This window comes from Cetorhinus maximus, chromosome 8 (genome assembly GCF_964194155.1).
Source record: "Cetorhinus maximus chromosome 8, sCetMax3.hap1.1, whole genome shotgun sequence".
Lineage (NCBI taxonomy): Eukaryota > Metazoa > Chordata > Chondrichthyes > Lamniformes > Cetorhinidae > Cetorhinus > Cetorhinus maximus.
In genome coordinates, this window is record NC_135886.1 from 10,301,294 (window position 1) to 10,373,382 (window position 72,089).

Genomic DNA, 72,089 nt, shown 5'->3' on the forward strand with positions numbered 1-72,089 from the left:
ATATAAGACAAGTTTTTTTTATTCATTCACGGAATGTGGGCTTTGCTGGCTAGGCCAGCATTTTAGGCCATCCCTAATTGCCCTTGAGAAGCTGGTGGTGAGCTGCCTTCTTGAACAACTGCAGTCCATGTGGTGTAGGTACACCCACAGTGCTGTTAGGGAGGGAATTCCAGGATTTTGACCCAGCGACAGTGAAGGAACGGCGATATATTTCCAAGTCAGCACTTGTCCTTCTAGATGGTAGCGGTTGTGGGTTTGGAAGGTGCTGTCCAAGGAGACTTGGTGAGTTCTTGCAGTGCATCTTGTAGATGGTACACACTGCTGCCTCTGTGTGTCTGTGGTGGAGGGAGTGAATGTTTGTGGATGGGGTGCTAATCAAGCGGGCTGGTTTGTCCTGGATGGTGTCAAGCTTCTTGTGTGTTGGAGCTGCACTCATCTGGACAAGTGGAGAGCATTCAATCACATTCCTGACTTATGCCTTGTAGATGGTGAACAGGCTTTGGGGAGGCAGGAGGTGAGTTACTCTTCGCAGGATTCCCAGCCTCTGATCTGCTCTTGTAGCCACAGTATTTATTTGGCTGGTCTAATTCAGTTTCTGATCAATGGTAACCCCCCAGGATATTGATCGTGGGGGATTCAGTGATGCTAATGGCACTGAATGTCAAGGAACGATGTTTAGATTCTCTCTTGTTGGAGATGGTCATTGCCTGGCACTTGTGTGGCATGAATGTTACTTGCCACTTGTCAGCCCAAGCCTGGATATTGTCCAGGTCTTGCTGCATTTGGACATGGACTGCTTCATGAAACCAGTCCTCATAACTTCACCCTCTAAGCCACAATGTGGAAAATGGCCCAGATATGGCCTGTCCATAAAAAGTAGGACAAATCCAACCCATTTAACGGATGGTATCAGTTTGTCCTCCAATACCTAACATCCAATATGCCTGTGAGACAAGGACTACCCACTCCGGACATAGGAAGCAGTTGGGCAGATTCCACATGAGATGCACTGAGATCAACATGCTCAGATAGAGTGGACATGAACTGCGCATGGCTGACAATAAAATCGCCAAGACGGTCATGTATGCACAATTTAAACTTGGACACCACCTGCAGGGTGGGCTGAGATTAATGTTCAAGGACTCTTTGTAGGTGAACTTAAGGAAATGTGACTTGTCCACCAGGGTCTTGGAGAGAAAGACACACCAAAGAATTACCTGGGAGCAATCTCAAATAGTGTCAAGCTTCCTCCGAAAGGCAAAGAGTACAGGCAGCTAAGGACAAAAGGCAAGCTAGAAAGACTGGGCAGTCCCAACAGAATTAGACAATTCATCCTTGTCTGCACTGTGGAAAAACATGCAGCTCTGCAATCAGGCTCCACAACAGATCGCTCTAAACACACAAGAGGCGGCCATCGTCGATAATGAAGGGGAAACGATGACGGCACTCCCTGCCCTATCTTTCTTTCACAAACAAAAACAGAAAACTGTGGAAAAACTCAGCAGGTCTAATAGCATCTGTGGAGAGAAAAACAAAGTTAACGTTTCGAGTCTGTATGAGTCATAAGGACTCGAAACGTTAACACTGTTTTTCTCTCCACAGGTGCTGCTAGACCTGCTGAGTTTTTCCAGCATTTTCTGTTTTTGTTTCATATTTCCAACATCCGCAGCATTTTGCTTCTATCTTTTTTTGCATAGGCGAGGGTTACACTCCTGGCTACAGTTGAAATTTTAACCCAATGAGAAAATGTGTCAGGAAAAGAAAGCGAAAGATTGGGAAAGCCAAAGGAAAGTCATGTGAGCTGGGAGAGTGGACCAAAGATATAGTTGTCTTTCTGCTGTCAAGCAAGTGAACAGCGCTAAGAAATAAGAAATAAAGGCAGGAGGTGTGGCATTGTTTACCAGGAGTTGCTCCAGGAGCTATAACTACCTGAAAGTCACATCATCCTTGCACTCACTCCACAACTTTTCTTTGGCTGGAGTTATGTAATCCCGCAATTGGTACACACAAACTCATTTCTTCTACCACCCTTCAGCCCTGCAATTTCTTTCTCATCCATCTGTCACCACCCGTGGCCACATCTCTCAGAGCTAAGTGTCAAACAATCCTCCGCTAGGGCATCAGCAACGAAACTCTTAGCCATAACCTCTGTAATGTGTACAACAATGTGGGTAGAAATTCCCTCTTTGACCTTCTCCCTCCATGGAGAAGAGATGTTTGGACTTAATTTGGTATCTTCCACATGTTACACAGTTAAGGTGGGCAACTCAGCCAGTTCAGACATTCACCATACCTTTCATCATGCATTCCTTTCCTTAATGGCTAAGAAGGTAACTGCCCTGGCCTGGTCTGCTACTCAGTCATTCAGGGTAGGTTGGTGCCATTATCCATCGCTGATCAGTATCTATCAATTCTGTCCTGGCCGTCCTCCCATCTGTCGTATAAAGGGTTTACACATGGGATTTGCTAACGTATGACAAAAATGTTGATGTAACACTAACACTAGTCAGTCATGTGTTAGACTCTCTCTCTGGAGAGAGAGAGGTTGGAATTATGCCTAAGAGCTATGTGCCTACCCTGTAACCTGTTTAGAAGTAGTACTAATAAACAAGTGTTAAGCAGATACCAGAGTATGTCTACAGTCTGTCTAAGGACCAATCCCACACCTGGAGTCCAACACAGAAGGACCCAATCTCAGAACACCTTACATAAAATTGAGCTCATCTAATACTCAGCTGCCTGTATTCTGTCCCGCACTAACCATCCCTATGTCCACTGATCTGTATTGGTCCAGTAATGCCTTGATTTTAACATTTTTATACTTGTGTACAATCTTCTTGCCCCTCCCTAACTATGCAACTTCCTCTTGCCCTATAACATTTCATGTACTTTGTACTCTCTGGCGTCTTGCATATTCTCCATACTTATCATTCCACCAATGGCGGCTATGCCTTCAAGGATTCACGCCCTAAGCTCTGAAATTTCCTCCCTAAACTCCTCCACCTCTCCCTCTTTAAGACGCTCCTTAAAACCATTGCTTTGAACAAGCTTCTGCCCATCTGCTTTAATGCCTCCTCCATCAGCTTGGTCTCAGATTTTACTTGTTAACACTCCTTGGGATGATTTCCTACTTTAATGGCACGATATAATTCAAGTTGTTGTTGTTGATCTGGGCTGAGTTAACTGATCTCAGCTTGAGGGGTGGTAAATGCACTATAATAGAGAGGAAGAAATTTTGACAAAAGCTCCTGTCCTTTGCAGAAATAGCTCAAAGAGAAACCATGAGCATTTATGAATATTAGGTGAGGACAAAATTGGGCTTAGCTCCTGAGACCCTGATGGCTGAATTCTTTGTTGATACTCATTACCTAGGAGCAGATACTAAGTGAGCTTACTTTGGCTGTAAAGCACTTTGTGACATCCTGAGGGAATGGATACAGCTAAATAAGTGCATCTATTACTTACTTTGTTGATGGACCAAAACTGTACTCTACAATTCCAACAACAACTTGAATTTATATATTGCCTTTCCTATAGTAAAACATCCAAGGCACTTTGCAAATTAAAATTTGATGTTGAGTCATATAAGGACATATGAGAGCTGATGACCAAATAGGTAGGATTGGTCAAATAGGTAGTGTTCAGGAAGTGTCTTAAAAGAGGAGAGAGAGATAGAGAAAGATAGAGGCAAAAAGGTTTAGGGAGGGAAATCCATAACTTAAGCCCTTGGCAGCTGAAAGCACAGCTGCCAATGGCGGAGTGATAAAAATCGGGGATGCTCAAGGGCCAGAATTGGAAGAATGCAGAGATTGCTGAGGATTGTAGGGCTGGAGAAGGTTATGGAGATAGGGAGGGGTGAAGCCATGAAGGGATTGGAAAACAAGGATGAGAATTTTAAATTCCAGGTGTTGCTGGACTGGGAAACAATGGATGTCATTGAGCACAGGATGGGCAGCGTGGGAAGTGGGTAGGTGGTCTGGACTTTGTGTGTTCGGAGGCAAGCAGCAGAATTTTGGGTGAGCTGAAGTTTACAAGGGATGCAAGCTGTGGGGCCAACTAGGATAACATTGCAATAGTCACATCTAGAGTTATCAAAGGCATAGATAGGGCAGCATCTTCAAGAGATAAGAGACAGGAAGGTTAAAAGAAAACAACATGAAGCAGGTCTAGGGATGACACACTCTCTTTCACCTCTTAAGCAATGTTCATATACTGGCAGTGAGATTAGGAATCACATACTTAGCTTACTAAATTCTGTTTTCATCAAGCTATTTGAGGGATTGTGATTGGCAGGCATTCTATAGTGAAGCAAAAAAGCCAGAATTGGTTGACCTATTATAAGTATTGGCAAACTCTCAGCATTGGCTCTGCAAGGCAGTTTGCTGCTTCTTCACAATGATACAGGTGATCTATCACTCTTCACGGCTGCACTCTGAATTGTGACACAAATCACTTTTGCAATCCATTGAAAACAGAAACTAAAGAATTAGAAATTTTTAACCTTCAACCGTGCCTGAATGAGGTATGTTTGGATCTACAACGGATGTGTGATTCAGCCTGATGTCAGCTGATGTCAGGTTTATGGGACCTGATCCTGGTCTGGCTTCAATACAAATTAACAATTCTAAACTCGGAGTTGAAATAAAAACTTGGCTCAGTGCCAGCGTAAAGGTCTCCCTTGTTGTTGATGCCTAATTTTAATTCTGCAGCAACATGCATTTATATAGCTCCTTTAACAGAGTCAAAATACCCCAAGATATTTCACAGGAGCATAATCAGACAAAGACTGACATCGAACCACATAAGGATATGGTAGGGCAGGTGACCAAAAGCTTGATCAGGTGGGTAGGTTTCAACGAGCGTCTTAAAGGAGGAGAGGGAGATAGAGAAAAGTAAGGAAGTTTAGGGAGGGGATCCTAGAGCTTGGGGCATTGGCAGCTGACAGCAAGGCAACCAATGTTGGAGTGATTAAAATTGGGGATGTGCAATTGACCAGAATTGGAAGAGCGCAGAAATCTCAGAGGGGTGCAGGACCAGAGGAGATTGCAGAGACAAAGAGGGGGTGAGGACATGGAGGGATTTGAAACCAAGGAGGCACATTTTAAAATCAAGTTGCTGCTGCACCAAGCCAATGTAGGTCAGTGAGCACAGGAATCTTTTTAACTGTCTTCACAACACCATGAAATTAATAAAAGAACATATAGTAAACATATCATCTTTATTTTTATTCATTAATGGGAGGTGAGCTAGGCCAGCATTTATTGCCCATCTCTAATTGCCCTTGAGAAGCTGGTGATGAGCTGCCTTCTTGAGCCGCTGCAGTCCATATGGTGTAGGTACTCCCACAGTGCTGTTAGGGACAGAGTTCCAGGATTTTGACCCAGCAACAGTGAAGGAACAGTAATATATTTCCTAGTCAGGATGGTGAGTGATTTGGAGGGGAACTTCCAGGTGGTGGTGTTCCAATGTATCTGATGCCTTTGTCCTTGGTAGTGGTCATGGGTTTGGATGGTGCTGTCTTGGTGGGTTGCTGCAGTGTATCTTGTAGATGGTACACACTGCTGCCTCTGTGTATCAGTGGTGGAGGAAGTGATGTTTGTGGGTGGGGTGCCAATTAAACGGGCTGCTTTGTCGTGGATTGTGTCAAGCTTCTTGAGTGTTCGCGATGCACTCATCCAGGCAAGTGGGGAGTATTCCATCGCACTCCTGACTTGTGCCATGTAGATGATGGGACAGGCTTTGGGGAGTCAAGAGGTGAGTTACTCACTGCAGGATTCCTAGATTCTGACCTGCTCTTGTAGCCACTGTATTTATATGGCTAGTCAGTTTCTGGTCAATGGTAACTCCCAGGATGTTGATAGTGGGGGATTCAGCAATGGTAATGCCATTGAATGTCAAGGGGCAATGGTTAGATTCTGTCTTCTTGGAGCTGGTCATTGCCGGTCATTTGTGTGGTGCGAATGTTCCTTGCCGCTTGTCCGCCCAAGCCTGGATATTGTCCAGGTCTTGCTGCATTTGGACATGGGCTGCTTCAATACCTGAGGAGTCATGAATGGTGCTGAACATTGTGCAATCATTAGCAACATTCCCACTTCTGACCTTATGATGGAAGGAAGGTCATTGATGAAGCAGCTGAAGATGGTTGGGCCTAGGACACTACCCTGAGCAACTCCTGCAGCGATGTCCTGGAACTGAGATGATTGACCTCCAACAACCACAACCACCTTCCTTTGTGCTAGGTATGACCCAACCAACGGAGAGTTCCACCCCCCCACACTGCCCCCCGATTCCCATTGACTCCAGTTTGCTAGGGCTCCTTGATGATACACTCGGTCAAATACTGTTTTGATATCAAGGGCAGTCACTCTCACCTCACCTTGTATTGGGCCATTTAGGGAGGATCTTTTTTTTGGCATCAAACATTCTTGTATCAATTTTTTCTTCTTCCACTTTTTTGGCTCCTCCCTCTTGAAATCGTGGTTGAAAGGCAAGACAGCCTCAATAACAACAACCTGCATTTCTCTAGCACGTTTAATACAGCAAAACATCCCAAGGCACTTTGCAGGAGTGTTATCAGGCAAAATTTAACACTGAGTCACATAAGGAGGTATTAGTACTGGTGACCAAAAACCATGGTCAAAGAGGTAGGTTTTCCAGAGCTCATTAAAGGAGGAGAGAGGGATAGAGAGGTGGAGTGGTTTAGGGAGCGAATTCAAGAAGTTAGAGCCCAGGAAGCTAAAAGTACAGCTGCCAATGTTGGAGTGAAATCCAGAATTTGCAATGGGCCAGAATTGGAGGAGTACATAGTTCCTGAGGGTTGTCAGGCTGGATGAGTTTACATAGATGGGGAGGGGGGTGATACCTTGATAGAATTAGGTGAAGTAGGGCAGAAGGAGGCTCTTTAGGGCAGTATGACAAGTTTCTCTGCTGTTATTTCTGTATAATTCTTTACTACACTAACCGCATGTCTAGTCTCCAATTACTTATGTACTGTATCCCAAAACATGGTGACCAGGGGATATTTCCCCAGAATCTCCATCTCTTGAACTGAGTACTTGCCTAATATTTTGAATGTGAACTGTATTCGAGGAAGCTTTGTTTGTTTAGGCAAGTCAGGTGAAGGGAGTGTCCTGGAGCTGTAAAATGATCACCCCATCAAACAAATAGTGAACTGAGATAAGCAAACACATAGTGGCTGTGTTCCGGCTGATAATCAAGTGGAGGAAGAGAAAGGGTTGAGAATCCCTGAGACAAGCTTAAATCCAATCTTCCCACTGTAGACAGTAAAGACTCTGGTATTTAATATAGGTGCTCTGATTTTTGATATGCCTTGAACCAAAAATATATTTGTTAGTATAGTAGAACTCTTACATTTCAATATTCGATCCATTAAATCTTTCCATTATAAATTCCTGTGCCCACATTCACAATGGAAACTTGTCACATCATGAGACGGTCATACGGACTCGAAACGTTAACTGTGTTCCTCTCCGCAGATGCTGTCAGACCTGCTGAGTTTTTCCAGGTATTTTTGTTTTTGTTTCACATGATGATATAGTTGTACTGGAGGAGATTTACAAAGGTCCTACCGGAATGGGGGGATTTTAACTTTGGTTAAAAAAAAATAAACAGACTGGGGCTCACAAATACAACCTCGCAGGTTGGCGTGAAGGTTCAGCGAGGGCATATAAAATCCAGCAGGCAGGTGCCTGCTACCTACCAGCCTTCCCCTGCCCCCAAAGCAATTAAACAGAGGTGTCATCGGTGGTCTGCCCGTCCTTGGGCCTGTTGGGGTCTTTAAATGCACAATTAATGGCTACTTAAGCGCCTCTTGCTGCCACAGTGATTCTAATACTCACGCCGGGACGGTGGGGTAGGCTCACGTCAGCTGGGAAACCCAGTAGCTTGGACAAAGGGGTGGAGGACTTCCTCTGGATCCAATGGAGGTCATCACCCTCCAGCCCTCCCCCAATAGCTTCACGTATTCCACCCCCCCCACCCCCCAACCCCACCTCACCTCAACCCCATCATCGGGGCCTGCCAGGGTACCCCCAGTGAGACGCCGAACGTATCTGTCAGTCCCGGCTCCTCAGAATGCTGGACTGCCTGTAGTCCCAGCAGTGGCCAATGTTCCTGGTGGTGTAGCAGGGCCGACAGAGTTGCTGTGCATTTGATTGGTCTGCCACTCTCTAAGATGGGACTTCCTCACAAGAGAGGGGTAGAAGTCCCACCCCCAATGATATAATGCTGCTCCCATCAGATGCCAGGATCTGCAGGCTCCCCCTTGACTTTGTAGCTGGGTGAGCGGCAATTATGGTGCCTGGTTAAAATCCAGCCCATAATTACTAATAAATCCAACAGAGAAATAAGGAGAAACTTCTTTACATAGTGATTAGAATATGGAACTCTCTACCACAGCATGTGGTTGAGGCAACTATCTTAGATGCTTTCAAAAGGAAACTAGGTGAGTAAATGAGAGAAAGGGGAATAGAAAGATATGCTGAAAGACAGAGATGATGGAATTGGGGGGAAACTTGTGTGATGCATACAAACCAGAAAAGTTTAGTAGGGCTGAATGCCTGTATCTGTGCTGTATATTCTATGTAATTCTATATGAAAGGTAGATAATTGTGCCTATTGCTTAGTATATATAATACATGTCAGTGAATCAACTAGCACTCAAAGCCGGCTTCAAGTTAGGGTGTGTGAAATAAAGCTTGCTATTTTCACTCAAGCTTTATTGCCAAGTAACAGCAGGAAGAACTTAAGGAAAAAATGAATTTTTTTTTTAAACACTGAAAATACCATGTGGAGTTGCCATTTCAGAAAAGAAAATTATAAAACGATGACAGAAAAAAATCAGCCAAACATTCAGACATACAACAGTGGGGCTATTTAAAACTCATGGCACGAATGTGGAGCTTTCCACAAAATACATGGAGGTGTCTGTGAAAACTAATGCTACCAGGTGTAAGCATAGAATGATACCGGGGTTAAAAGGCTAAATTATGAGGGCAGGTTGCATAGACTAGGCTTGTATACTGTTAAGTGTAGCAGATTAAGGGTTGATCTAACTGAGGTATCTAAGATGACTAAAGGATTTGATAGGGTAGATAGAGAGAAGTGGTTCCCTTCGGTGGGAAGAGACCAGAATAAGGTGGAATAACCTAAAATTAGAGCTCGGCTGTTCAGGGGGCGATGTCAGGGAATACTTTGGGAATACACAAAGAGTAGTCTGGAAATCTGGAAATTCTCTTCCCCAAATAGCTGTCCAGGTTGGGGGACAATTGAAAATTTCAAAACTGAGATTAATAGATTTTTGTTAGACAAGATTACTAATGAGATATAGAACAAAGACGAGTAAATTATTAAGGTACTGTCACGACAGCAGACCATAGCCTGAATTACTCTTGGACATATTGAACTTGTTTTTAAAAAAAAAGACATTAAGCAAAAGTTGGCTGAGACTGTAAAGTATCCACTTGCTGGAAAATCCCTATGTGGATTACACTTGACCAAGTAATCCAGAGGACAGAATGTTGCACTGAAAAAGGTGTCAAGGCCTACTTCAAACAGAGACATTTCAAAGGAAAATATGCAATGCAAAAACTGAACAGTAATCTCCTGTGGTTGCTGAGATAATGAAAGTTGATTACCATCTCAGCAGAAGCCATACCTAGTGAGTTATATGCCAGACTGTGAACATGATGTGAGCTGAAAAGAAAGTTGATCTGGGTGAAAGACATTTTTGCTTTTTCCATTCCAGGAATACATAAGAAAATGGGTTAAAAGCCAATTGCAACCCTGGTCTCTTGTGTGCTAGGTTTTATGTTCCCGGCCTGGTGTGCGAGGGTGTGCTGTGAAGGTAGCAGCTGAAGAACATCAACTAGGCATCCCTGCATTTGCAGGTAAAACGTCCTCTTTCTCAGGTTGCTGGAAGCAAGTCACAAGTCAGCAAAGCTACAGTTGAAAAGGAAACAGGACAACTCCTTTCAGCTAACCTGCAGAACAAAGAATCTCCAAACCAACTGCCAAAGTCAGCCCTCTCCTCCATCCCCACCCCCTTTCCAATCCCCCCCCCATTTTTTTTCCAATAATTTATATAGATTTTTCTTTTCCCACCTATTTCCATTATTTTTAAATGTATTTCCATCCACTGTTTTATCTCTACCTTTTAGCCTTTTTCGATTCCTTCACCCCACCCCCACCCCCACTAGGGCTATCTGTACCTTGCTTGTCCTACTTTCTACCCTTAATTAGCACATTTCTTAGATAATATCATCACCTTCAACACCTCTTTGTCCTTTTGTCTATGACATCTTTTGGCTATCTCCACCTATCACTGGCCCTCTATCTAGCTCTACCCCAGCCCTCCTTAAACCAGCTTAAATTTCACCTCTTTTCTACTTTTACTTAGTTCTGTTGAAGAGTCATATGGACTCGAAACGTTAAGTATGTTCCTCTCCGCAGATGCTGCCAGACCTGCTGAGTTTTCCCAGGTATTTTTATTTTTGTTTTGGATTTCCAGCATCCACAGTTTTTTGCTTTTATCTTAGTAAACTCTCTTATTGACTCAGTAGGTAAATAGTATGGTAATTGGGTCACACAGACCAGGAACATTCTCTAATCCAGGAACACATTTGCCTATGTGGTGCCCAAACACAGGAAATGAGCTACAATACACATTACCTGCTTAAAAAGGAACATTCCTGTCAAATATTCTGCAGAAACGTCAATAGACGGAGAAAGGCCTTGCATTTACATACCATCGGTCTAGACTTTAGAACATCCCAAAGCCCTCCACAGCCAGTGAAGTATCTTTTGAGATGTTTAAGTACCTCAGAGTGTTTAACTGCCAGTGAAGTGCAATTGTTGTAGTAATGTGGGAAATGCAGTGTCAATTTGCGCAGAGCAAGGGCACCAGACACATGGGAACACCACCACCCGGAAGTTCCCCTCCAAGCCGCTCACCATCCTGACTTGGAAATATATCGCCGTTCCTTCACTGTCGCTGGGTCAAAATCCTGGAACTCCCTTCCTAACAGCACTGTGGGTGCACCTACACCACACCGACTTGAAAGTTTAAAAAGGTGGCTCACGCCCACCTTCTCAAGGGCAGTTAGGGATGGGCAATAAATGCTGGCTTTGCCAATGATGCCAATGTTTAATAAATGAGTGTAAAACTCGCAGAAACACCACTGTTGATACTGGCCAGATAACCTGTTTTAATTCTGTTGGTTGAGGGGGTATATGTTGACCGGGAATCCAGCTCTTCTTTGAATTACTGCCATGGGATCTTCTACATGTAACCGAGAGGACAGAGGGGGACTGGGTGTTTGGTCTTATCCAAAAGACAGCACTGGGACAGTGCAGCACTCCCTGAGCACTGCACTGGAAGCGTCAGCCCTGATTTAGTGTTCAAGCCACTGGAGTATGACTTGAGCCCACAACCTTGTAACTCAGAGTAACACCAACTGAGCCACCTTGAATGACTTCCCTCTTTACCTAGAACCCATTCACACTCTCCAGAAGGGGTAAAAACAGCATTAAGCTTGTAACTTGCTCTTTTACCACGTTTGATGAGCAACCTGAAGAAACATTAACTATTCCTACTGCGTTTAACCGAACTCGCTAACAGTCTAATAAAACTTTACGACGCAAACTTCGGAACATTGCCCAATACTTCACTGAGAAACCCGTTCACTCACTCCCTCCCCAAGCGGCCGCGTGAACCATTAATTTAACATTGTGCCCCCCACCCCAGGGGTTAGGGTGGGTGGGTGGGTGGGTTGGGTCAGATTATTCTGGGACGGTGCAAAGTCCTTACTGTAGGATGCACTGGGGTGTGTGAGCAAAGAGTTAATACCTGTTGAAGGGAGAGTATAAAAAGCAGAGGGCTGCTGTTTTCGGAATCTGCTTTTGTGTGAAGAGGTGGAGTCTGAATCTCTCAGCAGATCCTGTGCAGAACAGCCCAAGACAGCTGTACTTGCTCAGGACTCAGTGCCGGTCGGGGCATTTTGCAGTCTAGCTTTGTTGAGCTGACTCCAGTTGAGCTTTAGTCAAACATCAGTTGGGCTGAATTGCTGGTTTACCTGCCCTCTCCACTCCCTCTGCCTTGGGCTCCGAGATGTGGGATGACCGTCGCTGGGGGCTGTTCAAGCGCAACCTGCAGCCCACCCTGACCCTGTGGAGTGCTTTCTGCTCCTTCGGGCTCTGCATGGCTTTCCTGGGTCCCACATTGCTCGACCTCCGCTGCCAGACCCACTCCAGTCTGCAACAGATCACCTGGGTCTTCTTTGCACAGAACTTCTGCGTCCTTGTCGGAACCATCATTGGTGGGGTCTTCAAGAAAACGTGAGGCACTAACTGGTTTTGCATTAGCCCCTGATTTTAACGCACTTTCTCTCTCTCTCATGTGTTAATATGTTCCCACACTCGGCGGTTGTATTGTCCTTCTGAGTGTACAATTGGCTTTTTGCCAGTTTAAATGTATTAAGTTTACAAGCATCCGAACTGGATTACAAAGCCTACATAAATCAAGTTGACTTCTCTTTGCACGGGATTCCGACCTCTCTGGGGTTTACCTTGCTTTTGGGATTGTTGTTTCTGTTGAATTCTGTTCAATAATCCGGGTTTAGGGATTTATTACCGATTGAATAGGTCAAATGCCATTTATAGATTTATGAAAAAAAAAATTAATGCTTGTTTTCGGGGATCACATTATGCAATTTAATCTGTTACTCCCCAACCCCCACTTTAACCCAATGGTCCTCGGGACCTCCAGGGGAACATGATCAAGCAAAATTTGACACCAAGCTCCTCCACAAGGAGATATTAGGACAAGTGACCAAAAGCTTGATCAAAGAGGCAGGTCCCAAGGAGTGACTTCAAGTTGGAGAGGGAGGTAGAGATGGTGAGGGAGAGAATTGGAGTTTGGGATCTTTGCAGCTGAATGTGCAGCTCCCAATGGCGGAGCAATTAAAATCTGGAATGCTCAAGCGATTAGAGGGCAGATATCTCTGAAGATTGCAAGGCTGGAGGGGATTACGGAGATAGGGGAGGAGGGAGGCCATGGGAGGATTCGAAAACCAGGACGAGAATTTATAAATCCAGGTGTTGCTTAACCAGGAAGCAAACCAGTGACTGCAGGGTGCTGGGGAATTGGGCTTGGGTGCGACTGAGGACATGGGCAGCAGAGTTTAGCATAGCCTTAAGTTTACGGAGGGTGAGGGATGGGAAGGCTGGCTATACTCTGTTTAATCCCTATTGTCATTCCCCCTGTTGTGATATGGACTCATTTGAGTGGGCTACTATAGATAGAAGACTTTTCCTAAAACTCGGATACTGGAAAATAAACCCATTTAGTAATAGTGAGGGCACAAGTAAATGTAGGACTAAGAGTTTTGCCCCATTGCTCCACCATTGGTGGTTTGGGACCTAAACGCTGGGAGTCCCACTCTAAACCTCTCTGCCTCTCAGCCCCTTTCCCCTGACCTTTACGATGCTCCTTAAAATCGACTTCTTTGACCGCGCTTTTGCTCACAGGTCCCAATATCTCCTTATGTAGCTCAGTGTCAGATGTTAGTATGATAATACTCAGACAAAGCACTTTGGGATGGTTTACTGCAATAGAGGATCGATGTAAACCCAGGTTGTTGTTGACTTTTAGAAATTTGCCAATGAGTTTGGGTTTAAATGCTGTGTTTTATGGAATGGTGATTTGTCACATATATCTATCTGACTTCTGGTTACAACTGCAGTATTACAAAGGTTTGACTGATGCTAACAGGAACAAGACTGCACATCTATTTGGCGTGTAGAATGATGCTTTAAGAAGCTCTATTTTACAGGGGACGTATATTCGTCCTATAACTTTTGGGAGCATAAAGTGCTACTTTCAGAAATCCACTTGCAAATAAAAAATGATGTTTAGTCCACGTCCTCAGGTTAAGTTGACAATCAAACCTGTTTTGCTTAAATCAAAAGAGACACCTCTCTTGTCCCTGAGACCAGATCATCAAACTTGCTAAATGTTCTACCACCCTGGACATGGTTTCCTTTGGCCTTTTAAAGCTGCGTTGCCTTTGTTTCCAGGAAATTTGAGCTTTTGCACAGGAACACTCTTTGCAAAACCAGTAAAGTAACTAAAGTCACATTTCAGCTGCGACTCACAGAATCACAGAATGGTAACAGCTCAGGAGGAGGCCATTCAGCCCATTGTGTCTGTGCTGACTCAGTAAACAGAAAGGTGTTAACCGCTTTCAGTTTACATTTAAATAGACAGCTTAGGACTGGAGGTATAACTCTGGCCCCAGAACCCGGAGCAGGCATGATTCTGGAGTGGTCACAAATTCAAAGTATTAGCCAGGGCTCAGCTGGTGGTGCCCTTGCCTTTGAGTTACAATGTGCTGTGTTCAAGCTCCACTCCAGCATTTCAGTACAAAAATCAGGCCTGACACTCCAGTGCAGTACTGAGGGAGTGCTGCACTGCACAAAGTGCTGTCTTTCAGATGAGATGCTAGACTGAGGCCTTATTTGCCTGCTCAACTGGATGTAAAAGATTTTATGGCATTATTTTGAAGAAAAGCAGGGGAGTTAGCCTCTGGTGTCCCGGCCAATATTTATCCCTCAATCAACATCATAAAAAAACAGATTACCGGGCCATTATCAAATTGCTGTTTATGGGAGCTTGCTGTGCGCAAATTGGTTGCTGTTTTTCATACATAACAACAGTGATCCCAGTTCAAAGAGAACTTCCATTTGCTGCAAAGCGCTTTGAGGTGTCTGAAAAGCTCTATGTAAAAGCAAATCTTTCTTTTCTGTTGGCCAAAGGAGTGATTTTTATTTTAAGCTGAGCCAAGTAGGAGAACCAGGACGAGGTTGAGGAGATTTGCAAAGGTGGGAAGGAGTAAAGAGAAGGAGGGTTAAGGAGGGAGTTCCAGCTGGCGGGGCTGAAGGGGATAGCATTTCACTGTCGGCGGTGGAGCAATGAGCGAGGGCAGAAGCCGGAAGCCGGAAGCCAGAAGGCTGAAGGGTGTGCCATTGGACAAAATGCTGGTGGGAATTGCAGAGATGAAGTGGGCAAAGGTCATGATGAACTTGAAGCTGAAGCTGAGGATTTCAAAGCCTATGAACTGGGGAAAAAGGAACACCTGAGATGGAGACAGTAAGTGAGTGGCGTTCAGTGGAACAGGACATGTGAAAAAAGTGAAACTTTATAAGGCTCCGTGTTAAACACTTGCATGTAGCTAGCAACCTGCCAAGAACCCGCAATTTTATGTGCACAGTACACAGACCCATAGGCAGACAGTGACCGGCGCTGCACCAGCAATTTCCCGATAAGCTGCCACTGCCGGTGGAAGCCAGCCTGTGGTGTCAACTCGCTGGAAATGTCCAAATTCTCCTGAGAAAGGACAGTTGTCACAGCAAAGCTGTGAAAGCTAACGGGAGATTGAACAGAGCATAATGAGTTTTTATTGTAGCAAAACGTCCCATAGCGCTTCACAGAAACACAATCAGACAAGCATTCAATGCTGATCCAGCACTAGGGCTTGTATTCTGAAGTTTGGCCAGAGTTAGGTTTTCAGGAATGTCTTAATGGAGGAGAGGGACGGAGAGGTTTAAGCAGGAAATTCCAGAGTTTAGGGCCCAGGCAGCTGAAGGCACAAGCGTCAATAGTTGAGTGATAAAATTCAGGGATACGCAAGAGGCCAGTATTGGAGGAGTGCAGAGACCTGGGAGAATGTAGGGCTGAAGGAGGTTACAGAGATATCGGTGTGCAAGGCCAAGGAGGCTTTTGAGCATGCGGATGAAAATTTTAAATTCGAGCTAGTGCTGGACTGCAAGCCAATGGAGGCCAGTGAGTAAGGCTGATGGGTGAATAGGATTTGGTGTGGGTTAGGTTAAAGGTGCCAGAGTCTTGGATGAGTTCCAGTTTACAGGGGTAAGATGGGAGATCGACCAGGAAAGCAGCAGAATAAACGAGCGTGGAGGTAGCAAACGTATGGCTGAGCACCTCAGCAGCTAATAGGCTGAGGCAGACTCAGATTAAACCTCACTACTTTCGCTGCCCCATCCCGTGTGTGTGAACTGCATGGAGGATGTAAGCCAAGAGCCACACGGAATCACAAAATTATTACAGGGCAGAAGGAGGCCATTCAGCCCATTGCATCTGCACCAGCTCTCCGAATGAGCATTATGACTTAATGCCATTCACCTACCTTTTACCTGTAGCCCTGCATATTGTTTCTATTTAGATATTTAGATAATGCCCTCTTGAATGCCTCGATTGAACCTGCCTCCACCACACTTCCAGGCAGTGCATTCCAGATCCGAACCACTTGCTATGTGAAAAAGTTTTTTTCACACATTGCGTTTGTTTCTTTTGCAAATGACTTTAAAACTGTGCCCTCTGGTTCTCAATCCTTTTATGAAGGAGAACAGTTTCTCCCTACCTACCCTGTCCAGCCCCCTCATGATTTTGAAAACTTCTATCAAATCTCCTCTAAGCCTTCTCCTCTCCAAGGAGATCAGTCCCAACTTTTCCAATCTATCTTCATCACTGAAGTTTCTCATCCTTGGAACCATTCTCGTAAACCTCTTCTGCACTCTCTCCAATGTGCTCACATCCTTCCTAAAGTGTGGCACCCAGAACTGTACACAATACTCCAGCTGAGGTGTAACTAGTGTCCTATACAGGTTCAGCATAAAAATATTTCACTTTTGAAAGGGCTGACCACTCCCCTGCTCTTCCCCCTCCCATAGCCCTGCAAATGTCATCGTTTCAAGATATATCCAATTCTATTTCAAAGTCCCACTCCAGAGATTTGAGCACACAATCCATGCTGACATTCAAGTGCAGTACTGAGGGAATGCTGCACTCTTGGAGGTGCCATCTCTTGAATGACACTTTAAATTATGACACTATCTGCCCCTTCAGGTGGTCATAAAAGATCCTAGAGCCCTATTTTGGTAGCAGAGATCTTTCTAGTGTCCTGGTCAATATTTATCCCTTAACCAAGATCACTAAAACAGATCACCTGATCATTGTTCCATTGCTGTTTGTGGGAGCTTGCTGTGTGCAAACTGGTTGTCACATTTTCTACACTACAACAGTGACTACCCTTCAAAAAGCATTTCATTGGCTGTAAAATGCTTTGGGACATCCTGAGGTCTTGAAAGACACTATATAAGCCATTTTTTCTTTGAATCTGGTCTTATTACCTTCAGGAAGTGCATTCCACTAGCATTGACATAGCACCTTTAATAATCACAGGTTGTCCAAAACAACTTCACAGTATTTGACTAATATTAAGGATCTCCACAGGGAGAAAACTCCCTTTAATACCTCTGTTAGTGATTACAGTGTACCTTAGCCATACAAATCAGGAAGAAGCCAGGTTCAGTCCCAGTCTCTTCCCACTAACATCTCTGCCAGGACATGCAGTGTGCTCATTGGTTGAGTTGAAGTACAGGATGGGTAACTATGATTAGAGCTATTTTCTTGCATGCAGGATAAATACAGACACAGGCTATTTCGACTTTGTGTTGTAACTTCTGTGTGTCATGGTAGATGCCAATGGTGCAACACAACAGTTTAATCAATGTACTGATTGCACTGTGTGCTTGGTGACTGCAGTGGCTCCACTGTGGCAACTTGCTGGACAAGTTGACCTTTTGCCTTTAAAAAGAGTCATACATTGTGTGTCAGAGCATCTATACCACCGATCATTATCAGGACACTGGAAACATAGGAATGGCTGGTGGGGGGCGTGGGGCATTCAGCCCCCCAAGCCTGCCACCATTCAGTTAGATCATGGTCAATCTGTATTTTGACACCATATATCCTTCTTACGATCATACAATGTAGGAGTAGAAGTAGGCCATTCAGCCCCTCGAGCCTGCTCCACCATTCATTAAGATCATGGCTGATCTGTTTGTGTTTCGAATTCCACATTCCCATCTGCACCCGATAACCTTTGATTCCCTTGCCTAACAAGAATCTGTCTCCCTCTGCCTTAAAAATATTCAATGACCCCGCCTCCACCGCCTTCTGAGGCAGAGTTCCAAAGTCACACAATCCTCTGAGAAAAAATTCTCCTTATCTCTGTTGTAAAAGGGATTTTAAAACAGTGCCCTCTAGTTCTGGACTCATCCACGAGAGGAAACATCCCTTCCACCTTGTCAATACTGTTCAGGATCTTATATACTTCAATCAAGTCACCCCTCACTCTTCTAAACTCCAGTGGAAACAAGCCCAGTCTGTCTAACCTTTCGTAATCCCATAGCTCTTAATATCCTTGGCCAACAACATTTTTATCATGCTCAGTTTTGAAATATTCAATTGACCTCCAGTCTCAACAGCTTTTTGAGGTAAAAGAGTTCCAGATTTTCACTACACTTTGTGTGAAGAAATGCTTACTGATATCACCCCTGAATGACCTAACCCTATTTTTAAGGAAACGCCCCCTTGACCTAGACTCCCAAGCCAGAGGAAGTAGCCTTTGCGTTATCTATTCTATTAAATCCTTTGATGAAATTCAACACGTCAATTAGATCAACCATTAATCTTTTATACTTGAGGGAATACAAGCCTAGTCTGTGCAACGTCTGCTCATATATTTTACCCTTTCAGATCTGGTATTGAATCTGTGCTGCACCCTCTCCAAGGCCAGTTTACCCTTCTTCAGGTGCAGTGCCCAGAACTGAATGTAGTACTCTAAATGGAATCTGGAACTGAGAAGGGGGCACTTAGAACACAATATATTTCAGATGGTAGCAAACTAGATAAGGTATTGGTATCAGATGAAGCAGCTCAGAAGTTGCACAAATGTACAAATGGACAGAGCAACGTGAGATCAAATTTAATGCTAATATTTGTAAAGTGATACACGTAAGATAGGAAAATGAACAACATACCTGAATGCTGTTGCAGTAGCTAAACTGAAAGAAAACTAGGAGAGATTACAGAGGAGATTTTCCAGAATGATGCCATGGATGGCAAACTTCAGTTATGTAGAGAAACTGGCATTATTCTCCTTAGAGCAGAGAAGGTGAAGAAGAGGTTTAGTAGAGGTGGTCAAGCTTATGATAGATTTTTGATAGAGCAGATGGGGAGACAACAGTTTCTACTGACAGAGTCAGTAATCAAAGGATGCAGTTTTAAGATTCACAAAACAACCCGAGGGAGAGATGAGGAGAATTTATTTTTACATAGCAAATTGTTTTGATCTGAAATGCACTGCCTGATTCAATAGCAACTTCCAAAAGTTGTAATTGGAAATAGTTGTGCAAAGGAGAAATTTCCTGGACTATGAGGAAGGAGCACAGGAGTAAGATTAATTGGATAGTTTAGTCAAAGAACCAGTATAGGCTTAATGGGCTGAATGGCCTTCTTCTGTACTGGAGGATTCCTGGACGCTGTGCATCCTGTTAAGATTGACACTAAAGGTGTCTAATCAACACCGAACAGCAATCAAGAATATCAATAGGACGTTGAACTATGTGGCTAAATGGAGTTAATTATCAAACGTTATAGTCCTCTAGTCAAATTGCATCTCAAATATTATGTCCACTTCTGGTTGCCAACCAACAGGAGAGACAGATGGCAGGATTGTCGTATGAGGAGAAATTGGGCCTGTATTCACAAGAGTTTAGAAGAATGAGAAGGGATCTCATTGAAACATATAAAATTCTGACAGCACTGGACAGACTGGATGCAGGGATGATGTTTACTCTGACTGGGGGTCTAGAAAAGGGGTCACAATCTCAGGTTACAGAGTAGGCCATTTAGGACTGAGGTGAGGAGAAGCTTCTTCACTCAGAGGGTAGTGAACCTGTGGCATTCTTTAGCACAGAAGGCTTTGGAGGCCAAGTCACTGAATATATTTAAGAAGGAAATAGATAGATTACTAGACTCTAAAGGCATCAAGGGGTATGGGGAGAGAGCGGGAGTACAGCGTTGAGATAGAGGATCAGCCATGATCATATTGAATGGTGGAGCAGGCTTGAAGGGCCAAATGACCTGTTCCTGCTTCTATTTTCTATGAGACATTGAAGTGCTTAAGATAATGCAGAGAAGGGTCATAAATGGGCCAAGGGCTAGTATACGAAGCCGATGTTACATGTGAAGAATGGGATTTTCAATCTTTATGTAGATTATAAAGGCTGCTTCATTGGGGTGTGTGGGGATGGGGTTGAGTAAGAGGCGCAGGCTCAATGTGCCGAATGGCTTCCTTCTGTGTTGTAACCATTCTCTGATTCCATGATTCAATGATTCTTATACGAGAATGTTACGTAGAATCCAAAGCCCATTAGCAGGCCGCTCGGCCCAACTGGCCTATGCTGGTGTTTACACTCCACACCTGCCTCCAGTCACTGTGCTTCATCTCACCCTCTATTCCTTTCTCCCTCATGTACTTGTCTAACTTCCAGACTTAGTTTGTTTGCCTCAATCAATCTGTGCGGTGGTAATTTCCATATTCTCACCGCGCTCTGGTTCTAAAGTTTCTCCTGAATTTCTTTTGGATTTATTAGTGGCTATCTTGCATTTATGACCTCTATTTTTGGTCGCTCACGCAAATGGAAACATCTAACTTACATTGACCATACCCTATCCTCTTAAGTGCAAATATGCTTTCTTCCTTTAAAAGCAAGAAGGCCTGATAAAAGCATGTTCGCTCCATCTATTGTTTCTTCCTCTACACAAATTTCTGATCCATTTTGCCTGTTCCTCCTGTTCTCTTGAATTTGATGCGCATATTGTTATGGTAAGAAAGTTGGAATAGTCAGACCATGATGCCTGATTGGTGGCTATAACTTTCAGGAAGCTTTCTGTAGCATCTCTCTTTGCTATTTCCACATATGGGTTTGGAATTGGTTCCTGAGTATCTCATCTACGATAAGTGAATAGCAGCTAGGCAAATTTACACTGTTATCTTTTTGTGAACTTTGAAGCCCATCAAGGTAAGGGATGTCCGTGCTGGGGAATGGAACTCTTTTTAACCTCAGGCTCTCTTTGGACATAGGAACAGGAGGAGGCCATTTAGCCTCGCTAAACGAATGGCTGACCTGTGACTCAACTCTATTAACACACTTTTGTTCCATATTCCTTAATAGGGTTGGTTAACAAAACTCTACCAATTTCAGATTAGCAATTGATCCATTGTCAATTGCTGTTTGCCATAGAGGATTCTATTCTTCAACCACCTTTTGTGTGTAGAAGTTTCCTAATTTCACTTCCGAATGGTTTGGCTCTAGTTTTTAGACTATATCCCCCTAGCCCTAGACTTCTCAACCAGCAGAAATATTTTCTCTCTATGTACCCTTAATATCTTAAAAACTTTGATCAAATCGCCCCTTAACCTTCTAAATTCCATAGAATACAACCCTAGTTAGTGTAATCGCTCTCGTCATTTAATTTAATTCAGTGCCAACATCATACGCTTCCTGAAAAGAAAAGTAACAAAGAAAAAAGACTTACATTTAGATAACACCTTTCATGACCTCATGACATCCCAAAGAGCTTTTTACAATCAATGAACTCCTTTTGAATGTGTATTCACTGTGATAACAGAGGAACTCATGGAGGTGGGCTCATATTAAAGACCCTTATTTCCCGCCTCAGCAATATGCCTCTGCCATAATCTCAGCATAGTGCTCCATACTGTAATAGATGCTATTCTAGTTCTTGCGCTATTATCTCACCAACTCTTGGAGTAAGATTGTGTTTTATTGCTGAATCAAATGCACTTATTTTTTAGTTTGGACTAAGCTGCTTTATATTGGGTGGAGCTGGTGAAACCTATTTCATATAAGGACCTGTAATGAGAGAAGACGATACACACCTGGCCTATTCTAGTAAATCTCTTCTGTACCATCTCCAAGGCTTTCACATCCTATCTAAAGTGCAGCACACAGAATTGGACACAATACTCCAGCCGAAGCCAAACCAGTGTTTTATATAGATTTAGCATAACCCTGATTTTGTATTGTATGCTTCATCCTGGCTCAGATCCCTGAAGTAAAAGACTGACCTCTAACTTACTGAACTACCACAGTCGCCGAGAGGTGGGACTTCAATAGGAGCCATTTGTGTTAACAAAGTATTTAGGAAAGTATATGGGATCCTGGGCTTTATCAATAGAGGCATGGAATATAAAAGCCAGGAAATATTGCTAAGCTTACATAAAACATGAGTTTGACCCCAGCTGGAGTATTGTGTCCAGTTCTGGGAACCCCACTTTAGGAAGGATGTGTAGGGTTTGGAGTGAATATGGAAGAGATTCATTATACTGGTTTTAGGGATGAAGGATTACAGTTAATACAATTATGGAAAACTGGGGTTGTTTTCTTTGAAGCAGAGAAGACTAAGTGGAGATTTGATAGAGATGTTTAAAATGAACAAGAGTTTAGATACAATAAATAAAGAGAAATTATTTCCAATGGCTGAAGGATTGATAACTGAAGGACACAGGTTTAAGATGATTGGCAGAAGACCTAGAGGAAAGCCTGTTTAGTTAGGGTTTGGAGTACACTGCATGACAGGCAGATTCAAAATCAGCTTTCACAAGGGGATTGGATAAGCACTTGAAGGAAAAAAATATTGCAGGATAATAGTGAAAGAACAGGATAATTGGATTAACTAGAACGAACTTCAAAAAAGGTACAGACTCAATGGGCCAAATGGCCTCTTTCTGTGCTGTAACATGACTCTATGATTCGATATCCCATTACCTTTTTTTCCCTACCTATCTCTGCTTGAAATTTCTTTTAAAAGAAATTGATTGACCCGCATTTTCTGGGAATATTGATCAATTTATTTGCAAATCCACCCAGTGCCATCTTCCCTCTGATGCAACAGATAACACTTTGCCTGGAAAGACAATTATCTATTTGCTGTTGATCTGTTACTAATTGGTCAATAGCATGTGGTGGTTAATTGCTGTTTTGTTGACCAGCTCGAACAGGATCATATCAGTTTTTAAATTTATCTACCGAGATTTGGTGCTTAATAGCAGATGTTCCTTCATATATCATAAAGGTCTTAGCTTAACATAATCAATATGCTTCCTTGATCAGTGAGACTAGCAGATGCCAACAAACATGGCAACACAGGAAAGCTGTATAATTCTGGAAACTGAGCTGCCTTTAATTTAATTCCACCCTACCCACCCCCATTACCACCTCTAACCTCTAATTCCTGCCTGCTTTTTCTCAATGTGCTAAGCTGTGCTGCAGCATATGGATAACAGTGCCCTTCTCAACTAGCTATTCAACATCCAGACAGTGAATGTTGGCAGGCTATTCCACCGTGGTGTCATCACAGCTTTAAACAACAGCTTGCATTCTTATGGCGCCTTTAACGTAGTAAAACATCCCAAAGTACTTCACAGGAGTGTTATCAAATAATATTTGACACTGAGCTGCATAAGGTGATATTAGTGCAGGTTTTGGTAAAAGAGGTTGGTTTTAAGTTGGGCTTTGGAGGTTTAGTGAGAGTTAAAGTGGTTCAGGGAGGGAGTTTTAGGGCTTAGGCAGCTGAAAGCAGGATTGCCAATGGCGGAGTCAAAGAAAACCAAGTTTTGCAGAAGAGGCTGGAGCTAAAATTGGACCCCAGTCTGTACCGACCCAAATCCACACAGCACAGGCTGTTACATCGCAAGCAGGAGCAGGAACTCTCAATGATTTTCCCTCTGACTAGATTTGCCAACTATGATTAAATATATTCCTGGGGGTTTCATCACATGCCTTGCCCCCACACTCCAGCCATTAGTCAGCCAACACATCCTTCCTTGTGACACACTGCCTTCCTAATGGAGAGCTAAAAGACTCATTGCCCGATTGGATGATGCTTGACTGTCAGACAAACAGCATTTTTTTTTGTCGTTTATATTTTTATATTGCGTAAAGAGAAATATTCAAAGAAAATGACAAAAGGACAATCTTTTCTAATGTCCCGATGATTTTTTTCTCCAGGATTGTCCATAGCAGTGGCCTGGAGATTGATCTTCAATTCCTGGAGACTCCAGGCCAATCCTGGGGGAGTTGGCAATCCTACCTCTGCCCATCTCCTTAGACCTGAGGCGTTGAAGTCAATGGCCTTGTCATTACCATGATTCCAACCAGATCAAGGCTCAGCACAGTTGGTGGGTGGATTCTGGTTTGCATGGTTGGAGTTAGGCTGAGGAGAATCCTTTTTTGTGATCGTGATACTGCACCCAATGAAGGCATGTGTAATATGTCCTAGCTGCCTAGTCATGCTCTGTAATCAAAACTTCGAACTTTATGTTTAACCGTACATGTCACCATTCATTACTGAAGTTTTTCCAACTGTAATTAATCATGAGTGGTGGAATTGAGATATGTTGTTGCTTTTAATGCAGACGCCTACATTAACTCTTCCCATGTCAAGCACAATGGAAGCCAGAAGCAAAATTAGCATCCTTCCACTACCCCAACAACAAATTGCACTTATATGGTGTGTTTTAACATAGTAAAACATCTCAAGGTGCTTCACAAGAGTGTCATCAAACAAATTTTGACTACGAGCCACAAAGGGGATACAATATTAGGACAGATAAGGTAGGGTTTAAGAAACGTCTTAAAGGAGGAGGGGAAGGTTGAGAAGTTGGGAGGTTTTGAAGGAAAAAGCAGTTCAAAATTGTTAAATCTCAGTAAAAGTCAGTAATACTGGCACCAGTAATACTGGAGTTCCATTTTAATGTATACAAGGCCAGTCCAGACAAGGTTTACTGGTATCCTTCATTTCTAAGTTTTACTGTTTTTTCCTATTCATTCCAGAGCTTAGAACCCAGGCAACTGAAAGCACAGCAGTGATAGAAATTGAAGGTGTGCAAGAGGCCAGAATGGGAGACGTGCAGAGATCTCAGAGGGCTGTAAAAAATAGGAGCAGGAGTGGGCCATATGGCTCCTTGAGCCAATTCCAGCACTTAATAAGATCATTGTTGATCTTCTACCTTAACATTACTTTCCTGCTCAGTTCTCTAAGGCTGCTATTGTGTCTCAAATGGTCCACCAACAACATCCAGCATGAGTTCCACATACAGAAGAGCACTAATTATGGTGCAAATGTTTTAGTTCCATTCCCCTACCGAAGCTTGTGGCCCATCAGTGGTTCTGTTTTATAGGCAACTTTTGTCCTGTGGATTCATGCTCACGGGGAATTCCGTATACTACAGAGAAGTTATAACACAAAAACAAATCATTTGTTTCAAACATGCCTGTCAGCATTTACACCCCCGCCTCCCCTTCCCTCCCCTCCCCGCAGTTGCAAGCCATTAGTTCTAAATAAACTACCCTCTGCTTTCCTGCATCCCTCTATCCTCTTTTCCTTCACCAATCTAATCTTCAATGTTGATATAGTTTCTGCCTACTCATGTTCAAATCTCTCCATGGTCTCACCTCTCCCATTCCAATCTCCTACAGCCCAACAATCTTCAGATAACTCTCTGTTCCTCCAACTGTGGCGTCTTGTGCATCGCCACCTTCCTTTCCTCCACCATTGGTGGCTGTGCTTTCAGCTGCCTGGGCTGTAGGCTCTGGAAATCCCTGGCTAAAATGTCTCTGCCTCTCTCTTCTCCTTTAAGACGTTCCTTAAAACCTTCCACTTTGACTACAAGCTTTTGGTCACCTACCTTAATGACTGCCTCTGGCTTGTTACTAGTTTTGTTTGAATATGCTTCTGTGAATCCTTGGAAGGTTTTCTCACGCTATTGGCACCATATAAATACAGGGTGTTATATTTAAGATTGACTCTCATACTCTCAGATCATGCAGCATCTTAACTATTTCTACTCAACCCCTCGTCTAACCCTCACTGGTCTGATCAGGATCCCCACAGTGTGTCTCCTATTACCAGGTGCATCCTGTAGCAAGTCCTTATGTTGCCTTGTGCCAGGTTCCTCTCTTCTAAACAATACCAATGTCACATTGTATGATACAAGTCCAATTCAATACAAATGCAAGACCCATTTAATCTGATTAGGGAACAAAATAGATGCAGATTCTGTTTGTTTGTCTCATTCACGGTCAGACTGCTTCTCGTCTCCCCTTCCCACTACAACCCCCCACCCCCGCCACTCTTGCATAAAACCCGACTAAATATAACATATCCTTCAATTGTCCTTTCAGTGATTTGTGTGCAGTTCCCAGCTGATAATGACTTGTTTTTGATTGTTGATTTAACTGCACATGATTTAACAAATAAAGTAATAATGTGCTTTCCATTGTATAGCTGCTAACTAGCGCTACCATCAAAACCCTTGACGTACAAATATCACTGCAAATCATAAATCCGAGCTTTTTAAATATAAACCTGGGTAAATCATGTTGATTGAAATAATTGTTCACTTTAATGAGTCACTATTGTGGAATTTCAATGCATGTTTTAACAATAGCTGGTTTCAAAGTATTCCTGTACCCTGCGAATCCTTCTGGCCCAGTAATCCCTTGTGAAAGTACAATTCAATCCAGCTGTGCTTTTGTGGGAGATGGAAACAGTGGGCAAACAGACAATAAAGGGTCAGGAGGTTGCACATTTAGGCCTCATTCCCAAGAGTTGAGCACACACAGTAATCTAGGTTTATGACGCTCTCTGTGCCAGTACTGAGTGAGTGTTGGCCCATTGGAGGTTCTGTCTTTCGGGTGAAAGGTTAAACCGAGGTCCCGTCTGACCACTTAGGTGGGTGGAAAAGATCCCATGGCACTATTTCAGAGAATTGCAGGGGATTCTCCCCAGGCGTACGCCCATTATATATTCCCTAACCAGCATTGCTAAAACAAAAGGTAAACTGGTTAGTTACCAGTTGTGGGATCCTGCTGTATGGAAATTGGCTCTTGTATTTCTTACACCACGGCATTGTTCAAAATGTAATTCATTGGCTTTAAACCGATTTGCCATATCCTGAGGTCATGATGAAAAGAGAGAAAGACTTGCATTTATCTAGCACTTTGCGCAACCACTAGACATCTCAAAGCAGTTACCAGCCAATCAAGTACTTTTGAAGTGTAGTCACTGTTGTGGGAAACAAGGCCACCAATATAACCACAGCAATCAGCAATGTAATAATGACCAGATGATCTGTTTCTGTTCTTGATTGAGGGGCCAATATTGACCAGGACACCCGGGAGAACACCCCTCCTCAAAATAATGCCAATGCCATGGGATCCATTACACCCACCTGAGCAGGCACATGGGACATCAGTTTAACATCGCATCTGAAAGACAGTACCAACTTCAGCACTGCACTGGGGTGTCAGCCTTGAATTTGATGCTGCATTCCTGCAGCAGGACTTGAACCCAGAACCTTCTGACTCAGAGGCATAAGTGCTACCAACTGAGTTGCGGTTGACATTGTCAAAGTGCAAGTCCCATCTTTTAATGCATGTTTATGATCTGATCACCATATTGTAATAAATTCTGTGCAAATAATCATTTGGTAGTACTGAACTTGAGTAGTGCTGAAAAAAGAGATGTGTCAAAGCTTTTCGTCATGCACTCATCAGGATACTTTGCAACAATACCAATATAAGGGGAAAACAACAATTTATACTGCATGCAAAGAGAGTGCTGATTGGTCGGCAAGTAGACCCTGATTGGTAGAGGTGTTACCATGGAGAATACACCAATGATAGTGACTGACAGTTAACTGACAAGCATTGTTTGAAATTTAAACCAGGCAACTTGATTCTGATTGGTCAAGACATTGTTCTGAGAAATGAGTCAGTAAATGGCTGTCACTCACTTTGTTTCGCTGAAGCAGATGTAATGTGTACATGCACTCCTGATGAGTGCAACATAAAAAGTTTCGACATGCCTCTTTTTTCAGCAATACTCAAATTTCTGTTGCCCAGCAATTCCACAGGTGGGGTGTCCCAATCTGCTGTCATTATTCCAGCATTTCCATCAACTTCTCACTGAAGTTATGCCAGAGGGTCAGGAGAACCCCATGAAAATTCTCCTCTCACTGTCCCCCCTCCCCCACCCCCTCCCTGTGTCAAGGAGGTTGCATTTGACTGAGTGTAGCATCAAGGAGCCCTAGAAAAACTGGGATTCAGGGGAAAACTCTCCACTGGTTGGAGTCATACCTAGCACAAAAGAAGATAGTTGTGGTTGTTGGAGGTCAATCATCTCAGTTCCTGGACATCACTGCAGGAGTTCTTCAGGGTAGTGTCTTCAGCCCAACCATCTTCAGCTTCTTCATCAATGACTTTCCTTCCATCATAAGGTCAGAAGTGGGGATGTTCGCTGGTGACCATCTCCAATAAGAGAGAATCTAACCATCGTCCCTTGATGTTCAGTGGCATTACCATCACTGAATCCCCCATTATCAACATCCTGGGGATTACCATTGACTAGAAACTGAAATGGGCTAGCCATGTAAATACTGTGGCTACAAGAGCAGGTCAGAGGCTAGGAACCCTGCGACGAGTAACTCACCTCCTGACTCCCAAAAGCCTGTCCACCTACAAGGCACATGTCAGGAGTGTGATGGAATACTCTCCACTTGCCTGGATGAGTGCAGCTCCCACAACACTCAAGAAGACATCATCTTGACATCATCCAGGACAAAGCAGCCCGCTTGATTGGCACCACATACTCACAACTGACGCACAGTAGCAGCAGTGTGCACCACCTACAAGATGCAGTGTAGGAATTCACCAAGGCTCCTTAGACAGCACCTTCCAAACCCACAACCATCTGGAAGGACAAGGGCAGCAGATAGATGGGAACACCACCACCTGCAAGTTCCCCTCCAAGTCACTCACCATCCTGACTTGGAAATATATCGGCAGTTCCTTCACTGTCGCTGGGTCAAAATCCTGGAACTCCCTTCCTAACAGCACTGTGGGTGTACCTACACCATGGACTGTAGCAGTTCATGAAGGCAGCTCATCACCACCTTCTCCAGGGCAATTAGGGATGGGCAATAAATGCTGGCCCAGCCAGCGAAGCCCACATCCCATGAATGGATATAAAAAAATCATTCCTATTGAAAATGTCTGAAATTAGCTGTTGTTTTGTATGCTTAGTCCTAGGCTGTTGCCTGTTAAAGAGATTCCCTTTACTGCTCTCCGATTTTCATGTTGAATGTTTCATATAGATACACAACCTGAGGCCTTGACTGGTTTCAAACTGGTTTGCACTTCATTACCACAAGGGAAAAGAAGCAGTTGCTTTAGAGAAGAGATATTGTAAAGGTAGAGCTTATCGATCGCCTGCTTTATGCAAAATAGCCACAACATCAAGTTGTGTTTATACAGCGCATTACCATTGTGAAGCCCCCAAGGCGCTTCACAGGAGCCTAATCAGTCAAAATATGATGTTGAGTCACAAAGTGATACTAGAACAAATGAACAAAAACTTGGTCAAAAAGGTAGGCTATAAGGAGCATCTTCCGAACTAGAGAGGCAGAGAGGGGATTCCCGAGCTTGCAGCCTGGTCACCTGAAAGTACAGCCACCATTGATAGAGTGGTTAAAATTGGAGGTGCTCAAGAGGCCTATCTTGGAGGATTGTGGATATTTCGGAGGGTTGCAGTGCTGGAGGAGGTTAGTGAGAGAGGGATAAGGCCATGTGGGATTTTTGAAATCGAGGTGTTGCCAGACTGGGAGCCAAAAGTACATTGTTGCTCCTACCTGTTCCTAACTTGCTGTAGCATAATTATATCAGAATGGAGAAAAGTGGGTGTAATCTCTTCCTCAGCTTTGTCTGTATCTCAGCCATCCCAAACTATCATCTCGATACACTAATACCAAACCTTGATTGAAACAGGTACTAAAGGGGGTGGATGCTTTGAACAGAGAAGGTTAAGGAGAGATTTGATGGAAGTGTTTAAAATTATGAGGTGCTTGTTGGAGTAGACAGGGAGAAATTGTTTCAACTGATAGGAAGGTGGGTAATCAAAGGGCACAGATTTAAGGTAATTGACAAAAGAACCAGAGGGGAGATGAAGAGAATTGTTTTATGCCGCAAGTTATTATGATTGAGAATGCATCGACAGGGCAATGGAGGGAACTCCAATCCTTTGAGATAAATGTGACTTAATTCCGTTCTTAATATGGTTGAAATAGTCGATAGGGTAGATAGAGAGAAACTATTTTCACTGATGGGGAAGTCCAGAACAAGTGAGCAGAACCTTAATATAAGAACTAAGGTGTTCAGAGTGACATCAAGAAGAACTTCTTCACATAAAGGGTGGTGGAAATTTAGGGCAGAGAACTCTCTCCCCTAACGTTGAGGTTGGGGCCCAATTGAAGATTTCAAAACTGAGAGTGATAGTGTTCCATAAGGGTATTAAGGGTTATGGAACCAAGATAGCTAGATGGAGTTACAATACAAATCAACCACGGTCTACTTGAACAGCAAAACAGGCACAAGGGGCTATTCTTCTTTCTATCTGCATGTAGGAAGAAATCTGTAATGTTGCTTGGGCTCTTTAATACTCTTGTATCAGTTGGAATGTCCATATGGAACACAAGTGACAAAACTTCTCACACTGTCCTCTTAACATGTATCTTCTGGGGCTCCGACCCTTTTGTGCAGAGTTTTACAGACAAGCAAAGGTAGATCTGAGCATTGCTGGCTGAATCACAGTTGTTTACTCATAGGGATGTGGGAACATATGAGTAGAACATTCAGCCCCTTGAGTCTGTTCTGTCATTCAATGAGATCATGGCTGATCTGTGACCTAACTACACATGGACTTTTTATACATTTACCACATGGAGTGCAGCAGTTCAAGAAGGCAGAATGCCACCACCTTCTCAAGGGCAACTAGGGATAGGCAATAAATGCTGGCCTGGCAAGTGACGTCCACATCCAGTGAACAAATGAAAAAAAGAATGATTAGGGTATATAGGATCATTAAAGGATAGTGTATATAGAGAGAGGGAGGCTAGTTAGTGTGTGGTTCAGAATAACGGCAACACTGGGGGGTTTGATCCCTGTTCCAGCTGAGGTAGACTTGGGGCCTGCCCTGTGGTAAAATCACAGCATAAGCCATGGTTTGGAGACCGCCAAATAATCAAGGATGCCTCCTAGAGAGGAAGATCGAGAAACACTATTTCCTTTGGTGGATGAGTCCAGAATAAAGGTGTATCAGGAATGCTTGCATTTGCTACAATTGCCTGAAGCATATCAGCACGCTTTCATATATATTTTCAACTTAAACATCTAAAAGATACCTGCATATAATGAAGTCTGCTTTTAAATTGGGATAACGGTATCCAATGTACATTTATTATCTCAAGGCTATATCACTTACTGACCCATACATCTCCTGAATATTCATTTGATCACCTACATAGGATTGTTTCTCTTGACAGGGAGGAGGGGAGAGGAGGGAGGTGTCTGTATACCTCGTCAATAATAGTCTGTAGTAACTGAAGGTCTAGCCTCTCCTGCTGTCTATCAGGGGTCACATGATGTTCTTGGAGGCTGTGACCAATGAACCCTAAGCGCGGGTAATCTGGGGCGGGGCTTCCTGACGAGGGTCCTGATCGAACATGTAGCATCTGAAAAGCTCTCTGTAATAACGTTTATTAGTGAAACCTGTCCAGTCCATCAAGCCATTATATAGTCCAAGAACCATACCCCTGTTATTTGCAAACCCACCCCTTCTCCCATGTATTTTAATAATGGTTTCCTATTTATTCTCTTTACTAGGTTCTCCTGCTCTCTGGGTGCTCTGTTTGTCTCCACTCTACTGATATCAGTTGTGTTCTCCATCATCCCCTTCTGCAACAGTGTGATCATCCTTGCCTTCGTTCTGGCTGTGGCTGGGCTTGCCATGGGCTGCATTGACACCATCGCTAACCTGCAACTAGTTCGTATCTACCAGAAGGATTCGCCTGTCTTCCTGCAGGTCAGCGCACACTAGCCGGGCACTGTCAGTCTTCAGATGGCTTCATTTGACTAGATCCTCATCTTCTGTAGGATCACAAGCATAAGAACGTCAGAAACAGGAACAGGAGGCAGCTATACCCCTCGAGCCTAATCCATCGTTCATTAAGTGGATGATCTTCTAGGTCAACCCCACTTTCCCGCCCTATCCCATATCCCTTGATTTCCCTGGTACCTTAAAATCTGTTGCTCTCAGTCATGCCTGTACTCAGTGACTGACCATCCACAACTCTCTGGGGTGGAGAATTCCAAAGATTCACAACTCTGAGTGAAGAAATTTCTCATCTCAGTCCTAAATGACCGACCCGTAATCTGGAGACTATGACCCCTCGTCCTAGATTCTTGAGCCAGCTGAAGCAGCTTCTCCACACCTACCCTGTCAGTCCCTCTGAGTTTGCACTCATATCATCTTCAACCAATGGTGGAAGTAACAATTTTTTAACAGTGGAGTCATTCTATCAATACCCGCTTTTCATAGTCGCACTACTATAATTTTAAATTTCACAACTTATCGAATTGCTCCAAACACAATGAACTACTTGATGCCTGTGTCCAGCTATTTGGAGCACAGCAGTGCCACACAATGAACAAGCAGTTAAGTTGGTATTTAGTGGTGCTGATTTTTTAAAATTCATTCATGGGATGTGGGCGTCACTAGCTGGTCCAGCATTTATTGCCCATCCCTAATTGCCCTTGTTCAGAGGGCATTTAAGAGTCAACCACATTGCTGTGGGTCTCGAATCACGTGTAGGCCAGACCAGGTAAGGACGGCAGATTTCCCTCCCTAAAGAGCATTAACGAGGGAGGGATATGGGCCTGCAGACCTTGCAAAGCCTTTGGCTAATTGTATTTTGTTTGGCCTAATTAATCAGAACTGTACTGAGGTGCGTTTGAGTTTCCAGAATGGGACTTGATCCTTTGGCCTAAAGGCGAGAATGTTACCCACTGGGCCATGCTGGGCACACTGAGACCAGTACCGATGGTGGGAGGAAAGAAGAAAGTTGCTCAACTGGCACAACAGGCATATGAGAACCTCGATGGAAAAAGATAGAAAACAATGCCAACGTGACCTTGAAATGTTGAGTGAATCTTCTTGTCCCTACTATATACAGCTCAATGGCCAGCAGCCCTGGATAGCTGTTGTGTATATAAGGGCTGTAAAGGCAGGAAAATGATGCAGAAGGCTAGTTGGGCCAATGATGAACCATTGTATTTTTTTTTATAAAACCCACCTGCTTCAACCATCCATGTGTGCCCTCAATAACCTTGTCCCTTCAGGAACAGTAGTGCCTTTGCAGCTCTCTCTCTCCCTCCACACTGAGGTCACATGACTCTAAAAATATCCACGGTCATCAGGAATAAGGGGCTGCCCTCTGACTGCAATTGCACCCTGTTCACATATCCAAGACCCTCCTAAAGCATATAACAACAAGCTGCATTCATATAGCGCCAGTAACGAGGTACAAACACTCAAACACACCACAGGAGCGTCCTCAACCAAAATTTGACACTAAAACATATAAGGAGGTGTTATTACAGGTAAAAGCTTGGTCAAAGAGATAAGTTTAAGCAACGTGTTAAAAACAGAGAGGGAGGCGATTCCAGTGCTTAGGGCCTAGGCAGCTGGAGGCATGGCCACCAAAGATGGGACGATCAAAATCAAGGATGTGCAAGAGGTCAGAGTTTGAGAAGTGCAGAGATCTCAGAGGGTTGTAGGGTTAGAGCCGATTACAGAGATAAAGACAGATAAAGACAGCCTGTGCCAGGCTATAGAGGGCTTGGAACACGAGAATGAGAATTTTAAATTTGAAGTGTTGCTATCTGGGAGCCAGCCTCCCTCAGTTGGCACAGGGGGTGGTAGAAACTGAAGTGAAAGCAAGCAGTAGAGTTTTAGATAAGCTCAAGGTTACGGAGGTGGGAGGGTGCAAGCAGGTGCACATCAAGCATTAAACCTGACTGCTTCTTGATCCAATCTTGTGAAAGTCTTGACTCCTCAAGCCGAACAACAAACCTCGTCACAGTCCCTAAGCTCCGTGGAATGACGACAGGAGGGCTAAACCTCAGTGCATTGTGCTTGCCTGGAAGGAATGGCAATAAATTACGGTTTGTTTATGAACCTGGATCACTCTGGTTGGAGGTAGAGCAAGGTTTGTTTGATTTTCATGGGAGGTTCTAGAGGACTCATAAATTAACTCGAACCTGCCTCTGTTTCATATCAAATCCTTTCGCGCTGGCAGTTTATCGAAAGTAATAATGGTAATTTGAATGAACCATTTTAAAAGAAGTAACCTGGAGCTAGTAATGGATCTTAATTTTGCTTGTCCCCTTAGCCAAGGACAAACTCTGTTGGCAATTAAAGCCACAACAATAAAACCCAATGCACAGGCCTGAACTTGGGTTATATTATTATATATATTTCAGTAAATATTATGTAGATGTAGTTATTTCTCCATGCTTTTGTGATTTGCTTGATTCTGTAGAAAACAGAACTCAATTCAAAGGCCATGGTATTTTGAATAAAAAGAAATTGACCAACTTACCTATTCTATTTTGCCTATAGTTGGCAAGCGATTTAACACTATACCTTCCAGTAAGTTTCCCAATGTCAATCATGGGCATCCAGTTCTCCAGTCAGATCTGTTTTATTTTTGATAACCCTCTGCTGGACAGCCTGGGATGAAAACGAGCTGAATTACAGGACACCGATAGGCAGATTTACGTGCAGTTCATCTGACTACACTGGAGTTTCTGATTGTTACGAAATTCCTGGACAGAGAGAGACGCATAAAGTTACCTTTGGGCCAAGGCACAATTGGGGTGTAACAAAAACAGAAAATGCTGGAAAAGGTCAGCAGGTCTAACAGCAGCTGTCGAGAGAAAAGCAAGAGTTAATGTTTCGAGTCCGTATGACTCTTCAGATTGGGGTGTATTTCATGATGCCTTGAGATGGCCTCATGATATAAGGGTGCTTTCCTTCTTTCTTAATTGATTGAATGATGGAAACTTTTGGCTTGGCCTGGTGGCCTCCTTTTCTCTTTGCTAACAGGTACTCCATTTCTGCGTTGGTTTTGGCGCGTTCCTGAGCCCCATGATTGCCGATCCCTTCCTCTCCGAAAGGAACTGTATACAGAACAACCTGACTGCGAATGGGACGTTCTCTGACTTGACACACATTCGAAAAACCCTGGTCCCCCACCACGTTGTGAATGAGACCCAGTTCGTTCTGCCGACTGATGGCTTTGTCATCTCACAAGTGTCCTACGCCTTCTGGATCATGGCTCTGATCAATGTGAGTAAAATATCGGGAAATAAGGGCAAATGAGCTGTAACAAGCATGCGATGAGGACGGGCAGGAAAAGGCCAGCTGGTCCATCAAGCCTGCCCCATTCACCATGATGGCATCTCCCATCCCCCACTCCTCGCTGCTCCCCTTCACCTCCAGTCCGACCCACAAACATGGAGGTGGCAAAAAAACCAAGAAAAAAAACCCAGGGCTTGTAAAGGGAAATAAGCCCCTGGAAAATTCCTCTCTAATCCCATCAAGTGATTGAACGGGATCACAGGAAGCAAGTATTATCTATGAAAACATTTTTAATCTAAATGATACAATCTGTGTCCTAATCAGAAACTGATCCAGTTCCTTCTTAAAGGCAGGAAACATGGCAGCCAATCCGTGTACGAGCTACCACAAACATGAAATGAATAAATTACCCGACAATCTGTACTTAACCCAGGGAATTTAGAATCATACAATCCAAGGTCACAAAAGGAGATCATTCAGCCACATTGAGTGTGCTGGCTCTTTGATTAGTCCCACTGTTTTCCGATAACCATGCAAATGATTTTCTTTTCAAATATATATATCCAATTCGCTTTGAACGTTGCTACAGCAGTGACTACATTTCAAACGTACCTCACTGGCTATAAAGTGGGTTGGAACATGTGAGGTTGTGAAAGGCACTGAATAAATGCTGGCCTTTATTTTCATTTTTTTGTTCAATTTCCTTCCACCTTTCCTTCAGGTGTGTGTTCCATGTCATTGCAACTTTCTGTGTTTAAAAACAAAAAGAGCTTTTCCTCATCGTCCCTCTGGTTCTTTGTCCAATTATCTTAAGTTTGTGGCCTCTGGTTATTGCTCCTCCTGCCAGTGGAAATACTTTCTCCTGTTTACATGAGTGCAGACATGAGATTGTTATTGATTATAAGTATCAAATTTCAGAGCATTCAACTTTTTGTTGCTTTTAATGAATTAAATACTTTAATCCTGTCAGTGTGCACTAGCAAAAATAATTGCTTGAAGCTAGGAACTTTTCCAAACATTATTGTTCACCAAAGGATTGTGTCGTTCCTGGTCTGTTTGCCAGGGTACACTGTAACCTGGTCATTGAATCTAGTTTGCTTTGTTCAATGTTAAATGCCCTCCATCTGCTGTCTAAGAACTGTTTGTGAAGTTTCATTGCAACTCTCTGCATAGCTCCTTCTCTTCCTTGCACCCTCACTTGAGTCTGACTTGGAGTCATCGTGGCATGGAAGGAAGTCATTTGGCCCATCGAGTCCATGCCACTTCCCTGGAGAGTAATTCAGCCAGTAGCCATTACTCCATCCTCATAGTGCTGCAAGTTTATTTCCCTCAAGTGCCCATCCAGTTCCCTTCTCAAGCCATTCATCATCTCCGCTTCCACCATTCCTGTGGACAGCGACTTCCAGGGTTTACCACTTGCTGTAGAAAAAAGTTCTTCCTCACATCCCCCGTGTATCTCTTGCCCAAAATCTTAAATGTGTCCCCTAGTTCTCGTACCGTCAGCTAAAGGGAACAGCTTTTCATTGTCTGCTTTATCTAAACCTATCATAATCTTGTACGCCTCTATCAAATCTCCATTCAATCTCCTTTGCTCAAAGGAGAACAACTCCAGCTTCTCCAATCTAACCTCATAGCTAAAATCCCTCCTCCCTTGAACCATTCTGGTCAATCTCCTCCCAGCCCTCTCAAGGAAGCTTACATCCTCCCTAAAGTGTGGTGAACTGCTGCTAATAACTTGTTCAGAAGCAAAATACTGTAGATGCTGGAAATCTGAAGTAAAAGCAGAAAATTCTTGGCATATTCAGATCTGGCGTCTGTGAAGCGAGAAACAGAGTTAACATTTCAGATCAATGACTATTTGTTGGCATCAAAGGAGGAAGGGGGGAAGGAAAGGTTTGAGAGCATCTAGGGAAACACTTCTGCTCCTCCTGGCCCACAGGCAGTCTGTAAAGATACTTACTTTATCCCCAAAACTCCTCTTGAGCTGCCAGCGTTCCAAAGGCCTGGGAAACCTGGCTGTCAAAGCAGATTAAGTGTGAGGCTCCTAGCATCACTAAGATATTTAAACTGCTAACTCACTTACTGGAAGGCTGTCTCCATTCAACCTGAAAGTTGATGGGTTGGAGCAGGTTTGAGATTTTTCAAATTTTGGCATCTCAGCCGAGGGTCAGATACCTCCCATGAGAAGAGGTGATGCGGATGCATACGTGACAGCACGTGAAAAGGACACAATACCCAGGTCAGATGACAAGGGTCCTACTGTCACCACCACCCCAACCCCGTTCCCCCCACCCCACCCACTCCCTGAGTTCCACTATGAAGTATTCTGCAGTGCGGGTGCACTCTGGAATGTAAGACGCTCAGGCCACTGATGGGAGTGATCATCACTACCCATGAGGTTCCTCGCCAATGTGGCCAACTCCACTGGTGTCTCGAGCCTCTGCATGCTTTCCAGCAACAAGCACAGCAATAACTCAGATAAAACCTCTTTTACAGAGTCACGCAGCACAGAAGGTGACCATTTGGCCCATTGTGCCAGTGTTGGCTCTTTGAAAGAGCCCCCTAAGGAAACTGAATCATACCTTCCATCGGTCCAGCGCAGAAGGACGCTTGAACCTATGGGTCAGTGCTAAGTCAGAACAGGAATTCTGGTCTGTGTGGCTCAGTACAGATAATGTATGCTACCTCCAGTCTACTGCAGGAGTTAATAGTTCCTTCCTTTTTTCTTTAACCCACATTTTTTTCTCTGCAGCTGCCAGTGCCCGTTGCTGTACTTTTCCTGATGTGTAAACAGGGTATTGGAGGTTGCTGTGGTAAGAAAAGTATGCCACTCTTACCCGCTGAAGAACTGCCCCCTGATCTGCAGATGGACAGATTATCACCAGGGCAGGAGCGAATATTGCATGCTAAAGGTGGGTAAAGAGTATGTGCGAAGAGGTGAAACTATGTCAACACAGGGTAAGATGTATGTATGCAGTGTATCTGTCTTCACACATGTGCATGTGGGCATGTTAGTTGTGAGTAGCACTCTCACCTAGATCAGAAGTACATGGACTTACGTCCCACTTCAGAGACTTGAGCACATAATCCAGGCTGACACTCCCAATGCAGTACTGAGGGAGTGCTGCATTGTCAAAGGTGGAACCTTTGGATGAGATGGTGAACCAAGGATCCCATCTGCCCTCTACAGTCGCCTAACCCTATTTTGAAGAAGAGCAGGAAAGCGTTCCCTCGCATTCTAGCCAATCTCTTGGCCAACATCATAACAACAGATTATCTGATCATTGTCTTATTGCTGAGTTTGCTGTGTGAAAATTGGTTGCTGCATTTCCAACATCATAACAATGACACATTTCAAAAGCATTGCATTGACTATAAAGCACTTTGTACGTCTTAACATTGTGAAAGGCGCTATATAAATGCAGGCTCTCTCTTTTATTCCTGTGAGATTGAGAGAGAGATGAACGAGGTTAACTACTCATAGAGAGCGGAAAACGCCAAAAAGGAAAACTTTGACTGCGCATTAGTGTGATATTAGTGTAATAGGCTGAGAATCAGCACTGAATGAGGCTGTCTGTCTGTCCAGCCCCTGGCAGATCTCTGCAAAAACAACTTAGCCAGTCCCACTCCCCTGCTCTTTCCTTGGAGCCTGGAAAACATTTTCCTTTCAGGCGCTTATCCAATTCCCTTTTGAAAGCCATGATTGAGTCTGCCTCCACCACACTCTCAGGCAGTGCATTCCAGATCCTAAACACTCGCTGCATGAAAAAAAAGATCTTCCTCATGTTGCTGTTGGTTCTTTTGCCAACTTTGAGTCCTCCGGTTCTCAATTCTCCCACCAAAGGGAATAGTTTCTCCCTATCTACTCTATCTAGACTCCTTGCGATTTTGGAAACCTGTCAAATCTCCTCTCAACCTTCTCTAAGGAGAACAGCCCCAGCTCCTGCAGCCTCTCCATGTAACAGAAGCCCTTGATCCCTGGAAATATCCTTGCAAACCTTTTCTGTCCTACATCTCCTCCGATTCAGTCGAAATGAGAATGGGGGGTGGGGGAGGAGGGGAGAGAGTTGGTAGGGGATGCATTTAATATCATCTGTTCTCTTGCAGTCAGAATCTGCCCCCCAGTCAGTCCATACCTCTTTCACACCCAGCTATCAGCATGTGAGTGTAATGTTGGCTGTTTGCCATCACTTGGGTGGAACGCTATGTACAACAGGCAACTGAAGATGAAAGCTTAAATACTATTTGCATTCAGAGTGGTCAATCTGTAACAACAAAAGCTGTGAACCAGTCATCTTATAACGCACTAATTATACCTCTTAAATTAATGGGCTGAACTTCAAGTTCCTATTAGGCAGTCATCTTGTTCAATGCTACACTTACTGGACTATTACCAGTCCAAATTACAACCCTCTCCCTTGTAGTTTGCTAGATACATTATAGTTCTATAATCTATGATACTTATGCAAGTTAAAAGTAACAGAGGTTAACTGTTGCTAAGGCACTAAAATTCGTTTTACACTCTTCCTTCCCTCTCACCCTGTCCGATTTTCATCCCTCTTCTCCTGAAAGCACTGAGGTTTGCTGCACTGTGTGTTCATGAGATTGGGCACCCTCTTCCGGTTTGCCAGCCGTGGCTCAGTTGGTAACACCCTTGCCTCCGAGTCACAGGTTTGTGGGTGCAAGACACCCTCCAGAGACTTGAGCACAAAACCTGGGCTGACCACAGTGCAGTGGCGAGGCAGTGCTACAGTGCTGGAGGTGCCATCTTTGAGATGATGCCTTAAACTGAGACCCCGTCTGCCCTCGCAGGTGGACATAAACGATCATGCGGTGCTATGTCAGACTGTGTTCAGGGGAGTTTTCCCTGGTGTCAGCCAATATTTATCCCTCAATCAATGTCACTAGAATTTAGCTATTTAGTCAATATCACTGGGACATCATCATTGTGTGCCCATGTCCTGGAACAGGAAGCCAGTGCTGCTGACGTCCCATCGCCCACCTGCTGCCTCTCACTCGCCGCCATTGTCACCACCCTCCCCTCACTGCCCCCCTTGCTGCCCTCCCCTTCGCCACCCCTCTCATCACCTGCTCACTGACCCCCTCACTTCCCTGCTCGCCGCCCACCTCACACCCCCCTCACTGCCCCGTTTGCCGCCCCGCTCGCCTCCCCACTCGTCACCCTCCCTTGCCAGCCCCCTCGCTGCCCCACTTGCCATGCCCACCACCCCCGCCCCCCCCCCCCCTCCCCCCTCCCATCCCCAGGCCCCTCTTGTCACCCACTTGCCTCTTCGCTCCAGTATTTGGACAGTGAGCAAGATGGTGAGTGAGGCAGCAAGGGCTTACGGATTGGGAACGGCGGTGAGAGGGTTGACAAGAGGGGCAGCGAGTGGGAGGTGAGCAAAATGCCGAGTGGGGCTGTGAGAGGGGGAGGCAAGGGGTTGGTAGAGGGGCCGTTATCGGCAGACCTAGAAAGCACTGTTCTTTGATGCAGGCGGGTACCTGCCATGTTGCTGGCAGTGACATCACTGCGACTGCCCTGCAGTTGCCGTGGCAGCAAGTGCAGCCTGTGGTAAAAGGCAACGGGTAACTTGCACACAGCAAGGTCCCTTAAACAGCAACAAGATCAATGAGCGGCGGAGCTCACTTCACAAGTGGTTGAGATAAATGTTGACCAGGAGAGGGTGAAAGACGGGCCAGGATCGCTTATTGATGTTTGCTCCTCCTCTCCCAGTTTTCCTGTGTTAGCTATGTCAAGGCAATGCAATTAGCCCAGGTAGAGGAGCAGGTAAATCTGGCCCCAGTTATAGTGCCTGTATTTGCTGCTGCTGTTAACTCAGCCCACCCAGGGATCCGTACAGTCACATTAACCCCTGACAAGTATATTTATCCAAAGAAACGTCAAACAACAATAAACATTTTTCGAGAATTATTGGAAGCAAAGCATTTGCAACGTACATTCCAGGGAGGGAGGGAGTGTTGTGCCTCCCTTTTATATTAAAACAGTTCTTCACATAACCGGACTGGGCATTTCTATAGCACCTTTCACAGCCTCAGTATGTCCCAAGGTGCTTTACAGCCAATGAAGTACGTTTTGAAGTGTAGTCACTGTTGTCATGTGGAAAACACAGCAGCCAATTTACCCACAGCAAGCTCCCACTAAAATCAATGTGATAATGACCATATAACCTGTTGGCTGAGGGATAACTGTTGGTCGGGACAATGGGGAGAACTCCTCTGTCCCTCTTCAAAATTGGTCTATGGGATCTTTTCCACCTACCTCAGAGGGCAGGCAGGTTTACAGTTACAGACAGGGCACAGTCTTAACATTTCATCCAAAAGACAGCACAGCCAATGGTGCAGCAATTTCTCAATAATGCCAGCCTAGATTACAAGCTGGACTGGGACTCGAACCCATGATCTACAGGCTGAGGTGACAGTGCTACTAACTGAGACCATGGCTGACACGTGCATGTTGGGCCGCTTCCTGAGCTACTTCAGCTTCGATTTCTTGCATTGCAGCTAGCGAGAACTTGGTGAGGCTGGAACTAGATGGGGAATATACTCGGGTGCATCAAGAAAGGTGAAGGAGGTTGATAATCTTGAAACTTGTTTGCAAAACATTTGCAGGCGTGTTGTGTAAATAGCTGGAAGCAGTGTACTATGTTTAAATAGCAGCAGTGCTACATGCAGTCTAGGACGCAGGATTTGCAACTACGATTCACAGTCAAGGTTTCCTCCAACAGTTAGCAGCTGACCTTGTTCAAACTGGAGGGCCTTTATTGCAAGGGGGGAATGGAGTATAATAGCAGAGAAGTCTTGCTGCAACTGTATAGGGCATTGGTGAGACCACACCTATTGCGTACAGTTTTGGTCTCCTTATTTAATGGGGGGATCTACTCGCACTGGAAGCGGTTCAGAGGAGGTTCACCGATTTGATTCCTTGGATGAAGGGGGTTGTCTTATGAGGAAAGGTTGAGCAGGTTGAACTAATACTCACGGGAGTTCAGAAGAATGAGAGGTGACCTTAACAACATTAGATTCTGAGGTGTCTTGACAGGGCGGACGCTGAGAGGATGTTTCCCCCCGTGAACTAGGGGCACAGTTTCAAAATAAGGAGTCTCACATTTAAGAGAGAGCTGAGGAGGGATTTCTTCTTTCAGAGGATCGCGAATCTTTGGAATTCTTTATCAGAACTATATGGAAGCTGAATATATTCAAGGCTGAGATAGGCGGATTCTTGATCTATAAGGGAGTTGAGAGTTATGGGAGTCAAGCAGCAAAATGTGGAGTTGAGGTCAAGGTCAGAACAGCCACGATCTTATTGAATGGTGGAGTAGGTTGGAGGGGCCGAATGGGCTACACCTGCTCCTATTTCTTATGGAGGCTCATTCATGTCGACATCACAAAGTAGGGAAAGACTGATAAAAATTTCTACCACGGTGCTTTTCCCTTTATCCTTGTGCTGAGGACAGACTCTGTGTGTGTTTGTGATGCACCCTGTGGTTGAACACCTTGGTAGCACCTGACGCCAAGGCTCATGTGGACAGTGGAGACTGGGGCAAGGTGCCAGCGATCCCTTGGGACCTGTGCCGCAGCGAAGAGTTGGCAAAGTCAGGGGGACAAGGGGTCGATGAGGAAACTGATCGGGGAAGAAGGGGACATGTTTTTAACCAGGCGCATGAGAACTAATAAATGCTGCAGCCTTTGCCCCCTCCCCTGTGATAACTCAGTAGCCCCTCGTGGAACTGGAGTAGAACATTCAGCCCCTCAAAGCTGTTCTGCCATTCAGTGAGATCATGCCTGATCTGGATCTGAACTCCATCCACCTGCCTTGGCTCCATGTCCCTTAGCTAGCAGAAGCCTATCAGCCTCAGATTTAATTGAGCTCGCATCTATTGCTTCTTATGAGAGAGGGTTCCAGACTTCTACCAGCCTTTGTTCGGAGTTTTTCATAACTTCTCTCCTGAATGACTTGGCTCTGATTTTATGATTACGTCCTCTTGTTCTTAGAATCTTGGATTGACACACATCAGAGAAAGAGTCCAGAGTCCAGTCACCCAATCCTGACTGTACTGGTTCTTTGTTAGAGCTATCCGATTAATCCCACTCCCCTGCTCTTCCCCCATAGCCCTGTAATATTTTACCCTTTAAGTATTTAGCCAATTCCCTTTTTGAAAGCTACTATTATCCACTGCCCTTTCAGCTGGACGTAATGAATCCAGTGGCTCTCTTTCGGAGAAGAGCTGGGGTGTTCACCCTGCCCAGAAGGGGAAAAAAAAGCAGTAAAAGCTGGGAAATAGGAATACTGGTCCGAACTGGTCTGGTATGCCTTAAAATGGAACACCAGTAAAAACAGAAATAAGAGTACTGGCCAGAACTGTTTGTTTTTCCACCTGGGTGGTGGTTCTGTCCAACAAAAAAAACAGATTATCTGGTCATTATCATGTTGCTGTTTGGGGAATCATGCTGTGTGCAAATTGGCTGCTGTGTTTCCCACATTACAACAATGATTTCACTTTAAACAGCATTTAATTGGCTGTAAAGCGCTTAGAGGTGCCCAGTGGTCATGAAAGGTGCTATATAAAACCAAACACTCCTTTCAAGTGAAGCAGCATTTCACTTGCATTTCCCCTAACTTAGTCTACTGCATTCGTTGCTCCCAATGCGGTCTCCTCTACATTGGAGAGACCAAACGCAAACTGGGCGACCGCTTTGCAGAACACCTGCGGTCTGTCCGCAAGAAAGACCCAAACCTCCCTGTCGCTTGCCATTTTAACACTCCACCCTGTTCTCTTGCCCACATGTCTGTCCTTGGCTTGCTGCATTGTTCCAGTGAAGCCCAACGCAAACTGGAGGAACAGCACCTCATCTTCCGACTAGGCACTTTACAGCCTTCAGGGCTGAATATTGAATTCAACAACTTTAGATCTTAAACTCCCCCTCCCCCCATCCCCACCCCGTTTCTTCCCCCTCCCTTTTTTTTTTCAATAATTTATATAGATTCTTCTTTTCCCACCTATTTCCACTATTTTTAAATCTACAACTAATACTTTGTTAGTCTTTCCACCCCACCCCCACTAGAGCTGTACCTTGAGTATCCTGCCATCCATTCTTAATTAGCGCTTTTCTTAGATAATATCACCACCTTCAACACCTCTTTGATCCTTTTGTCTGTGACATCTTTTGATTATCTGCTCCTATCACTGCTTGCTTATCCCCACAACCACCCCACCCTCAACTTCTCTCTCCCCCTGCCCCCCACCTTAGACCAGCTTATATTTCACCTCTCTCCTAACTATACTTCAGTTCTGCCGAAGGGTCATGAGGACTCGAAACGTCAACTGTTTTCTTCTCCACCAATGCTGCCAGACCTGCTGAGTTTTTCCAGGTAATTCTGTTTTTGTTCTAGTCTTTCTTTCCTTTGGTTACTGACCTTCTGTCACTGGAGACAGCTTCTCTTTATTTACTCTATCAAAACCCTGGCTGCTCTTGAACACCTCTATTAAATCTCCTCTTAATCTTCCCTGCTCTGAGAAGGACAATCTCCAGCTTCATACTTTGGCCTCTTCCTCTTTACCCCTGGGGTAACTTTGATAGAACACTTGCCAGCCTATCTTCCTTCATAGCCTGGCAGTGCGCTGTGCCAGTGTCACCCGACACTGTGGACTGTCCGGGCGATTTTCCAGGAATGGAACATGAATCTGTTCTGTTACTGACAACATGGCAGGGTGGGGGGAGTGAGGGGTGGCGGGGTTGGGGGGGAAGAAGTACATCCTCCATCTCCTGGTTCACACTCCAGCTGCTTGCCTGAAATCACCAGCAAAACAATTCGAATACAGGGCACCCAACTCTTCATAAAGTAAAAGCAATAATGTTTGCAAACTGTAGACAAATACCGTGTAATCAGCTGTGGCAGGATCAGATGTTACATGATCAAGTAATGTGACTTTCTGTCATGTGATCAAACACCATGTGATTGAACCTCCAGGATTGCGTCCAACCTTCTGGTAGCTCCATCATTGGTCTCAGCAAACCAGAAATGAATCAGATCTGGTTGCCGGGGTGCCTTATCACAAGGGACTATTAATCAACTTAGGCATTAGGGAAGCCAACCATTAACTCACGCTCCACACCTCGCCTCATGTGTCCTCTCCAGCTCCTTCTTTCTTGATTAGGTTTGAGGTGGATTGAGGTTTTCCTGCTTTCCCAGGTGCCTGATGCTCCCCAGGACTCCCATTCCTACCTCTAATAATAAGATGTTCATAGTCTTAACTGTGGAGGCAGCTCACAGATCTTACTGGAATCTGAGCTAATGACTGGCTTAAAATGGAGAAAGGATGGGGGAGATAAAAGTGGGAGAGCATGGGTGATGATCTTGAACATTGCTGAAAAGAGAGACATGGACACATGTTGTCAAAGCTTTTTGTCTTACACTCATCAGGACAAACACAAGAATGCCAAATTTCAAACCATCACAACAATTTATACTACAGGAGAAAGGGTGCTGTTTGGTTGGCAAGTCGACTCTCCCGGTTAATTCAAAAAAATAATGGTCTGGATATTCTAAGTACATTCACCATGTGCATGGTTAATTGGTGTAAACAGCTAGAACTGATTTTGCATTACAACAGTGAATGCACTTCAAAAGCATTTCATTCTCTGTAAAGTGCTTTGAGACATCCTGAGGTTGTGTAAGATGCTGTAGAAATACAAGGCTCTATAACAATGCCATGGTCATTTTGGTCATATATGAAGGGCCGTTGACTAAAGGGCCATTGTGGAATGCAGCTTCTTGCGTTTAGTGCCAGCAGGTGTGGAGTTTTAGTGACCTGCTGGAACTAGTGGACTGGAACTTTTAGAACCAGCAGCCTTTAAATAGCAGGTGTCGCTGATCACATCAGATAAGTACAGCTGCATTTGTCCAGTTAAAGACAACCTCTTAAGCATAATTTTATGGCCCTGTCGTGGTGGGAGTGGGGTTGTAAAATGCGGCGAGCCGTTCTGAAGTCCATTGACTTTGGCGGGACCGGAAAATCCCGCCGGCGGCAGGAGCCATAAAATTCCGCCACTTATCTTGACCTTTCTGGCACCTGAGGGGAAGTCAACAGTGTCATTAAGATAAGAAACTGGCCCAAGTGCATCACTGCACTGCTCCATAATGCAGTTTTTCAGAGTATGATCTTGGCTCGGTTGGTAGCTTCCTCACCTCTGGGTCATTGAGGTCCAATCCAGGGTCTTGAATACATTCTAGGCTGACATTTTCAGAAGGGAGAAATGTGCTGATTTTTGGCTGAGACATTTAAACTGAAGCCTTATCTCTCTGCTGATCTGGAAATAAAAGATCCAATGGCACTTTTTTTTTTTACAGAGATTAAGAATATTCACCTGGCCAACATTTATCCTTCAACCAGCATCATGAAAATAGATTATCTGGTCGTTCATTCACACATTGCAGTTTGTGGGATCTTGCTGTGTGCGAATTAGCTTCTTGAGCTTACAACAGTGATGGCACATTGATTTTTAAAAATTCATTCATGGGATGTGGACTTCGCTGGCTGGGCCAGCATTTATTGCCCATCCCTAATTGCCCTTGAGAAGGTGGTGGTGAGCTGCCTTCTTGAATCGCTGCTGTCTATGTGGTGTAGGTACACCCACACCGCTGTTAGGAAGGGAATTCCAGGATTTTGACACAGCAACAGTGAAGGAACGGCGATATATTTCCAAGTCAGGGTGGTGAGTGACTTGGAGGGGAACTCCAATTCCAACTCTGATTGATACTGCTTCATTGACCAGCAAGCACTTTGGGATGTCCTGAGGATGTGAGGGGTGCTAGATCAATGCAATTTTGTTCTCTTTTATGATTACTAGTTTGCTGACATAGTCTAGGTTGTCAGCATAGATATAAAACAACTACTTGCATTTACAGGACCTATTGCATAGTAAAGCACCCCAAGGCACTTCACAGGAGGGTAAAATTTGATACTAAGCTACATCAGGAGATATTAGGACTCCTGGGGGGAGGTGGTGGCATATGGTATTGTTACTGAACTAGTATTCCAGAGATCAAGGGTAATGCTCTGAGGACCTGGGCTCAAATCCCACCATGGCAGATGGTGAAATTTGAATTCAATAAAAATCTGGAATTAAAAGTCTGATGATGACCGTGAAAACCATTGCCGATTGTCATAAAAACCCATCTGGTTCACTTAATGTCTTTTAGGGAAGGAAATCTGCTGTCCTTACCTGGTCTGGCCTACATGTGACTCCAGACACACAGCAATGTGGTTGACTCTTAAACACCCTCTGAACAAGGGCAATGAGGGATGGGCAATAATTGCTGGCCTAGCCAGCGACACCCACATCCCATGAACAAATATTAAAAAATGACGACTAAAAGTTTTGTAAGAGGTAAACCCAGGTCCCCACTTGAGCTTTCTACCTTCAGGAGGAAAAGACAGAGAAGAAGAGTATATTGAGGAAGAGAGAGAGAGAGAGATTACGTGGACTGGATGGAGATACAATGACACCTGTTTACAGTAAACATGGTGTGACAGCAACTGGAATGACGATGTGTTAGTGTCTGTGATTAAAAAATATTTTGCAACAAATAATATGCCGGGCCACATTGCTGTTACTATCCTAGCTCTAGTAATGGTTTAGACCTCTCTCTTGAATTGTTCAGCACATAGACAGTGGCAACATGACTGCCAGATCAGGGCTTTGGGGGTGAATGGACATGAGGCCAACTGGAATGCTCTTTCCAAGAGCTGGCACAAGGTTGGATGGGCCGAATGGCCTTCTTCTGTGCTTCATCATTCTTTGATTCTATGAACGGGTAATTAGTTCCTTAATTTGTTTGCGATGTGGTTTTGAAATGGTGTCAAGCTGTTTGAAACCAGTTTATCCAGTGACTGTGAAACCTAAGCTGCAAGCAGATCATCACTTTCTTGTTCTGATCACAGCTGGAGAAACACTGCCTTCTTCAAATTTCATACGCAGTTTAGCGTTCTTGTTTTTATGGTGGGGTCACAGTTCATTGATTGGGACTCACAGAGCTCTCCTGTGTCTCTCAAAGGCTGCCCAGCCCAGCAAACCCTGTCAGTTTGCCTGTGCCCTCATGGCCAGGGTTCGGGGGCTCTCATTGCCAGGCACTCAGTGCCCAATTCTTGGGAAGGGAGGGGTGCTGAAAGCCAACCTTGCCTCCAACCTCCCTGCCCCCCCCATCTCTGGTGACCCTTCTGCCCTGTGACCCCATCCCACCATGCTCACCTGTGTCCAGGAATCCAGCAGCGATCCTCGGGCTGGGCCTCAGCGCAATATTGGCAGCAGCCACCCTTCCCATGCCACTGCCAGCAATGGAGAGTTGTAGGCCTCTGGTTGACATTATCTGGTCATTATCACATTGCTGTTTGTAGGAACTTGCTGTGTGCAAATTGGCCATCACATTTCCTACATCACAACAGTGACTGCTCTTCAACAGTTCCCCTTGTTGTAAAGCACTGTGGAACACCCTGAGGTTGTGAATGGTGCTATATAAATACAAGTCTTCGAGGTAACAAAGGCATGAATGATAGCTTCAGCAGCAGATGGGCTGAGGCAGAACACAAAGATGGAAGTGGGCAGTCTGTGTGAGGGGACAGGTATGTGACCAGAAGGTCATCGTGATGTCAAAAATGACACCAAGATCAGCTTTTAACCATTGGAGAGGGTTGGAGTCAGTGGCTTGCTGTGTTCATAGGGCTAGAAAAAGGAGGGGAGGAGGCGCGTGTGGTGTATAAGCCCCAGCATAGAGCTGTTGGGCCAAATGGCCTGATCCTGTGCTGTATAAGTAATCCTATGTAACAGCTCCCGTCAATAAATGTTTCTTTCCCTAATTTGCAGAGCCTGATGGTCTAATTGATTGCCTCAAGGGATTGCATCTTCAAGAAGCTCCTTGTACCTTCTTTGTTGTCCACATTATAGGCGCCATCGTACTTTTTATGTCAGATGGAATTTTGGTAAGCAGACCCTCCTTTCATTGTTTAAAGCATAAAATGAACCCATAAATGCCAAACAGATTGGCAAGTAATTGGATTCCATTGTTAATAATGAGAGGGCAGATTGCTCTGTTACTGCGGGGAGGTTGTAGGGGGGCGGGGGGAGGGAACTTGTGGAGGGGTTGAGGGAGTTGGGGTGGTGAGGGGGTACCACACACTGGACAAGGAGGATTATCGCACGAACGGTCATGTCTGTTTTATTTTTCCCTGTGCCCTGCTTGTGGTCCAATACAAAAAAGGCCAAAATCTCAGATCTTACGTTCTGTCACAATTCAGCTTCCAAGAATTCCCAGAGCTCCCCCCACCAAACCCCCACCATCATCCACCTCCTCCCCATCATCCCCCAACTGTCTTTTCCTTAAGACTCACATTCCAGTGTCATTAGAATGAAGGGTAGACAGAGAGGCAAAGGGGACTGTCCAGGAACTGGGATTAGAGATAAAATTAGAAGAATTTCAGGTTGCTTCAAGTCTTTGAACTTTTACTGTAACCAGTTTTTTTTTTGTGTGTGTGTGTCTGTCAATTGGTTTCCTTTTTAAACATGACATTTTGTATCAGTTGAAGGCTTTAATTGGGCCTGTTGTTAGCGAGCACGGTGCCATTGGTAAGGTTCATTACATATTAGCTACATATGTATCAACTATCTGGTACTGATGTAGATACTTGGGTCCTGATATTTATTGGGGGGGAGGGGAGAGAGTGGGGGATGGATTTGGGTGCAGGATCTCATTTGATTTCCCAGCCAGGTTGAGGGGCTGCCAACCTACTGGGAAGGTTTGTGCCAAAAAGCTGCAGCCAGAGAGAAGGTGCAGGAAGGGAGGAATTGTGGAAGTCGGGATTGAGATGGGAGGCTAGGGAGGGAGTTTGGAGGCCCTGTGGGAGAGGTTGTGGTCAGGGATTAGCACGTAGGTTGTGGGTACGATTGTAAGGGAGGAGTTCAATCGTGAGGAGGGTGTTCTGCCTGCATGGAGGATGGGGGGAGAGGTAAAACTCCCCCCGCACTGAATATTTTGAGGGTCTAGCCCATGCCTCCATGATGGAGGTCAGTGTGGATCCCCCCCATCACCACTTTTCCCACCTGAGTCCTATTAGGTGTCTAAGCAGAGATTCTCACTAGCGCTGGAGTTCCTGCTCTTTGTATCCAGGTTAATTCAGTTGCTGCAGGCTCATGGTGATGGTCTATGGTGGAGGATGTGACGAGTCAGCAGGGGGTAGTGGAGGAAAGTCTGGGGAGCCCCCAGGGTTGTCTGGGACTGGAGGGAAAAAGGGGAGGAGATTGTTATCATTAACTGGAGATGGCGAAGGGGAGGAGGAGAGCAGTCAACAGCAAGTGGGGAGAAGGCAAGTAGATTGTCAACCTGGATTGGGAGGAGGGAAGGGGTTGATGAACTCTGAGGGCAGAGGGAGGGGGTTGGTGCCTACATGGTTAGGACAAGGTAAAATATCAGGCATGGATTAGGAGCAGCGGGGGTACTTTCTGCATGGACTGGGGAAGGGCGGAAACTTTTCTACACAAGACTGAGGTTGGGGGGGGAGACTTCCTGGAAAGACTTTGGAGAGGGTGAAGGCAGGTGATTTCTTGCAAGGACTGGGGGAGAGGGGGAAAATGGACTGGAGATGGGAGTGAGGGGGTGAGACAGACTGGAGAAGGAGGGGGGTTGAGTGCCAACACAGAATGGCTGTGGGAAGGGGTGAGATTGCCATTGTAGCGCCAAAACTTTAACCCCGTCTTTATTGGTTGTTGATTGTGTAAAGAAATAAGAATATGATATAATAAAATAAAAGTGTAGAGTTTTGTGATAACATATCTGACCTGTGTTTGATCTCTTACAGGGAGAGTACTCTGGATTTGTATACACCTATGCTGTTGAGAAACCTCTCTACATCGAGCCTAGGGTAGCTGGGTACCTCAGCAGTCTTTTCTGGGCTTCCATCACTCTGGGGAGACTGGCATCTATACCAGTGTCTGGAAAGTTAAAACCTGTGACTATGGTGTTCATAAACTTAGTGAGTATTTTAATCACGCCTTGTTTCAGTTTGACTTCCATCTTCCTCTTTCATTTTCAGCACAAAGGTTATTCCTGATTCTGACCTTGAGGTCCATGTACAAGTAGTTACATCAGGAGGCAGGTGATCAGGAGAGGAAGCTCATTGCAGGGTCTACACTGGTCTGATTGTCTAACTGATCAAGAGTTTAACCTGGATATTCTGGGTTGATATCCCTTAGGTAGCTGTGGTCAGGAGGTTCAAGTCCCTCTCCTCAGGCTTAAGTACAAAAATCGAGGCTGTCACTCCAGTGCAGCACTGAGAAAGTGCTGCACTGTCAGGGATGCTGTCTTTTGGATGAGATGTTAAACTGAGGTCTCATCAGCCCTCTCAGATGAACATTATTTGAAGATGAACGTATGTTATCTGTACATCTCAACCTTTGAAAAGCCCTGGCCACAAAACCCTCTCAGTCTTTCCATTTCTCTCTTTACCCAACTCTCATGATCATTTTAGCAAGAAACTTTGGCTTATTTATAGTTTTAAAAAGCTGTTCCAGTGGGAGCCTGTTCTGATGTTTTCCCTTTCTGTGATGTTCTGTGTTGCAGGGTGGAATCATTGGCACTTTTGTCCTGATGCTGTGTTTCCCAGTCAGTGTTGTTTGTCTCTATGTGGGAACAGGACTTCTGGGTTTCTTCCTGAGCAGTACCTTTCCCAGTATGCTGGCTTATACCGAGGACATCTTGAATTACCAAGGTTTGTTGTACATTCTACCAGACGCCATGGTCTTAATTCCTGTCACTCTGCTATGGAATCCCTCTGTAAATCAAATAAGTTAGTTATGCGTAGAATATACAGCACACAAATAGGCCATTCAGCCCAATTTTTCTGTACTGGTGTTAATACTCTGTGCAAGTCTCCTCCCATTCCATCCATCTATCTCACCTCAGCCTTTCAGTATATCTTTCTACTCCCTTTTCTCTCATGTACTCATCTACTTTCCTTTCTGAAAGTATCTAAGCTATTTCCTTCAACCATTTTCTGTGACAGTGTGTTCCACATTCTAATCACTCTCCTCCAAGTAAAGACATTTCTCCTTACTTGTTTATTAGATTTATTAGTAACTATTTTGTATTTATAGGCCCTAGTTTTGGATTTACTCTGTCCAATCCATTCATAATTTTAAAGGTATTTATCAGGTCTCCTCCAAGTCCTCTCTTTACTAAAGAAAAAAATCCCAACCTGTTCAACCTTTCCCGTAAACTGTAATGTCCCAGGTCTGGTAAATCTTTTTTTCCAATTTTCCCAGTGCCTCTATTTCATTTATGTACTCTGGAGACCAGAATTGTGCACAGTACTCTATGTGCAGGCTGACTAGGATTCTATAAAAAGTTTAATATAACTTCACTACTTTTGAATACTCCTATGAAGCAGCTTCCACCAGACAGCCACTTTAATCCCCACTCGCACCATTCCTGTTAGGGGAGCTGGCCTAAAATCGAGGCTTCTGGTTACATAGGAACAGGAAGAGGCCATTTAGCATCCCCTCCCTCCCCCGCACCCCCCCAAGCCTGTTCCATTATTCAAAGCGATTCTAATTTGTGACCTAACTCCATATACCTGCCTTCACCCCATATCCCCTAATATCTTTAGTTAACTAAAATCTTAGTTTTAAAATTAACAACCGATCTAGCATCAATTGCTGTTTGTGGGAGAGAGTTCCAGACTTCCAGTGGCCTTTGTGTGTAGATTGTTCCTAATTTCACTCCAGAAAGGCCTGGCTCTAATTATTAAACACTGACCCCTAGCCCTAGACCTCACAACCAGCAAAACCATTTTTCTCTCTCTCTCTACCCTATCTGTTCCTTTTAAGACGTTGAAACTTGAAATTACAATTTAACCTTTTAAATTTCAGGGATAGAGCTCTAATTTGTGTAAGCTCCCCTGGCAACTTAACACTTGGAGTCCAGGTATCATTCTGGTAAATCTATGTTGCACTCCCTCCAAGGCCAATATCTCCTTCCTAAGTAGGCCAGGGCTTTGTATACCAGAAGCATGACTTCTACCCTTTGTATTCTAGTCCTAGTCCTCTCTAGTCAAGAGATTCCTTATCCCCAAGATGCCACTTAATTTCCTGGCAGAGGTGAAAAAAATTAAAAGCTCGAGGTCCGTTGTGGGGTGGGGTGGGGGAGAAAAATCTGGGGCATTCCTCTCTGATCCCTTTTGGTGATTGAAAGTAGTCCAGGATGCCACATTGTCCTTAACTTGCATCGTTTGGTAGCCGCCTCATGCCCCACAGTATGACTCCAATCTAATGCAGTTTGAAACCTTGGATGCACTTTACTTAATTGCTTTTTTTCCTTTATCTGTTAGGATGTGCAACAACTGTACTGGTGACAGGGGCAGGAGTCGGTGAGTTTGTCCTCCAGATGCTTGTTGGATCAGTGAGTATATCTTTTCAAAATGTTTATATTTTTTTTAGATGGAATCATGTCTGACAAATTTAGCAGCCTTTTCTGAGTGCAACCTAAGGAAATACAACAGATTTATTTACAAAAGGCATTTGATAAGGTGCCATTTTAGAGGCTTCTTGTTTTTTTTTAATTCATTCATGGGATGGGGGCATCACTGGCTAGTTAATTGAAACATTTACAGCAACATTTATTGCCCACCCCTAATTGCCCTTGAGAACTGAGTGGCTTGCTAAGCCATTTCAGGGAGCGGTTAATTCATGACATCCAGTATTGAAATCAGAATAATTATTAATGGATGTATTTCCAACTGGAGGAATGCTGTTCCCAGGGATAGAGTTGCCAAACCATCCCCGTGTATTCATGGAGTTTTCAGGAAACACAGGAGAAAAATCACAGGGGCATGGGAAAAGATCAGAGATGAGGGAAATAATAAGTGCTTGACTGTCAGTCAACAGTCCCCATTATATAATCAAGAGTCCAATTGGCATAGGAAAGCAAAGCATCAAACAGATCGACAAGGTTGGGTGATGAATAGCAGGAATCTAGCGCCATGACAATTGGAGATCATTTGCTGAAACCTCCTGGAATACGTCCAACCAGAATTGGCATCTCTACCCAGGGGTCAGTAGCTCCCACTGGGCTAGTAACCCAGAGACCCAGGGTAATGCTCTAGGGGACCTGGGTTCAAATCCCAGCATAGCGGATGGTGAAATTTAAATTCAATAAAAATCTAGAATTGAAAGTCTGATGATGACCATGAAACCATTGCTGATTGCTGTAAAAACCTATCTGGGTTCACTAATATCCTTTAGGGAAGGAAAATCTTACCTGGTTTGGCCTATGTCTGACTCCAGACCCACAGCAATGTGGTTGGCTCTTAAAATGCCCTCTGAACAAAGGTAATTAGGGATGGGCAATAAATGCTGGCCCAGGCAGTGATACCTGCATCCCACCCAAAAAAACAAAGCAGCCCATTTGATTGGCACCCCATCCACAAACATGTACTCCTTCTGCCACCGATGCACAGTGGCAGCAGTGTGTACCATCTACAAGATGTGCTGGAGGAACTCACCAACTTCAACAGCACCTTACAAACCCACAACCGCTACCATCTAGAAGGACAATGTGTCGGCAGACACACTGGGACACCACCACCTGGAAGTTCCCCTCCAAGCTGCTCACCATCCTGACTTGGAAATATATCGCCGTTCCTTCACCGTCACTGGGTCAAAATCCTGGAACTCCCTCCCTAACAACACTGAGGATGTACCTACACCACATGGACTGCAGTGGTTCAAGAAGGCAGCTCACCACCACTTTCTCAAGGGCAGTTAGGGAGAGACAATAAATGCTGGCCTAGCCAGAGGTGCTCACACCCCATGAGTAAATAAAAAAAATTTATCTTAGATCTGTGTCCTCTGGTTACTGACTCTCCTGCAAGTGGATACCCTATCCATCAGAACTGCTTATAATTTTGAACACCTCTATTAAACCTCCTCTTAAACCTCCCTGAAGAGAACAATTCCGGCTTCTTCAGTCTCTCTGCATAAGTGGAGTCATTTATACTTTTAAGATAATCACCAAAACAAAGGGAGAGATTAGGAGAAGTGTATTTTACATAGAAGGTTATTAGAACATGAACAGACCGACCAGAAACAATATTGGAAGCAGAACACAATTTGGATTGAAAAGCGGAATTGGATAAATATTTGAAGAAAAAACATTTCAAAACGAGATGGAGAATAGAGTAGAGCGATGGGGTTAGATGGACATTTCTTTTAGATGGAGAAATGGCCTGAAAGGTTTCCTTTTGTGTTGTAAAGTTCCATTGGGTAATTTTCGACTTCCAGAGAGAGAGAGTGGGGGAGAACTGGTGGCAGGGAGTCCAACAGCCTGCTTTACATACTGCCGTGAAGTCAGTCTGGTGGCCAATTCACTACCGCCAGTTCCCTCGAGGTTGAAAATGCCCCGCCCCCTCACCCCCCCAATTCTGTTGACCATCGTTCCTTTAATGTATTGATTAACTCATCTTTGGCTCCTTTCAGATTATTCAGTCTCCTGAAACCGATATATTTCTTGTGTGCGGGCTAACTTTTGGTTGTCTTGCCCTTCTGTTCTACCTGGTTCTTTTACTGGTGCACAGATTACACAATCATCAGAGAATGGCAGGTAAGCAGTCGATCACTGGGTTAGTAAGGGGAGAGCATTGTTTAGGAACAACATACTTGAGGCAGAAAATGGTCTGTGTTGGGCCAATTGTATGTATACCAATTTAGCATCGGGACAGCCTGCGTCCAATCTGGGCCTTGCTGCAAATTTCTGGGGCCTTTTTCCAGGTGCCCTTGGTGCGATTTAGGAAGTGGGAGCGGAATTCTGGATGAGCTCAAGTCACGGGAGTGATCACTCCCACCACAACCCCGCCCCCCCAACCATAAACCACTCCAACCCTGCAGCCCTCACCCATCCCCCAGAATGTACCTGAGGACCTCTGCAGGCAAAGCAGGTGGCAAAACATTGATGTCACAATGGGGGGAGGAGGATGGGTTTTGAGAATTAAACTACCCTTTGTGTGAAGAAGTAGAAATCTCACTGGGACACATGAAACACGCCATACCAGAGTGTTACGTTTTTATTCCGTTGGTTTCCTATGCCTTGTTTTGTCATTGTAGGCTGGGACAGAAAGAAACGCCATTGATTTTCCAATTGTCTTTGTTTTCTCAGAACAGTCAAAAACAGGCACGATAGAGGAGTCAAAGTTTCCATACCAGAGCTGAGATTTAGCAAGCGACCAGCCACAATAACACGCATTAGTTCTGAATAGACCTAATGCAACATTGGAATAGACTGCTTGCCTGTACTGGCTTTTACAATGGACATTACTGCGGTCATCCACACGCAGCTGCCCTCCCCTGTTTTTGAGAAGTGGCAAGGTCGCTTTTGTCTAAGCTTCTGGTTAAACTGATGCATCTCACTGATTTGTGTGGCTGCAACAATCTTTCCAAGAGAATGGACGTCGAAGGTTTAATGTACCAGAGATCATCCTAATAATCGGCATCATGTGGAACCTGAGTTAACTGCTTCATATTTTTTTAAAAAATAGAACTGTTTTTTAAAACATATTTGATTCTTATCAGGTAAATGACTCTTTACGCTTAACTCTCTTTTTGTTTAAAAAAAAAATTGCCAAATGTGAATAGCATGAGAATTTGGAACGTTTTGTTCCAATTTCTTTTATGGTAAAAATTAAGGTCCTAAAAGGGGATGCCAGTGTATAAACTCTTTTTGACCTGAAATCCCTCTTTGTACCACCTTACAGAAGACAGTTGAAAGTAAACAGGTCTATACCTCCATTAAAGCAAAAAGGAGGGGGGCGGGGCGGGTGGGGGGAAACAAAAGAAAAAAGGAAAAGACTTGTATTTGCACACATAAGGAAATGAAGTCACTGTTGTTATGTGGGGAAGGTGTACAGCACACAATTACTTTGTTAATTCATTTTTATTGGGGTTGGTTGAGGGAGGAATATTATCAATGGCATAAAAACAAAAAACTGCGGATGCTGGAAATCCAAAACAAAACCAGAAACAGAATATCTGGAAAAACTCAGCAGGTCTGGCAGCATCGGCGGAGAAGAGTACAGTTGACGTTTCGAGTCCTCATGACCCTTCAACAGTTCTGTGCTCTTCTCCGCCGATGCTGCCAGACCTGCTGAGTTTTTCCAGGTATTTCTGTTTCTGTTTTTGTTTTATATTAACAATGGCAGTGGGAGAACATAAAAAATAGGAGCAGGAGAAGCCATTTAGCCATTTGAGCTTGCTTCACCATTCAATATCATCATGGCTGATTTTCTTCCTCAACTCCACTTTCTTGCCCTGTTCCCCTGATTTACTCACTTTCCAAAAATCTATTAATCCCAGGCTTGAATATTCTCAATGACTGAGTATCCACAGCATCAAGATTCACAATTCTTTGAGTGTAGAAATTTCTTCTCATCTCAGTCCTAAATGGCCAAACCCTTATTCAGAGAACTCCTTTCTTTTCAGCAAACGATGGGAAAGGATCCTTTGTTTGTGCCACTTCTCAAAGGATGGTACCTCTGACAGTTTAGCACTCCTCCTGTTCTGTATCTTAAATGATGCATCACAAGAGCTTGAATCATAGAATGGTTACAGCACAGAAGGAGACCATTTGGCCCATTGTGTCTGTGCTGGCCCTCTGAAGGAGCAATTCACCTCGTGCCTCTCCCCTGTCTTTTCCCTGTAGCTTGGACTGGGTTGAATCCCTTTAGTAGGTTAAATATTCAAATTCAGTTTCCAAATTTGTCATATTCATTTTATATCAAATCCATGTTATTGATTCATAGATGGGAGGCTGTGGCATAGTGATATTGTCACTGGATTAGTATTTCAGAGACCCAGGGTAATCCTCTGGGGACCCGGGTTCGAATACTCCCATAGAGGATGGTGAAATTTGAATTTAATAAAAATCTGGAATTAAAAGTCTGATGATGACCATGAAACTATTTTTGTAAAAACCCACCTGGCTCACTAATGTCCTTTAGGGAAGGAAATCTGCTGTCCTTACCTGGTCTGGCCTGCATGTGACTCCAGACCCACAGAAATGTGGTTGTCCTCTGAACAAGGGCAATTAGGGATGGGCAAAAAATGCTGGCCTAGCCTGAGGCAGACCAGAACAAGCTTAATTCTGCACTTAGCTAATTCTCTACCTTGTCCAGAAACTGAAATTCTTCCCCCTAACGCGTTTCTTTGTCTCAAGATACCCTTAAGTAGGGAATAGAAAGTGTCCACATAGGTGCCCCCTGGTCGGGTATAGGACAGTCAACCAGAGAGTCCCAGTGATGATGGACCCTGTCTCTAAGCCCACTCTTGATCATACCGTTGTCTCATGTCCATTTCCGACACCAGCCAAGTGCGAGATTGTCTCTTGATGCTGTAGCTCAGTATCCATGAAGAACTAGGTTGAGACTAACCAATCCATTATTTTCAGGGAGATGCAGATCTGATGAAAATATTCTGGCACCAAATGTCATTGACACCAATGTCGATGGTGATGGACATGGGGTGGGCGGGTATCCTCTGGTTGCTATGGATGACCCACATTGCTATGTTCTGGTTAGGTGGGACCATCTCATTTGTATAATGTCGCAAGGCTCTGACTGCATTTGTCATGAAGTCCTGGGAGTGTAGGACATGTACCAGCGGCCATTAAAGTTGCTGCAATAAGACAGCAGTAACCTCACGTGTTTGAGCGGATCAAACTCTCCATCTTATTACTCACCCTGAAATCACGAACCCATTGCTTTAAATCCTTTGAGGACCTCACTAGCAATTGGGTGCAGAGAAAGTCTTATTTATCATGTTACTCACAACAGGGTCAGTCATCTCCCTCATGTCAGAAATGGATTCTGAATCCATCTAAGATATGGAGCTGCAGTTTACAGCTGGGGGGGTGGACGGTTTGCCCCATCCCGGAAGGAAAGTCAGCTCAAAGCCAACTTGCTCCGTGAAAGCCCACCCTGCAGCCGTGGGCAGGCTAATTTGGCGAGTGTTGGGACTTCTGCCCCTCACTGGGGAGGAAGCCCCTCCCTCAGGAGCTGCCAGCCAATCAGATTGGCCGGCAGCTCCAGCGGTCCCAGCAGCGCCATGAGCTCAGTAGTGGGCACTGCCGGGACTGCAACCAGCTCCAAGAGGAAGAGACAAGAGTGCTATCCACTGTGCCATGGCCCAGTGGATCCCAGAGTGAGATAAGTCGGGGGTGTTGGGCGGGGAGGGTTCGGCCAGCTTAGGGAGGGGGCGGGGTTTGTGGAGGGGTTTTGGTTTTGAAGAGCAGGCAGGTAGGAAGGAAGAGGATGTACTATCTTAGGGGGACTGTCACTAATGCGCAAAGGGCACCCCCCCTGAAGATAATACAAACCTCCCCACCCCGCCCTTACCTCCCGCCCTTTTGAAAACTTTCTCTCAGAGTTGTGAGTCTTTGGAACTCTCTTCCCTGGATGCAGGGTCATTGAATATTTTTAAGGAAGAGGTAGATAGATTCTTGATTAACAAGGAAGTCAAAGGTTATCTGGGTCAGGTGGAATGTGGAGTCAAGGCCACAATCAGATCAGTCATGATCTTATTGAATGGTGGAGCAGGCTCGAGGGGCTGAATGGCCTTCTCCTGCTCCCATTTCATATGTTTGTATGATGCACAATGACATCAATTATAGAGGTGTCAAAGGATATTTTTATTTGATCAATTTGGAGGTGGCTATTGGAGTCCTAACTTCAATTGACAGCCATGGCACAACGGATAATACTCTTGTCTCTGGGCTAGAAGTTTGTGGGTTCAGGTTCCCTTCCAGGATTTCAGCACAAAGTCTAGGTTGACCACTCCAGTGCAATGCTGAGGGGTTTCTGCACTGTCTGAAGTGCTGCCTTTCAGATGAGATATTAAAATGAGACTTGGCCCTCTTAGATCCCATGGCACTATTTCAAAGAAGATTAGGGGATGTTTCCTGGGCCAATGTTTATCCCTCAATCAACATTCCCAAAAAAACCAGATTATCTGGCCATTATCACATAATGAGATTTTACTGTGTGCTAATTGGTTGTTGCATTTTCTGCATTACAACAGTGACTACACTTTAAAAGCACTTCATTGGCTGTAAAGCACTTTGGGATGTCTTGATGTGAAAGGCACTACATAAATCTGCATAAATACAAGTCTTTCTTTCTTTCAATTGGTTGGGTTCCACAATTAATTTATTAGTCACTAGTTTGCCTCACTCACGGCACAATAAGCTAGCTAGAAGAGTTGCTGTCTGGTTATAATGATTTGTTGATGCAGATGGGATGTCAAGGAGCAACCTATACTCTGATAGTTGCTAGAGGAAAGACTACTACATGACTCTTTGGTGATGGCCTCATTATATATTGGGTAATGTGCCAAAACCACTAGAAAAAAATCACCTTCCAGGATACTCAAATCAGATAAAGTTACTCTAAATAATGTAACCTTTTTTTTATTTCTTTAACCTGTGCAGTGTTGCAGAAAGTTGAGGCTTCATTTTATTTTGCCTTGTACACTAAAGAGGAGATGCTTTATGTGTTTTTGTTATATAAAAATGTCCTTTATGAAAATTTGATTGAATGTATTTGGAAAGTTGGACTTCAATTAGCTGATTAATCAGTGCACCCGGACTCAGGCTATGTCTGTGTTCTGACAACTAAAGAAATGCTAGATAATATATTAAAGATACTATGAAATTCCATTCACTTTTATCTTTTTTGTATAAATCTGTATGTTCGACTTTTAATCACAAGATCAGTTTCGATGAAGAAGACATTTTGGACGATTTGATCTCATTCCTTCACAATGCCAACTCTCCGATCTGAACCCTCGCATCCCAACCCTTCCGAGACAACCTTTCCATCCCAATTCTTCCACCCCCAACCCACCAATTCCATCCCTTTCATCCCAGCACTTCCATCTGAGCCTTCCCTTTCCAATCCTCCCATACCAACTTCTGATTCTACCATGCGATCACCTGACAACCCTGATCACTGTCTGTATTGAAACACTTCCTGATGTGTGTCCTAACCTTGAACCTGCAGCCAATTGCTCTATTGTTTGGGAACGAGCTGAAAGTTGTGTCCTGGGTTTACATTCACATCCCATTAAGGAGCTCGTACACTCTCTGGGATCCAAATCTGTTTGCATAAGGGATACCTGCATTCATTATGTTTCATACATCAATAATTGCAATCATCAGATCACCAAATCATGTACAGAAGTTGCATACTGCGTGTGCATGTATGTGTGAGTACACGTGTGTTTGTGTGTTCATGTCTATTCAAGTAGTGATACCGTTATCAGTTGCTGATATGTGGACGAATATGGAACCTATATTTACAATCTGAGGAAATCCTGCTTCCCAGAGTTGCATCATAGTTCCATAGCCCTGTCTGCAGCAGGAGGTTAATTGAATAACAGCACAACAGCACACATAATTCAGGATCTTTTTGTATAATTTGGTAAACAGGAATCTTCCTTTCCGGAATACCTAGTCAACAATCTCACATTTCCCATTCCATTTGTGGAGCTCCAATCAAAGCCGAGATTGGTTACCCATCCACTAAACTGAGGATTCTCTGCCTTTCTCTTTCCACATTCCCACCCCATCCATGTTCCTTATCCTTCTCAACCTGTCTGGTCAAACAGATGCCCACAACATCCTACTCCAACATTTCGCTACCTTGGGACTGCTCTGCCTGGTTCCATTTTATCTATCTAATCGTAGCCAGGGTATAACTTACAATAGCTTCTCTTCCTGCTCCTGCACCATTACTTCTGGTGTCCCCCAAGGATCAGTCTTTGGATTCCTCCTATTTCGCATCTACCCCTCACCTTCTCATCCAAAAGCACAGCATTACTTTTCACGTGTATACACTACCTCATTGTCTCCTCTCTCAACTCCTCCAATGTTGCTAAATTATCAGACTGCTTCCCTGACATCCAGTACTGAAAAAGCAGAAATGTCTTCTGATTAAACATTGGGAACTCTGAAGTCATTGTCTTCAGTCCCTGCTCCAAACTGTTCCCTAGCAACTAACTCTATTCCTTTTCCCTGGAGACGGTCTGAGATGAAACAAGACTGTTTGAAACTTTGTCATATTTGACCATGAGATGAACTTCCGACCACACATCCATGCCATCACTAAAGCTGCCTATTTCCACCTCTGTACCATCGCTCGACCCTGCCCCTCCGTCAGCTCATCTGCTGCTGAAATTCTTATTCATGCCTTTGTTACCTCTAGACTTGTTTATTTCAATGCACTACTGGCTGATCTCCCACATTCTACCCTCAGTAAACTTGAGGTCATCCAAAACTCTGCCTTACTTGCACTAAGTTCCACTCGCCTATCACCTCTGTGCTCAGTTCCCAGTTAAAATTCTCAACCTTGCTTTCAAATCAACCTATGGCCTTGCTCCTCCCTACCTCTGCAGTCTTCTCCAACCCGTAAGCCTCCGAGATCTCTGCGCTCCTCGAATTCTGGCCTCTTGTGAATCCCGGATTTTAATTTTTCCACCAGTGGAGTTTCTGTTGCCAGGCCCTACCCTTCGTGAATTCCCTCCCTAAACATCTCAGCCTCTCTTTCTTCCTGTAAGACACTCCTTGAAACCTACCTCTTTGACCAAGCTTTTAGCCATTTGCTATAATATTGCCTTATGTGGCTCTGTTTAATTTTGCTGTATAACCCTCCAGTGAAGAACCAAGGGGCGTTTTATTACATTAAATGTGTTATATAAAGAGAAGTTGTTGTTATCATTGTTGCTGGTAATTACGTGGTTGCCCGTGAACATTCTGTTCCTAGGCTCCTCTTGTGTATAGGCAGTGTTTTGAAGAGTAGGTTTTTAAAAATACATATATATTATTTTGGAATCAAAGTACCGCAATCTTCCAGTTTAGTTTAAAAGTGGTTTGGTCAGTAATGAGGGAAAATAATCCCTTATTGCAATTCCCACACTCTTTTCCAGTTCTATCACCCTCTGCTGTCAGTTGCAAGACATGTCTGTCAACGGGGCTGACGTTGCTCTCCTGCACAGATAAACTTGCTGCCCTAACTATGAAATGCCTGCACTGTGAGTGGTAGTGGATAATCTTTCTGCATAGCTCCCTGAGAGGCTGCAGTTGTTACAAACAGTTAACCATCCTAAGGTGGCACCAGATAGCACCACAAAGCTCTGCGGGACTCAAACTATTTGTGGGCGAGAAAAGAATTACATCTGTAGGTCGCAAAAGGACATACTTGTGTTTTTGATTAGCGGGTAGAACAGTGTAATGTTTATGTTGGCAGACTTGTAATTCCTGTAGAACTGGACTAATTATTCCAGAGGATGTCAGTTCAAATCCCACTACTGCAGTTTGAGAATTTGATCTCAGCTTTTGAAAAAAATCATAGCATCAAAAAAGTCATTATCAGTAAAAACAAAGTGACCTTGAAGCTGTTAGACTGTTGTTAAAAACCCACAATTGGTTTCCTAATGTCCTTTAGGACAAATAATTCTGCCCATTTGTGAATCCAGTCCCACATCAAGCGTGGTAGATTCTGAAATGGCTTTTTTATACATTCACTTATATCAAACCGTTACCAGTGTTTCCATCAGCCCCTCCTCAGGTCAACCAGCGACGCTGACATCCTGAGAATTTTTTTAAAAATAGAGCCTGGAAGTGACAGGGTTAATCTCAAAAAAGGGGGAAGGCTTTCACCCTCACTTTTTCACTCTGCTGGGACCTCACATTCAGTTTTACGAACATACAACTTAGGAGCAGGACTTAGGCCATTCAGCCCCTCGAGCCTGCTCCGCCATTCAATAAGATAATGGCTGATCTGATTGTGGCCTCAACTCCACATCCCGTCTGCCCCCGATCACCTTTGACTCCCTTGTTAGTCAAGAATCTATCTCTGCCTTAAAAATATTCAATCACCCTGCCTCCGCCACTCTCTGGGTAAGAGAGTTCCAAAGATTCACAGCCCTCAGAGAAAAAAAATTCTCCTCATCTCCATATTAAATGGGAGACCCCTTATTTTTAAATCGTGTCCCTCTGTGGATAGAGGACAGAAGCTGGCATTATCCTCCCCAGAGCAGAGAAGGTTAATAGGAGATTTGAAAGAGGGTTTTAATTAAAATCATGAACAGTATTGATAGAGTAACTAAGGAGAAATTATTTCAGTGGCTGAAGGGTCACAAGCATGTAAATGTAAAGTGATTGGCAAAAGAAGCAGAGGCGACATGAGAAAAACATTTTTCATCTATCAGATTAGTGATCTGGAAAGCGCTATCTGAAAGGGAAGTGGAGACAGATTCAATATAACCTTCAAAAGGGAATTGGATAAATACTTGAAAAGGGAAACATTTTAACAGGGCTATGTGGGAAAGAGCAGGGGTGTGGGATTAATTTAGTAGTGCCACCAAAGAATTGGTATTAGCATGGTGGGCAGAATTTATCTCCCTCCTGGCCTGTATCATTCTAGAATCTCATATTGTGAGAAAGAGGCTAGTGACCCTTATTAATATTTCGGTAGTAACATTAATGGAGAAAATTAAAGTGGACACCACAGACACTGATTACCCAACTTGGATAAAAGCAAAATACTGCAGATTCTGGAAATCTGAGGTAAAAACATAAATGCTGGAAAACCTAAGCAGGTCTGGCAGCATCTGTGGAGAGAGAAAGAGTTAACGTTTTCGAGTCCAAATGACTCTTCTTCAGAGCTAAAGAGAAGTAGAAATGTGATGGATTTTATACTGTTTAAGAGGGGGTGGAGCAGGTGAAGCAAGATAGAAGGTCGGGGGTAGGTGGGAGCTCAGGGGAGATTGACAAAGATGTCATGGATACTAGACAAAGGGGGTGTTAATGGTAGTGGTAAGGACTATAGAAGTTGCTAATAGTGGCAGAATGTGTAAATAGCAGAACAAGGGTGAGCTGGTTGGGGCAGGGAGGGTTGGCATTGGGGAAAAATGATTAAAAAATGAATAAATAAAAAATAAAAATGAAAATAAATAAGAATAAAAATTAAAATTAAATTGAAATTAAAAGATAAATTGGACTAAAAAAGTAGAGATGGAGGAAGAGAGTTTATGCTCTGAAGTTGTTGAACTCAATGTTAAGTCCGGAAGGCTGTAAAGTGCCTAATCGGAAGATGAGGTGCTGTTCCTCCAGTTTGCGTTGGGCTTCACTGGAACATTGCAGCAGGCCAAGGACTGACATGTGGGCATGAGAGCAGGGTGGTGTATTGAAATGGCAAGCGACAGGAAGGTCTGGGTCATGCTTGTGGACAGACCAAAGGTGTTCTGAAAAGCATTCACCCAGTCTGACAAGGGTGGTGCTGTTGTTGACTGGCGTACTGGCCTATACCTTGCAGAGGCTAAGCACCAACTCTCAGACGCTCCTTCCTACCTCTCCCTGGACCATGACCCCACCACCACCAATCAAACCATTGTTTCCAGGACTGTCACTGGCCTCATCTCCTCTGGCGATCTTCCCTCCACAGCTTCCAAGCTCACAGTCTCCCAACCCTGCACAGCCCGCTTCCACCTCTTTCCCAAAATCCACAAACAGGACTGACCCAGTCTTCTTAATGGCAGTGGTAAGGACTATAGAAGGTGCTAATAGTGGCAGAATGTGTAAATAGCAGAACGAGGTGAGCGCTCTGTGAAAGCACAACATAGAAACAAGTGACAGTTGGCCCTGTAAGGTGGGGGGGTGAAAAACACTAAGGGGCAAAAAAACGTTAGTGGCGGTTGTATATAGACCCCCCAAACTGTAGTGGTGATGTTGGGAATGACATTAAACAGGAAATTAGAGACACATGCAATAAAGGAACATCTGTACTTATGGGTGACTTTAATCTGCATATAGATTGGGCAAATCAAATTAGTAACAGTACCATAGAGGAAGAATTCCTGGAGTGTATATGGGATGGTTTTCTGGACCAATATGTTGAGGAACCAACTGGAGAACAGGCCATCCTAGACTGGGTATTGTGTAATGAGAAAGGAATAATTGGCAATCCAGTTGTGCGAGGCCCCTTGGGGATGAGCGACCATAATATGATAGAATTCTTCATCAGGATGGAGAGTGACATAGTTGATTCTGAGACTAGGGCCCTGAATCTTAATAAAAGAAATTACGATGGTATGAGGCGTGAGTTGGCTATGATGGATTGGGAAACGTTACTTAAAGGGATGACGATGGATAGGCAATGGCAACATTCAAAGAGTGCATGAGTGAACTGCAACAATTGTTTATTCCTGTCTGGCGCAAAAGTAAAATAGGAAAGGTGGCCAAACCATGGCTTACAAGGGAAATTAGAGATAGTATTAGATCCAAGGAAGAGGCATACAAATTGGCCAGAAAAAACAACAGACCTGAGGATTGGGAGCACTTTAGAATTCAACAAAGGAGGACCAAGGGATTGATTAAGAAGGGGAAAATAGAGTATGAAAGTAAGCTTGCAGGGAACATAAAAACTGACTGTAAAAGTTTCTGTAGGTATGTGAAGAGAAAAAGATTGGTGAAGACAAATGTAGGTCCCTTACAGTCAGAAACAGGGAATTTATAATGGGGAACAAAGAAATGGCTGACCAACTAAATACATACTTTGGCTCTGTCTTCACAAAGGAGGACACAAATAACATACCAGAAATGTTGGGGAACACAGGGTTTTGTGAGAGGGAGGAACTGAAAGAAATCAGTATTAGTAGGGAAATGGTGTTGGGGAAATTGATGGGATTGAAGGCCGATAAATCCCCAGGGCCTGATAATCTACATCCCAGAGTACATTAGGAAGTGGCCCTAGAAATTGTGGATGCATTGGCGGTCATCTTTCAAGATTCTATAGACTCTGGAACAGTTCCTACAGATTGGAGGGTAGCTAATGTAACCCCACCACTTAAAAAGGGAGGTAGAGAGAAAACAGGGAATTATAGACCAGTCAGCCTGACGTCGGTAGTGGGGAAAATTCTAGAGTCCATTATAAAAGATTTAATAGCTGAGCACGTGGAAAACAGTGGCAGAATCGGACAGAGCCAGCACAGATTTACGAAAGGGAAATCATGCCTTGACAAATCTACTGGAATCTTTCGAGGATGTAACTAATAGGGTTGATGAGGGATAGCCAGTGGATGTGGTTTACTTGGACTTTCAGAAGGCTTTCGACATAAGAGATTAGTGTGTAAAATTAAAGCGCATGGGATTGGGGGTAGTGTATTGAGATGGATAGAAAACTAGTTGGCAGAGAGGAAACAAAGAGTAGGAATAAACAGGTCTTTTTCCGAATAGCAGGCAGTGACTAGTGGGGTACCGCAGGGATCGGTGCTGGGACCCCAGTTATTCACAATATATATTAATGATTTAGACAAGGGAACTAAATGTAATATCTCCAAATTTGCAGATGACATAAAGCTGGCTGGGAGGATGAGCTGTGAGGAGGATGCAGAGATGCTTTAGTGTGATTTGGACAAGCTGAGTGAGTGGGCAAATGCATGGCAGATGCAGTATAAGGTGGATAAATGTGAGGTTATCCACTTTGGTAGCAAAAACAGGAAGGCAGATTATTATCTGAAAGGCTATAAATTGAGAGAGGGGAATGTGCAACGAGACCTGGGTATCCTCGTACACCAGTCACTGAAGGTAAACATGCAGGTGCAGCAGGCGGTAAAGAAGGCAAATGGTATGTTGGCCTTCATAGTGAAAGGATTCGAGTACAGGAGCAGGGATGTCTTGCTGCAATTATACAGGGACTTGGTGAGACCACACCTGGAATATTGTGTGCAGTTTTGGTCTCCTTATCTGAGGAAGGATGTTCTTGCTATAGAGGGAGTGCAGCGAAGGTTTACCAGACTGATTCCTGGGATGGCGGGACTGACATATGAGGAGAGATTGAGTCCGTTGGGATTATATTTGCTGGAGTTCAGAAGAATGAGGGGGGATCTCATAGAAACCTATAAAATTCTAACAGGACTAGACAGGGTAGATGTAGGAAGGATGTTCCCGATGGTGGGGGAGTCCAGAACCAGGGATCACAGTCTGATGATACGGGGCAGACCATTTAGGACTGAGATGAGGAGAAATTTCTTCAGCCAGAGAGTGGTGAGCCTGTGGAATTCGCTAGCACAGAAAGTAGTTGAGGCCAAAACATTGTAAGTTTTCAAGAAGGAGTTAGATATAGCTCTTGGGGCGAAAGGGATCAAAGGATATGAGTTGTGGTCAGCCATGATCATAGTGATTGGTGGAGCAAGCTCAAAGGGCTGAATGGCCTACTGCTGATCCTATTTTCTCTGTTTCTATGACCCATCATGTCAGCCTGATCCTGCCCCACGGAACTTATTTCTTCCTATCTTGACCCCATTCTCTCTCCCCTTGTCCAGTCTCTTCCCACCTACATCTGTGATTCCGTTGATGCCCCACATCATATCAACAACTTCCAGTTCCCTGGCCCTAACCGCCTCCTCTTCACGATGGACGTCCAATCCCTCCACACCTCCCTCCTCCACCAGGATGGTCTGAGGGCTCTCTGCTTCATCCTTGAACAGAGGCCCGAGAAATCCCCATCCACCACCATTCTCCTCGTCTGGCTGAACCTGTTCTCTCACTGAACAATTTCTCCTTTAACTTGTCTCACTTCCTCCAAATAAAAGATGTGGCTATTGGTACCTGCATAGGCCCCAGTTATGCATGTCTTTTTGTGGGATATATGGAATATTCCTTGTTCCAGTCCTACTCAGGCCCCCTCCCATAACTCTTTTATCGGTACATCGATGACTGTATTGGTGACACTTCGTGCTCTAGTCTGGGATGGAAAATTTTATCGATTTTGCTTCCAATTTCCACCCTTCTCTCACCTTCACATGGTCCATCTCTGACACTTCCTTTTCTCCCTTGACCTCTCTGTCTCCATTTCTGGTGATAGACTGTCTACCAATATTCATTACAAGCCCACCGACTCCCACAGCTACCTCGACTACAACTCCTCACACCCCACTTCCTGTAAAGACTCCATCCCATTATCTCAGTTCCTCCTCTGTTCTGAAGATGCCACTTTCCAAAACGATGCTTCTGATAGGTCTTCCTTTTCCCTTATGCAAGATTTCCCACCCACTGTGGTTGACAGGGCCCCCAACTGTGCCCGACCCACCTCCCGAACCTCTGCCCTCACACCTTCCTCTCCCTCCCAGAACTATGATAGGGTCCCCCTTGTCCTCAGTTTTCACCCCATCAGCCTCCTCATTCAAAGGATCATCCTCCGTCATTTCTGCCAACTCTAACGTGATGCCACCACCAAACATACCTTCCTGTCACCACCCTTCCTCCGCCCCCATCAGCATTCTGTCGGGACCCACCACTCCGTGACACCCTGGTCCACTCCTCCATCACTCCCAACTCCTCATCCCCTTCCCATGGCCCCTTTCCCATGCAATCGCAGAAGGTTCAACACCTGCCCCTTTACCTCCTCCGACCTCAGTGTCCAAGGCCCCAAACACTTCTTTCAGGTGAAGCAGCGGCTTCACTTGCACCTCCCTCAATTTGGTCTACTGCATTCGCTGCTCCCAATGTGATCTCCTCTACATCGGGGAGACTAAACGCAGACTGGGTGACCGCTTTGTGGAACACCTTTGCTCAGCCTCCAAGCATGACCCAGACCTTCCTGTCACTTGCAATTTCAACACACCATTCTGCTCTCATGCCCACATGTCCATTCTTGGCCTGCTGCAATGTTCCAGCGAAGATCGACGCAAACTAGAGGAACATCCTCTATTTAGACACTTTACAGCCTTCCGGACTTAACATTGAGTTCAACAACTTCAGGCCGTGAAATCTCTCCTCCATCTCTACTACTTTTTTAATCCAATTTTTTAAAACCACAATTTTACTTTTTATTTTTATTCCTATTTATTTCCATTATTTTTAAAATTTATTTATGTTTATTCATTCTTTTTTTCTATCCTTTTTCCCCAATACCACCACCACTCCCATACCCCACCCCCCCACAGGACCATCTATCACTTGTTTCTTTGTTCTGCTTTCACAGAGTGCCTACCCCTGTTCTGCTGTTAACACATTATGCCACTAATAGCACCTTCTCTACTCTGTACCACCACCATTAGCACCACTCCATTTGTGTTGTGTCCAGGACATCTTTGTCAATCTCTCCTTATCCCTGACCTTCTATCTTGCTTCACCTGCTCCACCCCCTCTTATACAGTATAAAATCCAGCACATTTCTACCCCTCTTTAGCTCTGAAGAAGTCATACGGACTCAAAACGTTAACTCTGTTTCTCTCTCCACAGATGCTGCCAAACCTGCTGAGTGTTTCCAGCATTTTATGTTTTCATCATTATCCAACTTGGATCCTGATTCCTTGAGTGCAGCAGAAGATTCAGCTCATGTGTTCCCGATCTAGGAAGCTTGTCCACACCTGAGGCAAGATGACTCCTTTACAGTAAATAGAAACAGGCTGTTGGCAGTGGTTTGTTTCTCATTCATTCACAGGATGTGTGTGTGTGTCACTGGCTAGGTCAGCATTTAATGGTCATTCCTAATTGCCTTGAGACGGTGGGGATGAGCCGCTTTCTTGAACCACTGTGGTCCATGTGATGTAAGGAGGGAGTTCCTGGATTTTACAACAACATGTAATTATATAGTGTCATTATCATAGTAAAGCATCCCCAGGCACTTCATAAACAAAATATAACACCAAGCCACATAAGAAAATGTTAGGTTGGTTAAAGAGGTAGGTTTTAAGGAGTGTCTTAAAGGAGGAATGTGAGATAGAGAGGCAAAGAGGTTTAGGAAGAGAATTCCAGAACTTAGGGCCAGACAGCTGACTAATGGTGGAGAAATTAAAATTGGGGATGCTCAAAAAACCATAATTTGATGAGTGCAGATATCTTTGAGGGTTGTAGGGCTGGAGGAGGTTACAGAGATAGGGAAGGCCGAGGCCATGGAGGGATTTGTAAACAAGCATGAGAATTTTAAAATCAAGACGTTGTTGACCGAGAGTAAATATAGGCAGTAAGCACAGAGGTGATAGGTGAAAGGGTGAGAGTTAAGACATGGCCAATAGAGTTTTGGATGACCGCAAGTTTATGGAGGGAAGAATGTAGGAGACCTCCCAGGAGTATGTTGGAATACATGAGTCTAGAGGTAACAAAAGCATGAATGAGAGTTTCAACAGATGAGCTGAGACAGCAGCAAAGTCTTGTGATGTTAAGGAGATGGAAATAAGCGGTCTTAGTGATAGCGCAGATATGTGGTTGGTAGTTCAACTCGGGATCAAATGTGATACCAAGGTTGCGAACGGACTAGTTTAATCTCAGACTATTACCAGGGAGAGGAATAGAGTTGATTATGTAAGGAACAGAGTTTGGAACGGGGAATGAAAACAACAGCTTCAATCTTCCCAATATTTAATTGGAGGAAATTTCTACTCATCCAGTACTGACCCAGCAACTGTGAAGGAATGGCAATATATTTCCAAGTCAAGCTGATGTGTGACTTGTGGTTGGTGGTGCTCTCATGCAGCTGCTGCTTTTGTCCTTAGTTGGTAGAGGTTGCAGGTTTGTTCCTTCTCATATTCCCCTCTTCCCATAATAAAGTCCAGTTGGTCATGTGGCTCATGTAGAGGAAAAACACGTGCATTCTTAATGGGTTGAATAGCATGTTTCTGTGCTGTAATATTCTATTATTTCTAAGCATTAAATGCTTCAACTAATGCTGGTGCTCCTGATACAGCCTCAGCCTAACCTGCCCACCTGCCCTTCATTAATGGTCTATGACATGATAACTCATGTGCCCCAAGG

The 72,089-nt window shown here is 44.3% G+C and overlaps 1 protein-coding gene across 1 annotated transcript; it reads left to right on the forward strand.

Annotated features, from left to right (window-relative positions):
- The first annotated feature begins 12,091 nt into the window (after positions 1 to 12,091).
- Positions 12,092 to 57,099, forward strand: slc60a1a (solute carrier family 60 member 1a). Its single transcript, XM_078546200.1, has 10 exons — positions 12,092 to 12,354; positions 31,687 to 31,885; positions 34,970 to 35,212; positions 37,977 to 38,136; positions 49,109 to 49,224; positions 51,097 to 51,270; positions 51,858 to 52,005; positions 53,623 to 53,693; positions 55,769 to 55,892; positions 56,445 to 57,099. The coding sequence occupies exons 1-10, from the start codon at positions 12,128 to 12,130 to the stop codon at positions 56,495 to 56,497; spliced, it is 1,515 nt and encodes a 504-aa protein (XP_078402326.1). The 5' UTR covers positions 12,092 to 12,127; the 3' UTR covers positions 56,498 to 57,099.
- The last annotated feature ends 14,990 nt before the right edge of the window (positions 57,100 to 72,089 follow it).

What these genes read in the sequence shown, in the direction of transcription:
- slc60a1a (XM_078546200.1), top strand. Translation starts at nt 12,128, where the DNA reads ATGTGGGATGACCGTCGCTGGGGGCTGTTCAAGCGCAACCTGCAGCCC. An exon ending in GGATCATGGCTCTGATCAAT is followed by an intron (nt 35,213 to 37,976) that starts GTGAGTAAAATA and finishes TTTTCTCTGCAG; the next exon opens with CTGCCAGTGCCCGTTGCTGT. An exon ending in TCCAGATGCTTGTTGGATCA is followed by an intron (nt 53,694 to 55,768) that starts GTGAGTATATCT and finishes GGCTCCTTTCAG; the next exon opens with ATTATTCAGTCTCCTGAAAC.